The 60,948-nt window shown below is 35.2% G+C and overlaps 2 protein-coding genes and 1 non-coding gene across 6 annotated transcripts; 1 reads left to right on the top strand and 2 right to left on the bottom strand.

Moving 5' to 3' along the window:
• Positions 1-1,045: 1,045 nt before the first annotated feature.
• On the bottom strand, positions 1,046-46,531 carry DNAJB14 (DnaJ heat shock protein family (Hsp40) member B14). Of its 4 annotated transcripts, XM_019757667.2 has the most exons (9): positions 46,000-46,137; positions 38,414-38,497; positions 30,527-30,698; positions 23,330-23,475; positions 11,410-11,595; positions 9,755-9,849; positions 8,864-8,973; positions 7,803-7,975; positions 1,046-5,963 (listed from the first exon to the last, which is right to left on the bottom strand). In XM_019757667.2, the coding sequence occupies exons 3-9, from the start codon at positions 30,679-30,681 to the stop codon at positions 5,839-5,841; spliced, it is 990 nt and encodes a 329-aa protein (XP_019613226.1). In that variant the 5' UTR covers positions 30,682-30,698; positions 38,414-38,497; positions 46,000-46,137; the 3' UTR covers positions 1,046-5,838. The 4 variants fall into 4 exon arrangements, with proteins under 4 accessions (XP_019613226.1, XP_019613225.1, XP_019613228.1 ...); XM_019757666.2 differs by lacking the exon at positions 38,414-38,497 and having other exon boundaries at positions 46,000-46,498; XM_019757669.2 differs by lacking the exons at positions 30,527-30,698; positions 38,414-38,497 and having other exon boundaries at positions 46,000-46,508.
• Positions 46,532-47,651: 1,120 nt separating this feature from the next.
• On the bottom strand, positions 47,652-49,917 carry H2AZ1 (H2A.Z variant histone 1). Its single transcript, XM_019757680.2, has 5 exons — positions 49,759-49,917; positions 49,251-49,328; positions 48,858-48,971; positions 48,386-48,515; positions 47,652-48,090 (listed from the first exon to the last, which is right to left on the bottom strand). Exons 1-5 carry the CDS (start codon positions 49,759-49,761, stop codon positions 48,029-48,031), a joined length of 387 nt encoding a protein of 128 aa, XP_019613239.1. The 5' UTR covers positions 49,762-49,917; the 3' UTR covers positions 47,652-48,028.
• Positions 49,918-51,478: 1,561 nt separating this feature from the next.
• On the top strand, positions 51,479-51,586 carry LOC141570233 (U6 spliceosomal RNA). The gene has a single exon (XR_012494244.1). It is a non-coding gene; the product is annotated as a U6 spliceosomal RNA (small nuclear RNA).
• The last annotated feature ends 9,362 nt before the right edge of the window (positions 51,587-60,948 follow it).

Genomic DNA, 60,948 nt, shown 5'->3' with positions numbered 1-60,948 from the left:
AATAAATAGAAAGGTCTCATGCCGTAAGTAATAATGGAACAAAATAAAAGCCTTCTTTAGAAACCACACCATCTTACAGCTACCACCCTTTTTTCCTACTCCCTTTCTAGTCAAATTTAAAATTTTAATTGCTGCCCCCATTTAGCCCAAATGCAATCAACCAAATAATTCTCTTGATTCTGCCTCCTGGGTCTCTCTCAGAATCATTCACTTACCCATTCTCCTACTCTGGTCCAAGACGCGATCATCTCTCTTTTAACTTCCTATCCTTCCTACATTAACCTTTGCTTGTCCAGTCTTCTCCATACGGCAACTAAAATGATACTTTAAAAACTCAAATCTCATCACATAACGCCCTCCTTAAAAATCACAAAGGTTTTCTACTTATTTAGAATAAAGTCTAATTCTCATCATCATGGTTTATATATGGTCTTACAGGATTTGGCCCCTATCTTATTTTAACTCTCTAACTTATTACCCTGGCTTCCTTATGTCATAATCATACAAGTTTGTTTTCATCTCCCTAAAGTTTCTTCTATGACTTTATCAACTTAGCACACTCTGCCTGAAACATTTCACTAGCATTCATCTCACTCCTATGCTCATCTTTTGGGTTTCAGCTTCAGCTGACTTTCTTAGAGAAACCTTCCCTAGTCCTCCCAGGGTCAAATCTTCTACATATATGCTCACTATACCTTGTAATTTTCTTTACAGCATTCATCATTAATTATAATTAGTTATTTTGTTGGCATTTATCTTCTTTGCTAGATGTAAACTTCATATGGATTTTTGTCTTGTTCAGTGATTAATTCCCAGCACTCAGTTTACTGTCTGGGATATGGCAGGTACTCATACATTTATTGAATGGCTGAATGTATAAAAGGGCATATTAAGACTAGAAAACATGATAAAAACAAATCCTTTACAGTGAGAAGAGACCTTTTTATTCCTATATTGAGATAAACTGCAGAGACTGAAAGACAAAAATTCATAAATCATTCAGCAGAACATTCATTAAAAATCAAATTCATTTTCTTTAACAGAGTTCTCACACAGAAAATTTTATTTTATATAAGTCTGATATAACATTAAATATTTTACAAATCAGACATTTCATTTTTATATCTAATTATATAATCTTGAATGCACTAGAGACAAATAAAGTTAAGATTTCCTTTACCAGTTTCACTGCATTTAACTTATACAAGGCTTCCATTAAAATTCCATCACAGCTTGAAAATTACCTGCAGCTTTGAAAAACACATGATTTAAACTTTAAATGGAAAGTCTTTATTTAGCAATCCAAAACCAAAAAACAAACAAAAAAACAAAACAAAAAATAGGTAAGAAGCATTTCTTAATACAAATAAATTATAAAATGTTAATGCATGAGTTTCTTCTCATTGGCATAGTCACCCAACTCAAAAACAATTCATTTTGAAATTGATTCTTAAAATACTCCAATGTTACTGAAAAATCCATATGTTAGTGACGCTCTGAAATGGCAAAATAGAATATCAGATTGGAATGTCCCAATTCCTGTGCTAAAGTGAATGAGACTTGTTCTCATTTATGCCGAGTGTCATCTGTTACACAGTTACTAGACAGTCTGGCAACCAGTAATTCCAATTTTCAATAGTAACATACCGTACTAAACTAAGACATTTCAATAAACACTTCTTACCCCTACATATTGCCAGATTGCTAGATACAGAAAGGTACAATTATATTTGAAGTATGGGCCTTATAATAGGAATCTCTGTTTTAAAATATGAAAAATATCAACAGGAAAAATTCACACCAATGAAATTCTGTGGACAGATTTTCAAAGTTAGAAATAAGAATATCCATTGCTGGGGTAGCCGGTTAGCATAGTCGGTTAGAGCGTGGTGCTAATAACACCAAGTTTGCCAGTTCAATCCCCGCATGGGCCACTGTGAGCTGCGCCCTCCTTACAAAACAAAATAAAAAAAACCCATATACATGTATATATCTTCACTGCTAATGGAAGCCCTGCTCTGTGCAAACATAGTGTCGTGTATATTAAACAATCACACATTTGAGGTAATAGCTGGAAAAAAAATATATATGTACAGCTATACATGGACACATCCACAGAATATTCACAAATCTATTGGCCCCAAAACCAGCAGATATTAAAATTAAATAAGGGATCACGTACCAACAGGAAAAAGTGACACACGGAATTTACAAAAAAATGTGGTTACACAATCCTTAATATAAGGAGTATGTTTTGAATAATGTTTTGAGGGAAAATGTTTCCACTTTTATGAAAGTATCTATTTAATAGTAATGAAAGCAAAAAGAATGTCTGAATTCCAGGACTGTGTTGCCTGCCAGATTATTAAAAATTCCTTGAAGCTCTTCATTCTACCCACTTTTTCTTTGGAATTAAAAATTAGAATTAAAAATTTGGAAGTTATTATCAGATGACTGTTTTCTTTTGTACTGGTTTAGAGAATTTTATGGATTTTAACTAGGCAGTAGTACAATGTGGCCATTAGACACTTTTTTTTCACCTATTTAGTAAAGATTAAAATTCTGATTTATTGTTCATTTTTGGAAGTTTTTCTGTTCAGGTAAGAAAAAAGATTATGAATGTCCTTTTAGTTTACTTCACTCAGGATGTAGATAGTAATATGGGTAATACTAACCCTAAGCTTCATATGGGGAAGCTAAATAAATGCACAAATTCTCCTTCTGAACCATTTGGTCCTTTTATAAAATACTTATTTAAATGGAAAGATGGCTCATTTGGTCTTCAGGCCAATATCAAGAAATATTTCACTGCCTTAATACAGGCGGGAGATTAATTTGTTTTTTATGAATATGTAGGAATATACTATTAAATAATATTAATATGTCACATTTGTTAAGTAACAACTGCATTTAAAAAGATTACATGTCAACAAAGGGAAATCAAGATGTTAATCATTTCTCTTGGTAACTATTTTACATACTACTGTAACAAGATTTAACAGGATGAAAATGTAAATATGAAAGTGCAATTACAGTAAAGGGCTGGAATTCCACATTACTGTTCCTGTAACACCTGAGCTGACACAAAAGCAGAGTGGCTTAATGCACTGGCATATATATATGCCTTAAGGACTTTCTTTTCTCTAGCAAATCCTTGCAAATCATAAATAAGCATTAACGATTATGAAACAAATACTTACTTAAGCATTCAAATGAAATCTGTTTCCAAAATATATTGTTTTCACTTATTAGATGGATTATAATTTGAAATTTTTCATTGATGAGAATTAAATTATCAGATTTGATCACAATAAATTCTGAAACTTAGTAGCACCAGTCTATTTGGGAACTAAGGAATCAAAAAAAGGAGAAGAAATGGTACTATTTTTCCCCAAATCCTCACAAGGACAATAATGTTTATGTGTATGTATAAAAAGGGATAAAAATGTAAAGCATTCATAAATGTAATTGCTGCCAAACTTCTAAAATACCTGTAAGAGAAACAAGTAAAGCAATACTTAAAAGAGTGAGGGCAATGATTAAAATGAACAGTACAAGTTTTCAATTGAAATTGCAAAGCTTATATAGCTAAAAATAAGGAGACAAAATGTTGGGATTTAGGAGTAGCAAACATGAAAATCTTACATCTTAAGATAGCTATAGTCTTCTTACTTTGTAGAATTAACCCAAAATTCTAACACACTTGTTGGCCTTTACAGCATAATATAGGTGACACTAAGAACTTAATCTTTACGTGAATACTCTATATGTAGCTTAAATTGTTAGGCACTCAATCAGTCATTTCCCACAAGTGTTTGAAATTTTTATTTTATCAAACACATTTCCCCGAACATTTTATAAAATGAAATGGAATGCAGCAATGCAACTGAAATATAATACTGTCCAAAAGCCATGTATGACTTTATAACATAAGTTCACTTAATTTGGTAACTTCATCTATCCCCTTAAAGGCAGTGTTAAGGGAAAAAGAATCAGTCAGCAAGAGTTCAAGTCATGTAAGAATCAACCACAATCGTGTAAATTTCCCATTAAAATGGAAAAATGAATGGATGAAATTTTTCACTTAAATTTTTATAAGTTTTCTGATGAATATGGAAATTCAAAGTTAATTAGAAGGCTATGACCTTTTTAAAAAATTCATTCCACAGGCTCAAGAGAATATTTAAAATTGTATTTTCTTTTAAGCACTGCTGTTTTTTTAAAGGTAGTATTTCTAAAAGAAAGTTGGTTAAGCTGTCCAGTTTTCCTAGGACAGGACGTTGTTTAGTTCAACCTACTAATTCAATCAGGTATTTCTACTGACTCGTCTGGAAAAGGGATACAAGAGAACATTTTTCAAAGAATGCTCATTTTAAGTTTCAACAGATGTTTAACTTAACTACATTCAGAAAAAAAATCTTTAAACAAATGAACACTGCCACTCTAGCATTCTCTCACACACAAAAAAACTACCAAAGATGTGTTCATGTCCCATTAACTGAGTATGAAACAAAAATCATTGAAATATTACAACTGTTGAACATAGAAGATTAGAAATAAAAGTTTCATACCCAATATACAGGCACCAAAAACTTCAATTTCCAGCGGACTTTTCAATTTCATATTATGGATTTAACTATAAAGAGCTTATTCCTACAGGATTAATTGAATTATTCAGTGGTGAACAGATTTTAGCTCAGAATTTTGTAAGAATAACTTGCTATAAATCACTATTCTACCTGTTGCTATATTTCTGCTCACTGTTGCATGTGGCCAAACAGATCATGCTTTGATCAAATAAGTGCTGTAATCTACTTACGTGTTTAAGAGTCGGCAATCAGGTTAAAAGGCACAAAGCAAAGTAGTAATTTTTCTTATTATGTATTTGTAGAAGAACCCATTTACTTTTGGATCCTGATTAAATGATTACTAAGAAGAAACAACAAATTTCCATGGGGGAAAAACAGGTAGGTCCTCTTCTTCATAAATTTTAGCAGCCTTCAAAGACACATATATATGAACATTTGGGGGCGTTTTAATTATTGGAATTGCAAATGACGTAACTGCAATTTACTGCTGAAGACTCTTTAATATCTAACAGCCATTTCCTCATATTTTCTTTAAAATTTATCTGTATAGCATTTCATTTCTACACATGGCTTAGCCATTCATAAAACTAAATAAATAGCAAACTGATACTCTACACCAGTTCATTTATCTCGATATATAGTTTGGAATATAATGGCACTATTAAAAATATCAATCCCCTCTAAGCAGATAATGCTACAAGATTTTATACAAAGTTAAAGAGCTTTTGTTTTTTCTTTTCTTTTTGAAAAAGTTTCATTGTTTTAAACTCCACACATTCGATATCTGACAAGGAAAATGTAATTTTGTCATAGAACATTTATTCCATCAATTTAAACTGAAGTGTGTCTCATGGAGCTAAACACTAAAAGAATTTAAATAAAAAAGCAATAACCTGTATGTACACAAAGTGATCATTCCATAAATATTTACATGACAAGGGGAAAAATGGAGAATCACTAAAATTGGAAACCTCTATAGCTGTGATAATCCTTTCTCGAGACATTTTTAGTTAGTAATCATATGAGCTTTTAAACTGAAAATAATTGCAGAAGTATAACTAAAATATTAATTTTAGTTTTCAGTTTCTTACTATTTAAAGGAGTCAGTAGATCATAAACAGTCCAAGATTTCAGGGACCAAATATTCAGTTTAGTTTTTACGTCAAATCTTTTTCTTTAGCTCTCATGATGAAACTAAACTCACAGAAAAAATGAAGAGTATGCTAAAAGATACAAATAAAATTCCAGGTCATCCTCCTCTATAAATACTGGTCAGCCGCTCCAGTTCTTTACAGTTGTCCATGCTCAAGGCATCGGCCTTCCTTCGGAGTCGATCATCACGGTACACTTTGGCTGCATAGTGCATATCTCCTTCTATTAACAAACAAAAATATTTTGCTAAGTGAACAGTAATTTAGGTCACCTATTTGTTTAAACCCAAATGATGTTGTTTCATAGAAGCCTTTCAATATATTTACCTTACTGAACTTTTTGTAAGAAAGAAAGAAATCCAAATGCAACTCCTAAAAGCCATTTGGAAGCCTCGCATATAAACAAGCACAGAGCTGCTTCAGATCAGAAACAAGGATAGAGTCCTACAACTCCTTCCTTCCACTCATGTCTCCAATGGTTTGAAGACTACTGCTCTAAAGCGTCACCTTGACTCCTTATCCTAAAGATATCATATGCTCTTTACTACTGCTACTGATTGTGCTGTGACCCTTTGCTGAGGCTTCATATTATTTAATTATGCCAAGACTTAGAAGTAGAAAATTTTGAAATCTTGTTCTGAGTTTGCTTGAATTCAAAAGTTATATAATGGCCTTACTGAAGGAAAACAAATGAGAAAAAGAGCTTCCTCTACAATCATAGTAGTGACATTCAGCAAGCAAGTACTTCTGAGGCTTCTTCAGTATATGGAGAACATCACTAAAGAAAAATAAATGAACTAGAAATCAAATATTCTTCAGGGAAGTTTTCGTTATTTTTTCCTGTTACTGTCAGCCACTTCACCGTTTGTTAACACTTCTAAGGGTGGCATACTTAAAGAAGATGTAACCAAAAAGGAAAAATAATTGGTTACTTTCTGGAAAACAGTGACGAAAGTAGAGGACATCAGTCAGAACCACAAACAAAATATATTCAAAAATAAGAGTGTATTCTATTGGTAAAGATCTTTAGAAACGATCTTTATTCAGTCAATAAAAATCACTCCACCCCTTTTATTTACTAATGAAGCACTTCGATCTGATTCTTATACCAAATGAGGTAGATAAACCAAAGTTCACAGGCTTAGTGAATGGCAGAGTCTAGATTCCAATCCAAATCTCGAACTGCCAGCCTAATCGCCCTTCCATTACCTCAAATTACTATTTGTATTTTATAACACACCTATTTTACCAATCTGGATATTAGCATTAGAAGTGATTCCAAAACAGAAAAACCCTGGGAAAAGAGTATACAATGGCCAATAATCTTTTTAATGACATTTATAAAACAAGATGATCTTATTCTAATCAACCAGTGAAACATTCAATCAATGGATTGTTATACTGAGCTGAGTCCCTCGCACTTCCATCTTCATTCAAAACCACTAAGCTATAGATATGCTGAATTTGTTGAATTTCATTTTGAAAATTTCAAACCTACACAAAAATGAAAACTACTACAATAAACACCCTAGAACCCTTTACCTTGATTGATCAATTCTTCACATTTAGTAAAATTTGCTTTAGCTCTCTCTACAAGGGCTGTTATTATTGTTGTGGTGGTTATTATTTTGCAGAACCATTTGAGAGTAAGTTACAGATCTCATGACCTTTCATTCTTAATTACTTCAGCATGTTTTTCTCAAGAACAAGTGCATTTTTATGTAACCACAACACAATTTTCAAATTCAGAAATTTAACAATGACATCTAATATGTAGTCCACATTCAAATTTCACCAATTGTCCCAATGATGGTATATTCTCTTATTCAACCAAATAGTTATTCATAACAATAACACAAATGCCATTTACTACCTTGCTATGTGTCAAATATTGTTATAGTATAGGCCACCTATACATTAAAATATACTTTCTCACTTAAGTATTGAGCTCCAATTATGTGCTAGGCAATTCTAGAACATTCCTTGAGTAGGGAAATGCACAGTAATTAATTTCCAAGACTCTGAATAAGTTTTTTAAATGTTAAACATTTTATAAACTTACTCTGTTGTCTTTCTTTCCAGCAGTTATTTCTAATGTTAGTCAAATAATCTTCTTCCACACTCTTTTCTACCTTTTGCAATAATATTCCTTTATATTCATTTTTAAAGTCCTTGTTGACATAATAAACGACACCCAAGTTTTCGGTCTGCATTTTAATAGTCTGCCCTGAACCACTGTAAAAGAAATGCTTGATCATTATTTTTTTAATTAAAATAGTACATTCTGATCTGCTACTATAGACCAAACTAACAAAAACAATTAAAAATAATTAAAAAGTTATTATTGGTAATCATTTATTTACATGGTCTCAAATTGCTGACCACTATCATTCGTGTCATAAAAAAGTAATTGTATTTTAATATACTATGTTCTTATAAGTTCTTGTAAGTTCTCTCAATTTCTAGTTAACAAAAATCTTATTTGGAAGAAAGAAAAGTTATTTCTTAGTTTTAGACCAATATGTTTCTAATACTGGCAGTATGATTCTACAAAATTTCCTGGCAGTATGATTTTACAAAATTTCCTGTATGTTCATTGTATTACACTAAAGTTTTCTACAATGGATGCTGCATTAAATTTATTTTATGTCCTGCCTTCTTATATATAAAGTATATAGTGCAAAAATACTTCATATAACAGAAAGAAATATTTGTTTTTATTTAGTCAATATTTTATAAACAGAAGAGTGACATAATAACATAAATCTATATAAATCAATGACAATTCTATTTTTGTCTTTTAAAGTATTTTTTTTGTCTTTAACACATTTTTGTGTTGACACATTTTTTGTCAACACATTACCTATTACATTAAATTGCTATCAAGTTCAAATATAGGACAGAATACTTCTGTCTTTATCCACAGTGGAACTGATATAAACTAACAATATAAATTTATCACTTGAGTAACTATTTTAAAAATTAGACATTTTAAAATCTGATACATTTGTAGTAATAGAAGATTTGGCACTTAAAAGTTTAGAACAGCACAAGACCCTTTAGAGAAAGCCAGATAAGAAACAACAACATTTCTTTTTTGCAAAACTTCACTTAGCTACTTACGATCTGGGATATAAGGAATATGGAGGATTAGAGACCATCAACTGGCTTAGTAATGACACGAGAATCAATACAATAATGGGCATCAGCTGGATAAACACAGAAAAACCTCCCTATAAAAAAATCACCAAAGAATAACAAATTGTAATATAAGTGTAGTTATCAATAAATTGTCATACATTTTTAGAGGCAGAAAGGACATTTGAGATCATTCAGTTCAGTGCTTTCAAATCTGCCTGAATACACCAACTTCCTGGGGTGACTCAAAAATACAGCTTTCCCAGTGCTTCACCTAATGATCCTGACTTAGAAAACACTGATACAACCTGATCTCATTTGACAGATGAGTTCTCCTTTTCTTACACACAGAGACTATCAATAGGCATCATGTTGCAGAACTTTTACTTTGGATTTGAGGGTGGAATATGGAAGCTGATGAGTGGCAGAGTGGTGGCCCAGGCCTTTTCATTTCTAGTCTAGTACTCTTTCCACTTACCTTTCTACTGTACATAATTTAATTGCTGTGTGCATTTAGGTATAACTCCATTAGAACAAGTTGAAAGTTACATCCTATTTAAGTTTTTAATATAAATTCTAAATTCTTTAGGACCAACAGTAAGAAGTTACCTTCAAAACATACTGTATAGGCCATTGTCACTAGAATCACAGAATACCAAATTTGAAGGTGTCATATTGCCCAAACTTCCCCCACTGTGACTTCTACCCCTGCTTCCCCAGTATCCCTAAGGGATATTCTAGTCTCTACTGAACAATTCTGTTAAGAGAACTCATTATGTCCTTTTAACACAGCTTGCCCTATTTTCAGACAATCTAATTGCTTTTCCTAAGCTGACATTTGCCATTATATCATTTCTAATCATATCATGAACATACATCTCCTCTTTCTTCTTCTCTCTCATGGCCACTGTGTCGATGTTGGTGCTGATGGCTGTAACCAGCTCGTCCATTAGAAAATGAATGTACATTACCTAAAATATTAAATGCAAGGTTAGATCAGGGAGGGCAGTTACGACTAAAAATTATACTTTCTTTTATAAATAAACTAGTTTTTCATTTTCTTTAATTTTTTTAATTACTAAAATAATGCATGTTTGAGAAGTGGATGCCTATTGCCTTCTCTTGTGATGGAAGGGTAGATGGAAATAGGAATGATCCTTCCCAGACTTTGCTTCCTTTAAAGCAAAGTAGAAGTTCTTTCTTTATGAAAACTTGAATATGCGTTCCTCCCTAATGCTGTATACATAGAGGACTTTTGTTGTGGTTCATTGCTTTTACAAACCTTGGATCATTACTCTGAAACTCTGCTTTCTTCATTTATCACTGTATCACATATATTTCAAAAAAATCAAAAGACAGTGATCTAATTTATTTTTGAAAAAACAGCTGTAGAATATACTATAGTATATGTGGACCACAATTTATTCAAATATTCTCTTGCTGATGGACACTGAAGTTTTTCAAATAAGGTGACCAACCAGAAATGGTTACCACTGACAAAACTATGCTATAAAAGCAAAAGAACTGTGAGTCAACTATCAGAAAATTCACTATTACCTGAAAGGTTTCTGATTGTTCCTAGCTTATCTGTAGTCAAAATTATTATTACTCTGAATAATTTTTCTGTGAGAGGTAATTGTGTAATCTAATAAGTCAAAATACAGATTATATTTTCAATCATTAATTTGTACTTATGCAATCTCTTTCGTTCAAGGATTCTTTACAAAACGCCCTATCAATGACCACAATCTTTCTCAATAATATTCATATGGGTCCACTCAGCCAAATTATATTGCTACGTTCATAAAGATGCTCCGTTTAACTTAGCATCTTAAGGAAATGTAAATGAGGTTGGAGCTATAATTTTAAACACCTTAAAGGAGCTGCTCTTAAAAAAAAAAAAATTTCCATATGAACAACTCACAGTAAATGTAAGCAGAGTTTAATACTTATGCTGGTACTACAAAATCTATTCGCTAGTACCTCTACAGTATTTTACTTTGATAGCCTAGTTCAAGCAATTATTTTTATCTCAATGTAATTTTAAAAACTCACTTTTTATATAACCTATAAACCAGACATTTAAATATTTCAGTAGAAAGTACCTCCACATACATCATCCAAATCAGTAATCTATAATATTATTAATAGACTATCTACTAAGAACTCCAGAAAATCTATGTCAGATAGTCACCCATGGCTGTAATAGCACCTAACTGAGACATTGCCACTGGATTTCTAACATACACATCCTTTCTTCAGCTTTATACAAAATACAGAATGTCTGTACTCATCATTTCTTTTTATTTTCTTAATTAAAATATGTTCTAGGAAAAAGGCATACTTATAGTAAAAGTAGTTAAGTCTAACATTTTTCTTCTACCTTCATAAAAAACCATCACAGGATAATAATACTATAAGAAATGAAAGGAAGAAGGTAGATAAAGCTCTAAATGAAGACCTAAATAGCCTAACCAGAGGTGAGAATCTCTAGTTTCATAAAATATATTTTATAATTAGTATTAAAATACCTGAAGGAAATCCACCACCAAAGAATATATTAAACAGGTCTTCTGGGGTTATATCAGCTTCACAACCTCTGTGGAAATTAAATCTACCATTGTTTTGGTGATTACACGCTTGTTCTTCACTGCCTGTCAGGTCATACTGTTTTCGTTTTTCTGGATTGCTCAAAACAGCATAAGCGTTTCCAATCTCTGAAAAAGTAATGAGTAAATAAAAGTTGGTAAGCAAAGTTTTACTATTATAAGACTGCCCCATATAAAAACTGCTGTCATGTTAACAACAAAAGAACTACTTGAGGCTAATCAAGAAAATAGTAAAACAGTAGCAATTTCTCTTAAAGGTATTATACTTGCTTGCAATTACACATACTACCTCCCAATACAATTTTTTATACTAGGCTAGTCTCCCTACTGTCTGTCTTAAACATAAAAGAATGTCCATCTTGCTTTCTGACACTTGTGCTGCATCTGCTATTATCCTGCTTCTTCATTTTTGAGTATCGTAATCTAGTCATTCATTAGTTCCATTCAAATCAATAATAGCAGTAACTACCAACTGCCAGGCTCTGAACCTAATACCTTACTATATTATCCATTATTATTTCCACTATACAAATGAGCCCCCTGAGGCTCAAAAAGATTAGGAAACTTGCTCAAGGTCAATTTTATTTTTCAGTACAGCAAGTATACTCTATGCAACCTACATTATAAACCCTTTTTTTTTTTTTTTTGCATACTCCAAACCAGAGTTAGCTACTCTTCATTCTATTCCTGAACAATTTATTCCTCTTAAAACTCTATGAGTGTAGGGACTGTGTCTTTTCATTGCATTATCCCGATGGCTCAGCATGAAGTCTGAATATGTTTTTTAATCAATCCAGATAGTCTCAATTTTCCATTCTCATTTTGCTACTTTTGTGATATTTATTTATAAAGAATTCTATTTCCCCTCTCATACTCCCATGTCCAAAAGAGGTAATGGTATTAGGGCGATCAGCGTGTAATCATTCTGTTGTACACCTGAAATTAATATAATATTGTATGTCAATTGTAATTGAAAAAAAGTATATAAATAAAGAGGCAATGGTACATTGGTTACCAAAATGTCTTCTTGAGGTAACTTATGAAAGCTTTGTAATGCTTTCATCTAAAAGCAGGAACTATCCTATTCTCATTCTGACACTTCCAATAATTAATCCTTTCATAAATACAGCTTGCTTTTGATCATAAGTCTTATGAAATATGGGCCATTTTAAAAATACTTTTTGTATCCCATGTGTGGCTGCCATAGGTACTGTGCAAGCAAATAGATGCTCATTAGGTAGTTGTTTTTGGTTGATGACATATCACACTTAAAATTAATTATATAGAGATATTCTGAAACTTTTCTTCTGATAGGGCTTCTTAAACCTGGAATTCAGAGATATGTCGCAGATGGTTTGTGAACCCTATTGGATGAAAAAGGAGGTGGATGGTCCATTTATCTGAGGAGATGGTTCAAACTGTCTTCAGATTCTCAAATAGATCTAATTGACTCAGAAATACAGCCATCATTTATAATGTTGCCCCAGTGGGAAAGCACAATCAGAGATCCAAACAATGTACTTACAAACAACACCAAGGTATTAACCCATATCTAGAAAAGAAGCATATCTATCAATATGTGCCAAATACTAATAATACCAACTACCAATAATATTATCAGTTTTAGGATTTAACCTCTATACACTAAAGGGACTATTTCAGGAAATTTCATAATGCTGTTACTTTTAAAAGTATTACTATACAGGCAATCCAATTCTACTTTTAAGGCTTTGCTTTTTTAAAACATAATTGCCAAACATTAAGATATTTTGTATTTGTAAAATACTGTTATAATCCATAATTGTATATGTAGGACAATTTGTTCTTTCCATTGTGACTAGAGTAATTTTCTATTCATTTACTTTGTGCTACACCCACAAACAAGAATTTTTTCCTTATTATCTAGAGAATTAAATCCAAAATTTATTATGGTATTTAAAAGACTTATGAAATACATTTTCTACCTCAGTCTCACCAAAAGATACCTTCCACTTTATTCATTTTTCTTTACCTAAACTTTTCATTTTCAGGTAACTTTAGATTCACATGAAATTATAGGACATAATACAGAGATCCTCTGTACCTGATACCTGATTTCCTCCAATGGTAATATCTTAAAAATTACAGTACAGTATCACAGTTAGGACACTGACATTGATACAAGCAGGATACAGAACATCCTACCACCATCCTCATGCTGTCCTTTTATAACCACACCCATTTCCTCCTCCTCCATCCCCTCTTTAATCCCTGACAACTGCTTTAACCTATTCCTATAATTTTGGCATTTCAAAAATGTTACATAAATAACAGTATATAAATGGAACCTTTTGGGATTGGCTTTTTTCAGTCAGCATAATTCTTTGGAGATTGATCCAAGTTGTTATGTAAACCAATAGTGCATTCACTTTTATTGCTGAGTAGTATTCCATGGTATGGATATACTTCAGCTTGTTTCACCATTCACCCACTGAACAACATCAGGATTGTTTCTAGTTTGGGGCTATTAGGAATAAAATTGCTATATACATTCATATACAAGTTTATGTGTAAACACAAATTTCCATCTCTTTGTGATAAATGTCCAGGAATGCAACTGCTGGGTTGTACGGTAGCTGAATACTTTGGCTTTTGAGAAACTGCCAAACTGTTTTCCAGAGTGATTGTGTCATTTTACATCCCATCAACAATGTATGAGTGATTCGGTTTCTCTGCATCCATACCAGTAGTTGATATTGTCACTATTTTTTATTTTAGCCATTCTGATAGGTGTGTAGTGGTATTACTCTGGTTTTACTTTGCATTATCTCCGATGGCTAATGAATGGATGTTAAGAATATGCTTATTTGCCATTAGTATATCATCTTCAGTGGAATGTCTCTTCATGTGTCTTACCCATTTTCTTACTGGATTGTCTTTTTAAAAATTTTGAGTTTGGGGAGTTCTTTATATATTCTAAATGCTAGTTTTTTGTCAGCTATGTGCTTGGCCAGTATTTTCTCCCATCCTGTTGCTTATCTTTTCATTCTCTTCGTAGGGTCTTTGCAGAGCAAAGTTTAAACAAATTTTGATAAAATCCAACTTATCACTTTTTCCTTTTATAAATTGTGATTTTGGTGTTAATTCTAAGAAATCAATGCCTAGCCCAAGACCCTAAAGATTTGCTCCCATGATTCTTTGCTAACAGTTCAAAAAGTGTTGTTCTACATTTACATTCATGATTCACTTTGAGTTCATTCTTGTATAAAGCATGAAATTTAGGTCAGGGTTTTTGTTTTTGTTCCTATGAATATCCTCCAAACCCATTTGCTGAAAAGGTTATCTTTTTCCATTTAATTGCTTTTGCACCTCTGTCAAAGGTGAAGAAATTAGGAAGTACAAATTGGTAGTTACAAAATAGTCATGGGGATGCAAAATGAAACATAGGGGACTATAGTCAATGATATGGTAATAATGCCAGGTGGGTAGTAGACTTATCAGGGGATCCCTTTGTAAATTATATAAATGCCTAACCACTATGCTGTACACGTGAAATAAAGATAATATTGAATGTAAACTGTAATTGAAAAAAAACACAAAAAAACAGTTGGGTATATCTGTATGAATCTATATCTGGGTTCCCCATCCTGTTCCATAGATCTCTGTGTCTATGCCTCTAACAATATCACTCTGTTTTAATAAGTTTAATATACAAAGTAAATCCTAAAATCAGGTACACTGATTACTCCTACTCCATTCTTTTAATAAATCATTTTTATTTATTCAGGTTCTTTGTTGTTCCATATGAATTTCAGAATAAAATTGTGCTTATTTACAAAAAAGTTGTGCTAGGATATTAACAGGCATTGTGTTAAATATGTGTATCAGTTTGGAGAGACTTGACATCTTTACTATGCTGACTCTTCCAATCCATGAACATGATAAATCATTCCATTTATTTAGATCTTCTTTGATTCCTTTCATTAGTATAGTATAGCTTTCTGCATACAAATCCTACACAAGTTTTGTTAAATTTACAACTAAGTATTTCATGTGTGTGACTGTAAATAGTAATATATTTTTAATTTCAGTGTCTACATATTCACTGCTAATATATATACTATGTTTAAATATACTACATCTACTACTTTAAATCAATAGAAATTGATTTTTGTATGTTTATCTTACGTCCTGAAACTCTAAAGAATTCACTTATTAGTTCTAGAATTTTTTGGGGGGATACATTCCTTGGAATTTTATAAATAATCACGTCACTTACAAATATGGACAGTTTGATGTCTTCCTTTTCGTATAGTGCCTTTTATTTTATTTTCACCTTAATGCACTGACTAGAATTTCCAACACTATGTTAAGAGTGGTGAAAGGGGACACTCTGGCTTTGTTCCCAATCTTAGGAGGAAAGCATTCAGTCTTTCACCACTAACTATAATGTTACCCTAGGTTATCTGTATTTGCTCTTTTATCAATTTGAGGCAGTTCCCTTTAATTCTTATTTTCCTGTCAGTTTTTATCATAAATGAGTGGCGAAATGTTTCAAATGCTTTTACTGCACTGATTGATAAAATCATGAGATTTTTCTTCTTTAGCCTTTAATATAATAGATCACAATGACTGATATTCAAATAGTGAACCAGCTTTTTGCATCATTGGAATAAATTCCACTTGGTTAGGGTGTATGTATAATTTGTTTTATAGATTGCTGAATTCTGATATTTTGTTAAGGATATCTGGGCTTATTCCATGAAGAATACTAGTCTGTAGTTTTTTTTCCTTTTTTTTTTTTTTTTTTTTTTTTTTGTAGTGTCTGATTTTAACAGGGTAATACTTACTTTGTAAAATAAATTGGGAAATATTTCCTCCCCTTGTATTTTCAGGAAGAGACTATGTACAACTGGTTTTAATTTTTCTTAGAAGTTTGAAAGAATTCTGCAGTAAAGGTAACTGAGCATGGAGATTTCCTTTAGGGAGTTTCTTAATTACAAATTTATCGCATTTCCCCAAAAATAAGACCTAGCCGGACACTCAGCTCTAATGCGTCCTTTGGAGCAAAAGTTAATATAAGATCCAGTCTTATTTTATTATAAGACCCAGTCTTTAATGTAATGTAATGTAATGTAATATAACATAATATAAATATAATAGCGGGTCTTATATTAAATTTTGCTCCAAAAGACGCACTAGAGCTGATTGTCCGGCTAGATCTTATTTTCGGGGAAACATGGTAATTTACTTATGTTACAGGGTTGTTCACATTATCAACCTCAGATTGAGTGAATTCTTACCATTTATATTTCTCAAAGAATTGGTCCATTTCATCTCATTTGTAAATTTCATAGTATTATCCATTTAATGTTTGCAGGGTCTGTATCCTTGTTTCTGATACCATTTCTAACAAAGGTCATTTCTTTTTTTTTCCTTTGTCAGTCTGTCAAGTTCATTGATCTTTTCAAAGAACCAGTTCTTTTGTTTCATTAATTTTCACTATTGTTTTTGTTTTCAATTTTATTGATTTCTGCTCTCACCTTTATTTCCTTCCTTCTTCTTGCTTTGGGTTTATTTTGCTCATCTTCTTCTTGGTTCATGAGGTGGAAGCCTAGATGACTGATTTGAGGCTATTCCTCTATTTTAATATACACATTTAATGTTACAAGTTTCTTCTCAGCATTGCTTTAGCTGGTTCTTTCAAATTGTAATATGCTATACTTTAATTTAATGTATTTAAAAAAATTCTCTTGAGACTCCTTGACTCATAGATTATTTAGAAATGCGTTGTCCAGTTTCAAGTGAGTGAACATTTTGCAGTATCTTTCTGTTACTGATTTCTACTTTGATTTCACTGTGGTCAGAAAACACACTCTGTATGAACCCTATCTTTTAACTTAGTGGGGGTGTATTTTATGACCCAGGATATGTTCTATCTTGGAGTATATTCCGTGAGCACTTGAATGTATAGTCTACAGTTACTGAGTGGAACATTTTATAAATGATGATTATATTTTGTTGGATAATGGTGGTGTTTAATTCTTCTATATTCTTTCTGATTTTCTGTCTAGTTGTTCTATCAATTGTTGAGAGACAGATGTTGAAGTTTCCAGCTATAATTGTGAATTTGTCTATTTCTCCTTCCGATTTTATCAGTTTTTGAATTACATATTTTGCATTCCTGTTTTTTAGTGCATACAAATTTATATTGTTATGTCTTCTTGAAGGATTGACCCTTTATCATAATAAAACGTCTCTCTCTGGTAAATTTTTTAGTCTAAAGTCTATTTAATCTAATATTAACATAGCCACACCTGCTTTCTTTTGATCATTTGCATGATATATCTTTTCCTACCTCTTTACTTTCAGCCTGTATATATTGTTATAAATGAACTGAGTTTCTGTAGATAACACAAAGTTGAGTCATTTTTTAAATTTACTCTTCCAATCTGTCTTCTAATTGCTACACTTAGATCATTTACATTTAATGTAATTACTGATAAGTTAAGGCTTATGTCTACCACTTTGTATTTTGTTTTCTGCTTCCTGACTTACTGTGAATTATTTGAACTTTTTATTAGAATTCCGTTTTGACTTATCTAGTGTTTTCTGTGTATCTCTTTGTACACCTTTTTGGTGGTTGCTCCAGATTTATATGTACACAACTTACAACAGCTCACTGGTGTCATTATTTTATTAGTTCAAGTATACTGTAAAAGCCTTACTTCTCTTTGCTTTTCTTTATTCTACCCCATTTATGATATAATTCCCTTATATATTTTCTCTGCATACATTTAAAACCATTTCAGACAATGTTAAATGTTTTTCTTCAAATGTAAAACATAATTTAGAAATTCAAGAGGAGAAGCAAAATGTATTTACCCATATTTTTCTTACTGTGTTCTTTCTTCCTTTTTGATGTTTTAAGATTCCTTTTTTACTGTTTCCTTTTGTTTAGAGAACTTCCCTTAGCTATTCTTTTAGGGTATGTGTGCTAATGACAAATTCTCTTATTTTTCAAAACATCTGAAAGTGTCTTGATTTCTCCTTCATTCCTGAAGGATATTTTTACTGGGTATACAATTCTGAATTGACAGTTCTTTCAATATTTGAAAAATTTGCCATTTCCTCCTGGCCTACACAATTTCTAATGTGAATGTCACTGTCATTTGAATTGCTTTGCACCTATAGGTAAGGTGTCATTTCTCTTTTGTGGCTTTTAAGACTTTTTATCTTTAGTTTTCAAAAGTTTGACTATGATGCATTTTGGTGTGGATTTCTTTGGGTTTATCTGTTTGGAATTCATTCAACTTCTTGAATTATATAAGCTTGTATCTTTTGCCAAGTGTGCGTATGTGAAGTTTTCAACCTTTATTTTATCTTATTTTTTTAGTACTTTTTCAGCTATGCCCTCTTTCTGCTTTCCTTCCAGGACCCCAATGATATGAATACCAAATCTTTTGGTATAGGCCCATTGGTTCCAGAGGCTACGTTCTCTTCCTCTTTCTCAGTCTATTTTCTCTGTTGTTCGGATTGGATAATGTCTATTTTTCTATTTTCCAGTTCACTGATTCTTTCCTCTGTCATTCAGCTTATTCTATTTACTGCTAGTTTTTATTTCAGTTTTTGTATTTTTAAGCTGTAAAATTCTCCATTTAATTCTTCATACCTTTTATTTGCTCAGGCTTTCTTTGCTAAGACTCTTATTTTTCTAAATTTGTTTCAAGCATAGCTGCAATTCATATTTTTATGAAGAATGCTTTACAATCTTTGTTAGCAAATATTTCCTGTCATCTCCACGTGGGTATCTACTGATGTACTTTAAATTCAATTTGAGGTTTTCTGGTTCACGGTATGACAAGTGATTGCTGACTGAACTGTCATCACGTGGGGTATTATCTTATGAGACTTTGACCTTTATCTAAAACTTGTTTTAACTGTCTTCCTCTGACACTATTCTAGTATGAGAAGAGGGGATACCACCTGTTATTCCACCAGGCAACAGAAGTCGAGTTTTCTCCCTTGACGTCTGATGACATCTGAAAAGAGGGGCTCCTCATTACTAATGGGCAGGGATGGGATGGAATTTCCAGTTCTCCATCAAGCCTCCATTCTTATCTCTTTGGCTAGAAAGATAGGAGTGCCTCATTATTGCTCTCCATAAGGATATGGCTTTGTTTGCCTCTGTTTGGTGGTGAAAGTCCTGACTCTCTACTAGGCTACTTATGACACTAACCCAATGGAGAGGGAAAGGGACACCTTGTTATTGACAGGTAGGAGTGGAAATATCAGCTCCTACTCCATCTTCTAGGTTATCAACCTGGGGAAGAGGGTTTAGAGAATCTCATTACAGCCCAGAGAAGGTAGCAGGCTAGGTTCTCTACTCAGCCTTTGTGGGTGTGGGTGTGGGTGTGGGTAGGGCCATAGTTTTTTTGCTGATATTTGGCTGCAGCAGAAAAGTTTTCCTGTCTTGCTAGTTTACCCCTTTCCTGTTCGCTTGGCTAGAGATCAGGCTTTTCCTGGGGACTGTTTGTCTGTGCTCGTTGGTGTTTGAGTTGTTTGCTTCTCTAGCACCCAGTCTGAGATATAAAAGGCAAAATGAAAACCCAAGCAACTCACTGCCATGTTGCTCTTTGGGTCCCAATGTTGCTGGCCAGTCTACCTTCTCTCAACCTTCAAGTGTTTTCTAATGTTTGTTTTGTTTTACATACAGTATTAAGTTGTACTTAGTATGAGGACAGGGAAAAAAAGTACATCTCCTTCATCTTCTCAAAAATGGAAGTGCTCACTGATTTTTAAATCGCTTGCCTTATTCTCATACCCAAGTTTCTGCCATCTACTCTCTTCTCTAACCACAGAAATCACACTCATCTTGAGAAAAGTCTTAATTCTCACCTATAACATAAAGGCTTCTCCAATTACTCTGATTATAATGCTACTTTATTTTCCTCACTTTATTTTGGGTGTATTTATTCCATGTTTTGGCATTTAATTATATTCAGTCTTCTGAGAAATCCTGGGTAAATCAGTTAATCTCTCCGAGCCTCAATTTTATTTGTGAAAGGAGGATGACACTGGTCCCAACAATTTCACAAGATTTTTAATAACCATTAAATGAAAAATGGGAATGAAAAACTATAAAATGCTTGTTAAATGTTAGGTATTATTATTATTCCAAATGTTCTCTATGAGACTTGTCTCCCCTTTATAAATGGCAAATTCTTTGAGCAAAAGGATATTTCATATTCTCTTATTGTATTTCTCTATAAGAACTAGAACAAAGGGTAGAACTGACTTCTTCGTTCTTAGAGATACACTCTAGATATTAAGAATATTGAACTACCAGACCTAGCATAGGCAATAACATTTGATTCATTATTATTTACCAAGCAAACACATACACAGCTAATCCCTGTTCCTTGCTATTACATTCATGTATATGTCAACAAACACAGGTATTATTCAAATAGTATCTGAAATACTTGCGAGTCTTTGAAGATAACAGACTGTTTTGAAAACAATCATGTCAGAAGGAAAGGGATCCATTTCAATCAAATATTTTTTTAAAAGTATGTTTAAAAATACTCTCTAGATGTAAATAAAATATTCCCTGCTTTGAGAAACTTACAAACCTAACTGTAAAGAACAAACAGCTGCATGAACTTAAGAGTTCATTTAGTCTACCGTCCTTGATAGAAAGCTTTTATTTTCAAAGCTTTACAAAACACAGAAATGAAACTATCTCTTCTATCTTATTTAATTCCCTAAACCAATTACCTCTCTTTTTCTAAGAGGAAATAAAAAGCAAGTAGTTTCCATGTTCTGTAAAAAGTGTTTTGGTAATTACAGAGCAATCAATCTATACTTACCTTTTACACAAAAGAAAAAGCTATAGTCTTTGCTTAGAATAAACAGTTTAGTATCCCAAAATCAAAAGTTTAAAGCTGATTGGTTAAAATTAAAGTAAGATGACTCAGAAGGTAATGAAAACATCCTGTGTGCTAAATTAATGAAACCTGACATTTCTGTATGATGACACTACACGTAATATTTTCTAAATAACTACCTTTGCTCACCAAGCATCTGTGAATTACAACCTGGGTTTTCTATGTAGTTTACACTCAATGAAAAAGAGGCTCATCAACCAGCTCCCCATTCTGATCCTCTTTGGGATTAACAAATCGGCATTCTGATTGACAGATAACCCCTACATATTGAATAATGTGAGCCTCTCCTCTAGAAATGAATCACCTCCCGGCATGTTGATCAATATTAAGTTTCTAGTTTTACAAAGCAGAGCATTAAAACCTGAAATGTACTAAACCAAAGTGGAATCACCTTTGTAAAACCCCTTCTGAGTGTCTAGCTGGGGTGACATTTATGCTGCTTATCTCTTCAAAATGCAACACAGGCTGTAAAAATACTGGAAGATCCACTTACTGTTATTCCAAAACCAAAAATGCTAACGTGACTTCAGTGCAGAAGTGGGAGAAAGAAGCAGTTTAACATTCTTAACATCAATGATCAATTAATACTGACATCACCTAGCAGGTCATAAATATGCAAATAACTCACTGCCAAAATGTTTTTTAAACATTATAAAAACAATACAAATTTTAAATTAAATGCTTTTAATTCATAATATGAAAATTTGTATTAATTTTGGGGGGAATATATGCTAAAGTTAGTGTGCTTTTTTCCATCTGAAATCGAGGTTTTATTTTATTATTTTTTTAATTAAAATTTATTGGGGTGACAATGGTTTAATAAAATTACATAGGTTTCAAGTATACAATTCTGTAATACATCATGTATATGTCAAGAAACTTTTCCTGTACTATCAACAGGCCACTTTTAATTTAAGGATATAGAAGGCTCTGTCACTGTGGCATTTTGCTTTCACCAGGACCACACTGGAGGCTGCTTTTATTGGAATATATTAACAATCCCCAAACGCATTTTGCTTGGCAACTTCCCTCAAGAAATAAAACTGTTTGGAAACTGCTTCGTATGAAAGACCAATTGAGTAATCTATCTTTTAGGAACGTTTGAAAAATAAGTATCTCCTTGTTATTACAAGGCCCCAGCATTTCACTGTAAACATACTTGGCTCTATGAGTATCAAATTTACAACAACAAAAAAATCACAAATTGAATCATTTTCCTATGAATTAGAAGTTAACTATTATGAATAAACTGTATGTAACAAAATATATTATAAAATCAGTTCTTTGACACTTATTAACTAAATGCAAAAAACCGGAAATATTTTTGAGAAAGAAATAAAGACAAATGAATAACAGGCAAGAGAAATGAAACTAATTATTAAAAGGAAAAAAAAAGTCACATTAGTTAGAACTACATATAAAAAACACAAAAATTGGCCAGAATTAATAGAAATAGAAGAACACTGAACAGATAGCAATTCCAAGTAATCTCCCAATTCTAGTATCTAATAAGTATCTCAATACCTTAAAAACCCTTAAAACTCTTAAATATCTTTAAAAACTGTATTTTGCTTTTAGTTCCCTTAGAATCACATGGTAATAATACACTAGAAGCTCGAGCATAATCATCACACTACTTGTGTATGGTAAACTAGAAAGCATGCATGGGTATCTATCTATAAGTTACTTAGGACTTTCCCAAAATTGGCATGTTGCTTTTATGAAGCCAAACTACATTTGTTTGGCTCTTGGTACAACAAGTTAATAGTGAAGTTTTAAAAGATTTTGAGGACTCTTGCTTATGCTGGCTTCTAAATGCACCACCAGTCTAAAGGCAGAATTTAATATTCTGAAACACTGTCAGTGGGTTCTAAAAAGAGCTTAGTAAAATTGCTTTAAAAGGTTTACTTTACTTTTAAAAGCATCTGTTGCTCCAGGTGCATGGTTTTTGTCTGGATGAAACTTCAAAGCAAGCTTTCTATAAGCTTTTTTCAAATCTTCATCACCAGCATCTTTGGTAACTCCCAGTACTTCATAGTAATTTTTACATTTGTTTATGCTGTGAACAAGAGAGTGTGTTATAATGTAAATTTCAAGGAAGAAGTTCATGTAACAGCTCACTTTTTTTATTTATTAGAATAATGTACAGAAATGTTTGTGGATTGTTTTCTCAATTTCAAATGATAGCTTATCCCGTTAAGGGTTACTGCTTCATTCTGGTTTTTGACCACAGACCATTCCTCCAACATCTTCCCAATCTAAGGAGAGTCGGCCATGCGAATGTCCTTGGTACAATTTATCACAACTACAGAGAAGTAAAGCAAAGTCCGTAACAACTGTGGATGAAGGACAGAGCACGCACTGTAACTAAAATGAGAGGATAAGGACAATTTTATAGTACTTTTATGAGCATAAAGAAATTCCAATATTCCTCACAAGTATGTAACAGCTAAAGATTAGTATGCATTGCACTCCAAGAGTTTTGTTGTTGCACAATGCAGACCTAACCAAATACCAAAGTAATAGCTTAGGACATGTAAAACAATTACAGTACACTATGGTTTAAATGGTAAGGCAAGTTAATTCAACTTGGCTATGCTAAATAAAGAGAATTCATCTGTGTCACTCTCTGAGAAAGATAAAATCTCATAATAAAATGTATCATGGGACTCAAAAATGTTTGTTACTCCTTATTTTCATCGTGATAAGCACACCATTAAAGATTACAGTAAGTCCTCACTTAACGTCATAGATAGGTTCTATAAATTTAAGCAAAATTATAATCAAACCAATTTTACCGCAGGCGAATTGATATAAACAAGAGTTAAGTTCCTACAGCATCTCATCAACATTATAACAAAACAATTTTGAAACATCATTATTCGAGGACATACTGTACTTACATAGTTTATAACCCTAAAGATGTAACGGACTTAAGCCTGGAATCTTTAAAATATATTAGGAAAAGAAATACTCTAAATAGAGCAGAGAACATTAACATTGTCAGATGCTAACATTCTCCCACAACCTAACAGTTTTTCTCCACTAAAATCCATGTACATTTTACACATTATTTTGTGGCATACTTTATGACTTTGATATATTCCCTGTGCGAGAGGCTTGACAACAGAGGTAGTAACAGGTAAACGGAACCGAGGCACAATTGCTCACTGGCAGCTAACTGCCAGTATTAGCTGGCACTGACTCAAAGTTTTCAAAGAAAACAGACAGGATTGATTTTTTTTTTTAACTACTGAATCTATATTCATCACAGCACTTGGTACATGGAAGGTTCTCATTAAATATTTCTAGAATAAATGAGCGTCAGCCCTCCTTGTATAACGCAAGCATTCATCATTTGGTATACAAAATAGGAAAAAAAAGATAAGACATTGTATACGATTATAGAAATATTTTCATAATCACATTAACAAAAGTCTGTTACGCAGTCTTTTTTAAGTAATAATAATTAAAATTGGATTTTTCTACTTTAGATACTTAATAAATATTAACACAAGTCCATTTTATTTCATAAACATGACATTTCCTTTACTTAGTCAGTAATATTTATTGAGCACCAACTATGTCCCAGATAGTGTTCGGGTAGTTGAGATACGTATATTGGTGAACACAGAACAATCCCTGCCTTTACAGAGACCCACTCCCCTAAATATGTTTAGAAACTATGCAATTAAGAAAAAAAAAAGGGAAGGGGGACACTTATAGAATAACTACTGTGTGTCAGGCACAGGTCCACAATCCTATATCCATGTTCCAATACCCGTTCAGCTCCGAAAAACTTTAAGTAATTCTGTTACTAATTTGTCTGCAAAACCTTGACTTAAGGTCTTTCAGAGGCAAAATTTGACCTGAATGAATGTGAAACTGCTATATAGCTTAATTTATCCCATTTAAGTGTGAATATTTGTACGTTTTGTTGTAGAAATATTACCCATTAGTTTCTGGGCTGTTTACCAGACACTGCTAAGTTGTTATGTAATGTATAATATATGCTCCTTATTATCTTTCTAAAATATGAAGAATTCTGAATTCCAAACTACATCTGGTTCACACAGTTTTCACACAGAGAATTATAGAATCTTACGTTGATTATTTTACAGGTTATCTCACTTCCTCCTCATTAAGTAGATATTATTCCTACTTAACCAATGACAAAATTAAGGCTTTGAATGGTTAAGTAAATTGTTAAAAGTCATATAACCAAGTAATAGATGGGAACCAGGATTTATTTCTTCAATAAAAATTTACTGAACACCTACTTTCTGTTAGACACTGTTTCAGATGTTATACTGGTGAATAAAACAGTCAAACAAAAAAATCCTTGCTCACATTAAATTTACAATTGGGACAGGGACAAACAATGAACAAATATACAAGTAAAATATAAAGTACATCACATGGTGACAAATATGTACAGAAAAGTAAAGTGCCAAAGGGGAACAGAGAGGAATGGGAAGCCTGCTAAGGTGATTGGGAAAGGACTCACAGGATTCAAACTTCAGTTCGTCTAACTTGAAAATCCTGTTCAGAACCAGAATAAAGAAGAAAAGGATCCTCTTCAGACTCCAGAGTACCCATCTTCTTCCTTTCTTTTTGCTTTTCCAGTCAGTGTTTAAACAGACTCTCTTCCTTCCTAGATATTTTCAAATGTTGGTGTTGGTGCCTTCTAGCTTATAGTAAGTTTCCACAACTTCTTCATATCTCAGCTTAGCTCTTTGTCTCAAGAACTCAAACTCCTCAAGACTAGGTTTGGTGACCTTCTTATGTCCTCTTAAAGCTCTCTGCACTTAGCCTTATTGCAGCAATTACCACAATGTACTGCGGCTACCTGTTTATTTGTCTGACTACTCTTTCTAGACGATATGTCCCCTGAAGGTAGGGATTGTGTCTTGTTCACCATATGTGTTCAATGGATGAATGACTGGTTCAATTTGAGGGCAGAAATGGTGAGGATCTAAGTCATTTTTGGACCAAAGGTGGTAAGGGCTATAATGAAAATGTGGTTGGCACCAAAAATCAATTTGGAATAGAGAAGAATACACTACGACAAAAGGAATAGAGCTACGAATATGACAGACATTATGTGAATGAAGAAAACAAAATGTAGTAATAAAACACTGAACAATTCTAAAGTCATTAATATTTGGTTTGAATGCATAAGATGTTTAATTGTACACCAGATTAACCGTCTAGGTTTGTTTTGCTGCTATTTCCTGAGCACAAAAAGCTAGGTAATAGAAAAAAGCAGCCCAGAAAATGGCTGCTGGAGATTGCAGGGATATTAGATTGGAATTCACAATCCTCTGGGTGAGTCATAAAGCTAAGAATTGCCACAATGACAGAAAACGTAGGAAAAACAATGTTTCACTAATTCTTAGCTTATCTAGCTCTGCCATATCTTCCGAGCAGGAAAGTTTTCATCATATACTAGAGAAATTATTTGAAAAACCAGCAGAGAGGTATAAAGTGGACATCACCAAAGGACAAGCTGAAGACTACGTATTTCAACTAATGCTCAGAATATACTCATTTACCTAATTTTTCACACTTGAATGAGAAATTACCATTCATATATTTATTTTAATTGACATTTTTGTTCCTCATGCTCATTTTCACCAGCTAAACTGCATTTGTCACTCTCTTTACACTTTGCTCCTTACTGAAAGATTCAAACCTTCTCCATCCTCACCAAAGAATTAAAAAAAGACAGAAAAAAATTAATTAAAAAGAGGTAACCCGTTATCAACCCAGAAGGAAATATTGTGTAACAAGACCAGAGAGCTGTCTGGGGGCTCAACAATGGGGAAGTATGTCTGATTCAGCCTTTGTGTCTTCCTCTACGTGCATGAAAGCGTAGTGGGCAGGAAGAAGGGTCTTCTTTCAATTTTTTTTTTCCATATTTTATAGCTGATTTTTTAAACAGATTCCAAGTTTAACTGGTATTTAGGGAAATACCTGTTTATTCTTGAGGCAAAGGATTACTTATTTTATAAATTTAGCAAAATGATTTATTTTCATTTAAAGAACTACAACTTAGATAAAATTCTAATAAAATCCCCATAATTCAAATGACTTAATAGTTGTACAGAAGTGTTCCAAATTGAAAAATAAAACAATGGCCCAATTAATAATTTCACATTGATCTTGTAAATTTTTTAAATGGCTTTTTTCAATGCAATATTAAAAACTTTTTCAAATCAGATCCATGACACCTTTTTCTCCATAATTTTTCAATATACTTCAACTCAAAGACAACAATCAGTGCTTAATTTCACAGAACGTTATTTATACAAAGCTACATACTTTTTCTTCCGTCTTACTGTAAGCTAGCTCTTACTTATGCAATGGATGCAGTATTATTGCATGGCTTCTCCCATTGAGCCAAATTGTCACTGAGCAACTTGTTTGCACAATCGTGCTAACCAACAAGATAACATGGCTTTCTTCAGAAAAATCCCCTGTGTATAGGTATAACAAAAAAAAACCTAACAGCATGTAAGTGTTTGCTGGTGATCTGTTATGTCACTAAAGCAACACTTATGAAGGCCAATATAAGGAAAAAGTGTTACATGACTAAGCTAAGCAACTCTCACACAAGGTACTGATTGAAGTATTTTGAGTAAATTAGGGACTCTAATAGAGAATATTCCAATCATATTTAGTCCCCAAAGGGAAAAAAAAAACATTTAATAAAAAAGGTGTAATAAAATTATTAAGCAGAGAAATAGTCTCTAATGCAGGTATACTACTAAGCTAATACTTCCTCCCGGTAAGAATTCATGGTCTCATATCTGGCTGGGTCCTTAATGCTACCCAGTAATCCTTCCATTCCTTTTACCTTTCCCTCTGCAAATATTTCATACTTTTACCACTCTCCTCAAGCTTTCCATCTCATTTCTTTTCTTATAACTCTCAGAGGATAACCTCATCCCCAATTTCACAGAGTATAGAAGCCAAGAGACAAAAAAAAAAAATCTCCCTTAACATTTTGTTTCCATCTGGCCAACTCTGGACATATAGAAAGTGTATCTGCACCATCATATTTCATTCTTCCATTCTTAAGATGTCCTCCGGCCTAAATACTAAAACAGAGATAGAAAAACAAAGCGTTGATTTCCCGTCCTTATTTCTGCCACACCTTGTGCTACTCTTTTCCTTTTAAGGCTAGAGTAGAGAAAATTAAGAAAAAGAGATTTTAAAAAACAAATAACACCAGATTGAGTATATTCCGATTCTTCAAAATTTTCAATTACATTTTTAATGATATTTTCAAATATATAGGTGATTCTATAGTCTTTCTAAAAAATAATCACAAACTGATTCCAAATAAAAATCACACACACACACACACACACACACACACACACACAATTAACTTTAATTAGGTCTTTCATTGAGAACGTGTTCTCCCAATAAAAAGTAATTTCTATAAGAACGTATAATTTGTTTTCAGATACATGTGGTTTCCTGGAACATGTTTCAGCGCGCAGTTTAATTAAAGCTTTTTAAAAAAGAAATTCAAAACAAGTCTCTCATTTATTAACTTATCTCACTTATTCAGCCACCTCTGACACAATCCTACACTTATAAGGTGGCTAGCAACATTATATTCTCAGAGTGCTTCACTACCATTCATTCAAATACCCTCTACCATGGCTTTACCATGATTAAGGAATCTTTTACAACCAAGCTTTAGCATCTAAATGTCTAGGGAAAAAAGCAAAATATAACTACCTTGATATTTGATTTAAAATGACTTTAATTTCAAATTATATGTAGTGAGTAAAAAAGAATGAACTAAAAAAGTAAGAATGGAGGAAAAAAGGGTGAGAAAATAAAGACTAAAATAAACAGATCAGAAAGCAAAAGAGAAAGACAATCTAACTAGTTTGACCAACTCTTCACCTGAGCTAGTTCACTGTATTAAAATGCACTCTTTGTGTGAAATTATCCACTGAATCACTGTTCAGAGTCCTTCATCCTTACACTTTAGTTTCCCTAGAGAGCAACATTAGTACATCAATACAGCTTCCTTAAGCTGTAGTGGTAAACAAAACAGTACTTTCTCTAGTGTTTCATACTCAGAGGTTCATTTCACTTCCTGAAACTTTTTTCTTAATTATAAAATTAGTAAAGTCAAATCCCTAAAACCCAGTTCGTAATTTTTCAACTGTACCTAATTCTTCTACTTTAAGTAGAAGTGTATCAGGAATAAAACTAAAGCACTAAGAATAGTTAGAGTGAAAACAAATTAAAAGGAAAAGATGTTATGGTATTTGAATATATACCAGGGATGCCAAAAAAATGTATACAAGTGGACACTTCGGTCAACGTTGCTCAAGCAGAAGTGTCTGGACGCTGACGAAAACTACTTTGAGCACCCCTTGTAATTCCAGAAGTCAAACGTGACTTGTATTCATCTTTTGTTATTGGTATATATTGAGTATTGCGATTTTAATACAGTTTTCCTTTCTTAATATATATATATTTTTTGGCACCCTCTGTATATAAACATAGCCTTAGGAAACAATACAAATAGAAAAAAAAGCTATCCTTCATTAATATAAGTAGGAAATTGAAAATGCTTTGCTATTGCCCTCAATTTTTCTCTCATATGAAATTCTCGTGCTTTCAAGACAAAACAATTATCCTTTTTCAATACTGTTATCTAAATACTGTACTGCGTCAAAAGACTGAAATAATTTTCCTCAAAAATAATGATCTAGAAGTAACTTTGTGGCTTATAGTTACTTTAAAAGATGGAACCTTCCACAGGGTTGGTACTTTACAGACTAATTTAAAAAGAATATAAAGCATAAGAAACTTCCCACAAGAATCCAACTCCTTGACATCTGTTTTTCTATTGACTTATAATTCAAACACTTCTTTAGGAGTTATCAACATCTTTTTTTCTTTTTTTAAGGAGTGTGAAGCTCACAGTGGCCCATGCAGGGATCGAACCAGCAACCTTGGTATTATTAGCACAATGCTCTAAACAATTGAGCTAACCAGCCACCCAGGTGTTATCAACATTTTAATGTTACATTAGTATCAACTGTAGTTGAGATATAAATCATATTTATTCCTACCTGAGAACTCCATCAACTTGGTCTTTGGTGTAGCCTTTTCCACTTTCACCACTACCAGATGTGCTGTCTTTTGTGCAAGTAGGCTTGCTTTGATCACTACTACCTGATGGTTTTCGGCAATGAGGGCTATTTCCAGCTGTGCTTCCATTTTTCATAATTATTTCCAATAGTGCTGTAGAAAGATACAGAAAGCATACTATGCCTGTTTATATCAAGGTACAAACACATGATCTTGAAAACAAAGTTATAAAGCTTACAAATTAAGAATCATGTACTCCCAAAAGATTTATCATAGGGGCTTTTTAAATAGCAAGTATTCCCTTACATACTTAACTGTTTATAGACCACTAATCACCATTTGGAAGAAGAATATTAAGAAATTTACAGCTAATAACTCAAAATTACTATCATTCAATTACTTATGACATACTTTCATTTGTCATATCCTGGTAAAATTGCAGAATACCGAAGAAAAAGAGATAGTCTTTAAAGGAGCCAATCAGATTATCTACAAAGAAACAGAAATTGACTTCCTATCTATTTCTTAACAGCAACAATGACAGCTAAAAGACACTGGAGTAATATCTTCAAAATGCTCAGGGTAAATAACTGTCAACTTGAGTTCTGCAGTAATTTTTTAGAAAATACACCAAGATTGGAAACATTTTCAAACAAACAAGAACTTAGAAAATTTACTCCTAAGATTTCTAGAGGATACTGTAATATATACATTTGTTTTGGGAAGAAGGAAAACATTTCCAGACAGGCTGTAAAAAGAAATGGTGATAAATGTATGAGTAAATCTAAACACTGGGTATCTATTCAAAGAAATCCAAAACACTAATTGCAGCGCTATTCACAATATGGACGATATTGAAATAACAGAAATGCCCATCAATAGACAATTGGACAAAGAAACTGTGGTACATTATACAATGGAGTATTACTCAGCCATAAAAAATAATGAAATCTTACCATTTGCAACAACATGGATGGATGTAGAGAATATTATGCTAAGTGAAATAAGTCAGACTGAGAAAGACAAATACCATATGATATCACTTATATGTGAAATCTAAAGAACAAATAAATGAGCAAATAAAACAGAAATGGACTCAGAAATATAGAGAAAAAAAACTGATGGTTGCCAGATGGGAGGAAGATGGGGATGGGGAGAAGGTAAAGGGATTAGAAGGTACAAATTGGTAGTCACAATATAGTCATGGGGATATGAAATACAGAATGGGAAATATAATCAACAATGTTGTAAAGATCCTTTAGGGTACCAGACGGGTACTGGACTTATCAGGGGGATCACTTAATGGACTGTGTAGATACCTGACCACTGCACTATACACCTCAAGCTGAAGTAGAATAATACTGAATGTTAACTATAATTAAATGTATAGAAATAGATATAGTCACGGGATGTAAAGTATAGCATAGGGAATATAGTCAATGGTATTGTAACGGCTACATACAATGTCAGAGAGGTAGTATATTGGGGGGGGTTATCACTTTGTGAGGGGTGTAAATGTCTATTACGTTGCTTTGTACACCTGAAACTAATAAAGAGACATATATCCAAAATATATAAAGAATTATTACAATTCAATAATAAAACCAAAAATTCAATTTAAAAATGTGCAAAAGATCTGAACAGACATTCTCCAAAACAGATATACAAATGGTCAATAAACACACGAAAAGTTGCTCAAGATCAATAGCCATTAGGTAAATGAAAATACACAATGAGATACCATTTCACACTCATTAAAATGACTATAATAAAAAATATGGACAGTAACAAGTGTTGACATGGATGGGGAGAGATTGGAACCCTCGTACACTGTTGGTGGAAATGTAAAATGTTGTGGCCACTTTGAAAAAAATCATCTGGTAGTTATTTAAAAGACTAAACATATAGATACCATTTGACCCAAAAATCCTATCCCTGGGTATATACCCAAGAGAAATGAAAACATACATCTACAAAAAACTGGTTCCCAAATGTTCATAACAGCATTGTTAACAGAAAAAAAAGTAGAAACAATCCAAATTTCTACCAACTGATGAATGGATAAATAAAATGTGATACGTCTATACAATAGAACATTATTCAACAACAACAAAAATGAAGTACTGATATATGCTACAATATGGATGAACCTTGAAAACATGCTAAGTAAGACCATATTGTATGATTCCCCTTATATGAAATATATAGAGTAGGCAAATCCACAGAGACGAAAAGTAGATTAGACATTGCAAGGGCTAGTGGAAAAGGAAGAGTGGAATTGGTAAGAAATGAGGAGTGACTGCTCATGAGCATGGGGTTTTATTTTGAAGAGAAGAAAATGTTCTAAAAGTTATTGTAATGTTTGTACAACTCTGTGAATATACTAAAACCCACTGAATAGTATGCTTTAAGTCAAGTAATTGTACAGTATGTGAATTACATCTCAATAAAGCTGATATATCTGAGATATATATATATAGATATACAACTATCTATCTATCTATCTATCTATCTATCTATCTATCTATCTATCTATCTATGACATATATACATATATAGCTGATACCATGTTTCTCTGAAAATAAGACCTAACTGGAAAATAAGCCCTAGCAGACTTTTCGGGATGACATCCCCTGAACATAAGCCCTAACGCGTCTTTTGGAGCAAAAATTAATATATTTTCGGGGAAACACAGTATGTATAATATATATATATACATATATATATGTGTGTATATATATATGTATATATATGTATATATACATATATTTAAATCTTAGCAGTGTCATTGGCAAATTGAAACATATTTCTTTATATGCGTTTGTGTATATATATATATATATATATATATATATATATATATATGAACTTTTTTCTACCATATTTTTTCCCTAGCTAATGCATTCAAGAGGTCATCAAAGACATAAGAAATTCAGTTTTAATAACCATCTAGTTGTAGCTGCTACAGAAAGGCTCTTAATTAGACAGAAATCTATTAGTTATTAACAAGATAAGTATAACACATAGTACTTGATTAGCTTAACTGTTGATTGTTTAGTTTTTATTTAATGCAATCACAATGTTAACCTTGATATCAGAAGCCAACATGATCTATGGGATAGTGGTTCACAACTTTTAAATATGAAAAATTTTATGGAAACTCTCAAAGAAGGCTGTGACAGCAGCTTAAAATTTAAATCTCTGCAAATTCTCTCATAAAATCAGATCAATTAGCAAACTCAAAACCTCATGCACAAAAAGAAGAAGGTGGGGATTACCAACCATTAGCTACCAGATCTATGTGGGTATTACCATATGTGTGGGAAGAAGTAGAGGATAGTAATAAGGTATTTGCCAATCCACGGAACAAAAGAACTCTAAAATTATCAATAGGGATTCTGTATGTAACACAGCAGGCGAAACTGAGAAAAGTGTATGAAAATGAATGGATTTTGCTCACTACAATAGCACGTGAATGAAAGGGTCCATAATAACCTCTTAAAGGCATAGAACGCTCCACTCCCTAAACTTTCAAAACTAATAAGTCAAAGTTCTCTTCCAGAACAAAATCACACTGAGGAGAAACTACTGGGAACAGGAACAAAACTGAAGAGGGCAGGGGCAATAGAAAAAAGAGAGAAACTCCAGATAAAGTGGGGAGAGAGAAAGGAGTGAGGAGATCTTATATGGTGACATATTTGCAACCATTACACAAAAACCGAAGAAAGATCTTTGTGTATTTAGAAAGGCTAACTAACTTCATATAAAAATGTGTAAAAGAAAATAATAGAAAGGAAATCTGATAGAAAGTTATTATGAGAAAAAAGGAATAGGACTAAAATAACTCTCTGAAGACAATGAAAGCACATCACAAAGACTTGCTGACAAAACAGGTAAACACTATAACCTAGTACTTCAAACCAAGCTGAAAAGACTTTAAGAACGGCCGGATGGCTCAGTTGGTTAGAGCGCGAGCTCTGAACAAGAAGGTTGCCAGTTCGATTCCCACATGGGCCAGTGAGCTGCGCCCTCCACTAGATTGAATACAATGAGCTGCCACTGAGCTGCTGGTGGGGTGATGAGATGGCTCAGTTGGGTTAGAGTGCAAGCTCTTAACAATAAGGTCGCAGGTTCAATTCTCACCTGGGACGGTGGGCTGTGCTCCCTGCAACTAAAGATTGAAAACAGCGACTGGACTTGGAGCTGAGCTGCACCCTCCACAACTAGACTGAAGGACAACGACTTGGAGCTCATGGGCCCTGGAGAAACACACTGTTCCCCAATATTCCCCAATAAATCTTAAAGAAAAAAAAGAAGTTATACATAATACGAAATAACACAGAAATCAGAATTAGGACAATCCCCCAAAGTATCTATCTATCTATCAGAAAGAAAGAAAAAATTCTAAAAAGACTCAACTAGAAGAAAGAAGGAGTTAATAAACACAACAGATAATGTATAAATGAAAGACACTACAAAAAGGCGGAAAACTTTTTTTAAATGAAAAAAAGGCAAAAAGTTAGAAAGAAAATGGCAAATATTGAAGGTAGTTAAAGAAGATCCAACATAAATATAATAGAAGTCCTGATGAAGAAAAATAAAACAGCTATATAATTGGAGAAAACTTTTTTGATATAAAAACAGAAACATCTGAAGCCATATAATGAAAGAACAAGTCACATACCTAAGAATATTGACCTAGAGTAATGAACACCAAGATATATTCTAGTAAACTTAACTGGGCTTCTAGGAAAAAGGATCAGATATTTATAAAGAAAACTAGACTGTCATCAGACTTTGCTCATCAGCAGTACTTGCACAAAACAATAGCATAACATATTTAGATATCCAAAGAAAGAAAACTGGAGCTAAGGATTTTATATCCACCAAATTAACTTCAAACATTAAGACCACAGATAGACAGTTTTCAACATTCCAGAACTTAGGGAGCACAACTCCCACAAGCCCTTCCTGGAAATCTACTAGAGAACAAGCTTCAGGAATCCAAAATAATTAGAGATACATAAGACTGATGTGGAGAATGAAGTGTATGGTGATCTATATACGGATAAGATTAAATGATGATTAAATTAGACAGCATATAGTATGTAATGATAATATGTTCTGACACTGTAGATAGGTTCAAATATTTTAAAAATTGTAGGCTGCTTCCTTTGTTTTTCTTCTTACTTGAAAAAAACTATTGGTCTTCTCTTCCATTCCCTTCTCTTCCTTGTGGCAGCTGAGGCCTCAACAGAGGAAGCTTACTGAGACCAAGGAACCAGTCACAGCCAAAAACAGCCTGAGCTTAATAGGACGTGCACCAATGGGGATAAGGAGGCAACTCCAGGCACACAGAGGAAAATGAACAAATAAATTGAAGATAACAGGAGCCACGCTTCTCACTATCTCACCTAAGGATATTGTGAGAGAATGGAATTACAAATCTGGAAATGGAGAAGGCTAGATGAATTCTGTGGTGAACTAAAAAAGAGGCATGTGAATCTTGCACAGATATCAAAAATAATATAGATTAATACAGATTAAATCACTATAGATGTACGTATTCCCACAAACACACATTAACAGAGATACATATACATACATATACATACATGCATTTATATACGCTGTATCTATTGAGGAGACCTAGAGGCAATGACACTCCTGTTGTAATAAGCTTATCTAGTCTGTATATCTGTTTCCAAGTACCACTGTCCACTAAAAAGAATAGGATACCTTGGAGAAATAGCAGAAAGTAAAAAGTGGGCCTGAAAATTTTTTGTGCCATGAAGTAAGGACACTCAGAGGATGAGGACATCAGAAAGACACAGGGCTCCTACTGACTAAATCTGAGGCAATCTGAGCATCAAAATAAATACTAAAATTAAATAAGAATGCATGAATTCATACTCATACACTGAATAAGTTGAATACCAACTAATAAATTATTAAAAGAATGACAGAATTAGAAAACCACCATTTGGCAACCATCAGAAACTAATCCAGGAAGGAATCATCAATGAATGCTAAAAGGAATTGCTGAAAGTATTTTATGGAACAGGACATTTACACAATCTCAAAGTATTTTCCCACAAAATATTTATTAATTATAAAGGGGAAAAAAGTTAAGTTTTAAGTGGCAATCACCAACTTAACTTAGTGACCCAAGTTAACCTCAACAGTGAAGACCAAATTAACATAATGCGTCTCCTGATATGTTACACTAAGAAAATATAACTTCTATAGTATTTCTGCCAAAAAAATTGTATACGGAAATGTTAAGCCCAAATTAAGGGAAATTCTATAAAATAATTGGTCTGTACTCATCAAAAATGCCAAAGTAAAGAAGAAAAGATGGTATCTGGAGAATAAAGCATGCCCATACATGCACCATGTATCTTTTTGCATACTGGAAAAAATGGCAGAATTTAGGTGAGGTACATGCATTGATTTCATGAATTTGATGGTAATATTGTGGTTATGTAAGAGAGTGCCCTTGTCTTAGAAAATATACACTGAATTATTTAAGGGTAATGGGACGTCATGTCTACAATATATTGCTAATCAGTTCAGAAAAAAATATAATAAGAATAAATTGTATATGTGTGGGGGGTGGGGTGGGGGGTACCAGGGAGAGAGAGGGCAGGATAAAGCAAATATGGTAAAATTTTATCTAATAGGAAGCCTGAGTAAAACGTATAAGGAAAGTCTGCACTATTCTTGTGACTTTTCTGTAAGTTTGAAAATGATTTCAAAATTTAAAAGAAAATTAAAATTGAGAGTATATGCAAAGAAAATTTAACTGTTTTCAATAATTATATTAGTGGGTAGTGTTGGTAATATTATTCTGAAACTATTATGTACATGATGTGGCATAAAGCAAATAAATAACCATGTCATAGTACGTCATTTACCATGGCTTTGAGAAACAGAATTACTACTATTTAAGGAAGGAGATAGAAATATAAGCTAGAAATATACAAGCTAGAAATACAAGCTAGAAAAGTTTACGTAAACACCCCACAGTGCTTAACTTGAATCGGAAATAACAGTTATATAAACTCATAAACTGTTTTAGCATTAAAAAATGTATTTCCTAGTCTGTACACTGAAAAGGCCCAGAAGCAATGAACAATCTAAAATCTACAGCATCCTTAATGCCAGATGGTGATGCTGAAACACCCTTTTCCATTAAGAGAAAGTAGGGCTATTGGAAATACGTTTGATTTCAGGACTAGTACAGGAAATGTGTAAGAGTCTGAAACATTCTGTTACACCAAAGAGCAAGGCAACCACTAAAGACTACTGGGAGTGTGTCTAGAGGACTCAGGAGCTAACCTAACGGGGCTCCCACTGCTTTTGAAGAAAAAAGGGAACCAATTCCTTTTCTTGAAAACTGATAAAAGTAATTAAGCTTTCCTATATGAATTATAACACTGTGTAACTCTAAGACAGGAGAGGGGGAAGTGTCTCTTTATAGGAGTATTTCAGCTAATAAGTGAAGAAATTCTTTTTTAAAAATTACGGTGCCAGATATGAATGAAAATGGTTATGTGTTTAGTATTTACAGATGGCCACAAAGTTCATATGCATGCTAGTTAGAAGTTATCTGTACATCTCCTTTCACACTTAGTACAAACATGTTCTCCCAGTGTTTTTCTGGACATCTTCCATGGTAAAAGCTACATGCTCAATACTGCTAAAGCAGGATCATATTATTGTTTCCGATTCAACGTTACTATATTGAAAATTTTTCTACAATTTCATACATAAGAGTTCTGCTTACCAATGGCTGTATGTGTACATGCACTCACACCAAACACTCTTTGGTTTCAAAGAGTGAACATTTGCACAAGTTCCATTACCTCTGAGTCTCAATATCCAGTTTTGTCATCTTAAAAATGGAAATCAGCAAGGTTTTCTATATTAATAATCACTGGAACCAATGCCTGAGAAAGTAATATAATTCAGTTCAAATACTGTCAGAATTTAGAACACAATGGATTTTTCTGACTTATTAAATATTTTAGCTATTATATGAGATTTCATTTACAATAATGTGCAATATTACAAACATTAGTTGAGCAGATACAGTACTTATAAACTAGATTACTTTTACTTTCAGCTTTAAAACTATCCAACCTCATTTTATAAATTCACTTTCCAGACATACTGCTTTGCTTGGGGTTTTAAAGTAGTCTTCATTTACCATGTTTTCCCGAAAATAAGACTGGGTCTTATATTAATTTTTGCTCCAAAAGACACATTAGGGCTTACGTTCAGGGAATGTCATCCTGAAAAATCATGCTAAGGCTTACTTTCAGGTTAGGTCCTATTTTCGGGGAAACACGATAAATATATTCCATATTGAGAACCAGTGAAAAAGTAAATATACTATTAAAAATGTTTATGTGGATAATCCAAAAATGAAGAACCAAGGTCTGTTTTCATTTAATAAGTTTCTGCCACACACCTGGATATATATGTATGTATGTATGTATGTATGTATATATATATATATATATGCCCATCATTAGCAGAATCTAAAATAAGAACACATTTTTTGAAAAACAAATGGATTTTTCCCCTCCTCCTCACAACTGGAAAGAGCTTTTATTTATGTGATTAAAAAGTAATGTTGCTCAGCTCATTAAAAAAAGACATATAAATTCCACACAAGAAAAAAAAAATCAATCACTTTGGTATATTTAACTCTAGTTACTAAAGTTAGCTGGCTGGCTAGCTTTTAAGATGTATTTTTTTTAAAAAACTAGAATAATCTACATATGTTTGTAGCCTAGCTTGAGTTAATTCATAATACAGTACGTATATATTTTTACAGGAATAAATATAGGTCCACATAATTTTTTTTTTTTTTTTTTTTTGAAGACCTTATTCAGGACTATTGCAATAGAGGCGAGCCATCAGGCTCAACTCAGAATGCAACAAAGACAGCTGGAGATTTATAGCCAATGAGCATAGTGAGGGGTAAGTGGTTGGAAAATTACTGAGGAGCATCATCTTTTTAAAGAGGTACACAATATATGAATGTAATGCAATTTATTTAATCAATTCCCACTGATGGGAATTTATATTCTTTTCAATTTTTTGTTATAGTGACAATCCATATACATATATATATATATATATATACTTTTGCACACTTGTCAGATTATGGAAGAGCTTCATTTTTTAAATATATTACCGTGAAAAGCCTACAGCTATAAATTTTTCATTTAATTATCTGTTTAACAAATCATCTTTATTAAAGGGAATGCAATTATATAAACAAGTATAACACTGTTAGGCACCACAGGAATAAAAAGATGGTTAAAATTAAAATAGTTCTTGACAGCAAAGGAGTTTTTAATCTAGAAGAGGGTCTCTCTCTCTCTCTCTCTCTCTCTCTCTCTCTCTCTCTCTCTCTCCCCAAGGAATGAATGCAGCAGGGCAGAGAGCTACATGTTACCAAGCATGGGATGAGTAGTTAATCCAAATAGAGATTAATCCTAATTTAAAGCAATTATTTTGTGCTCAAATAAGTAACTCAAAAATGACAGAAAAAAGACAAATATTATACCATTAACTCCAAGGCATTATCCAAATACTTGTTCCATAGTAACAATATATGGCATTCTTACAGCACTTCGTAAAATATCCTTATAATAATCTGGCGAATATTAGAGATGGGGAAACTGAGGCTAAGGAAAGGAAAAGGGAATGTCAGGAATCAAGCCATTAATGTCCAGCAGATATTTCACATTTCACTCCTCCAACATGTAAGCTCCAAGAGGACAAAGACTTTGTCTTATTGTTCACTGACTCCCTAGTTCCTAAGAACTGAGCGTGGAACAAAACACTGTGCATTCAGTATGTATTTGTTAAGTAACTATAGCCCCATTTTACAAATGAGAAAATGAGGCTCAGAAAGGTCGTTATGTATGCAGAGTCGCACAACTACTAAATTAAGGTTCAAAACCAATTTCAATACTTTTTCTTCAGCTATAATGTCTGAAATCATTTGGCTATTAGCTGAAATTTCAAAATCATTGTAACACTTACTTAACTTGATGCTATCAAAATAATTGTTCTAAATGTAAGGTTTGTATTTGTCACTAAATTTTAATTAAGTCAGAAACAAAAAAAAACTGAACTGTCTTAAAAGGAATAGGTTGGATAATACTCTAGATGTGTAATCACAATTTCAAAACCTTTATTTTATCATTTTAAGTGAGACAAAAGGTGACAGTACTTTGAATGTTTTTTATCAGATTTAAATTTTAAAATAATGTAGCAAAACAAAGGAAGAAAAATCTACACACATATCTTTCACATGAGAGAAAAAATAAAAACAGGACTATAATTGCTATTGTGCAGATAGATGTTGCAAAATATACTATAAACTATCCATTCGTTAAAGATACAGGATGGCCTTTTTTGAAGAGGTAGGCTGTCATTTGGTTCAAATTACTATGAAATTCTTGAAAACAATAAAAATGCTTTTCTCTGGGAAAAAAAAAATCTATAGTTCAAACTGCCCCCCAATTAGCACTAAACACCAAAGTATTAAAATAGCAATGTAAAGTATTAAGATAGCGAGACTATATCCCGTGAAAGTCCCAGACATATCAATAACTCAACAAATATACAGTTTAAGAAACAAAAATGTAATTTGTTTTCTGTCTCCTGACATTATTTTTCCAGAATATTTGTATTTCCTACGTAGTAGCTACTCATATATGTCAATGCTTTCACACATACACTAAACTTATAGTATGAAAATATTTGAAAGCTACAAAACTCAATTCACTAAGAAGTTAACTGCAACAAATAAACTGCAAAATAAAATTCTCAAATAAAAGCATAGAAAGCAACAATGTCCTAGGATCCATTTGAAGATCAAGTTTTTCTTCAAGGAAAACTCTTGTCAATTTAAAAAAATGTTTTATCAATCAACCTGGCAAGAATGAAATGTAAAGAGGCCAAAAATTGTGGAATATAGCTAGAATTTAGTTTCGTTATCTTCCCATTCGCTGTATAAGAATAATGGAGATCAAAATGTTTTCTTTTACCTATCTTAGTATGAAAACACATCCACAAGAACATTCAGTCAAAACTCTTTTGAGCTACAAGGGTTTGATGGTAGTCTAGAATAGGTGAAATTCAGGGACAAAAATATGCAATTTCATTTTAACCAAGAGCTTCAATTTCCTTCTCCACTAAACATTTTATCAGGAACTTACAAAAATGTTCTAGCTCTTTCCTTCCTCTGACTTCTTAAATTATTCCAATAAATAAATTCTGAAAACATTCTATGTAAAATACACTTTGTTAAGTAGTTGCACATAAGTTTATTTCAGCTAACGCTCACATCAACCCTGTGATGAAATCTTCACTTTACACATAACTAAACAAGGCTTAGAGAAGCTAAGTAACTTGTCCCCGGTTATAAAGCTGTCAGAGGCAAAGTCTGCATCTGAACTAAGGTTTTCAGACTACACCACAACTGTCCCCTATCACTTTATTTGGTAATCACATACTGCCACATTACAATACATTGTACTACTAATTTTCACTTTATATTTCTTAAGTTTTCCTATATCCACGTCTTTAAGACCAACAATTGTGTTGTGCTTTAATATCTTACGGTATCCTTTAGTAGATTGATTCAAGTTGCTTGTATAGTAGAATAACAGACTACAAGTTTAAAAATTCTGAGAGCTTTGTAAAGTGCAAACGATACCAAAATAATTGAGTGCTTACTATGAATGCTTTCCATGTATTAACTCATTTAATCCTCATAACAACCCTATGAAATCAGTATATTATTGTCCCATTTTACATATGAAAAAGCTAAAGGCTAGAAAGGTTCTCTAACTTGCCCAAAATTAAGGTTACAAGTTAGTAGGCTTCAAAAGTCAAAGTATTCTGTCTCAAGTAATTACTTGCTTAATGTTCAAACTGTCCATCTAGGACTAGATAATGACTAAATGACATCATGTACTCATACAGTAGGGCGATTAAAAAAATTTTAACTCTGGGCAATGGTTTCTTAGCAATGACACTAAAAGCACAGACAATAAAAGAAAAAATAGACACACGGGATTACATTAAACTTAAAAACTTCTGTGTATCAAAGGACACAATCAACAGAGTGAAAAACACCTACAGAATGGGATAAAATGATGTGCAAATCATACATCTGATAAGGAGTTAATATCCAGAATATATAAAGAATTCCTACAACTCAACAACCAATAAAACAAATAACCCAATTAAAAAATGGGCAAAGGATCTGAAGAGACATTACCCCAAAGATGATATACAAATGGCCTACAAGCATATAAAAAGATGTTCAACATCACTAATTGTCAGAGAAATACAAATCAAAGCCACAATGAGATAGCACTTCACACTTGTTAAGATGGTTACTATCAAAAACAAACAAACAAGCATAGAGAAAATAACAAGTGTTGGTGAGAATGTGGAACTCCTGTGCACTGTTGGTGGAAATGTAAAATGGTGCAATCACCATGGAAAAGCGTATAGCATTTCCTCAGAAAAATAAAAATAGAATTATTACCTATATGATCCAGCAAATGGGTTTTTTAGTCTATACCCAAAAGATCTGAAGCAGGATCACAAAGAGATATTTGCACAGCCATGTTCATAGCAGGATTATTCACAATAGCCCAAATGTAAAAACAACCTAAATGCCTACTGACAGATGGAATGAAAATGTGGGATATATGAGGTGTGATCAAACAATATAGTGAATATTTAAATTTAAAAAAATTACAGTAAAAAACACATTGCCACTAATCCTCCTCAAAATACATCCCCTCACTTCGAACACACTTATCCCATTGTTCTTGCCACTTTCTAAAGTAGTTCGGAAGTCCTCTTTCATGAGAGTCTTCAGTTGCGCTGTCATGGCTGCTTCCATGTCTTGAATTGATTCAAAACGTTTACCTTTCAGGGTCATTTTGACTTTGGGGAAGAGCCAAAAGTCGCACGGTGCCAGATCTGGTGAATAAGGTGGATGAGGATACACCGTAATGTTTTGACAGAAATTGACGTACCAGAAGGAATGTGTGACACGGAGCCTTTCTGTTCTGATGACAAATTACGGTGAATGTTGCTGCCAAATGCCATCCAATGGAAAGGAAGGGATCTTCAATACAGGAAGCAGCGCATCCAGTCACAGTGTGTGACAAGTTTCAACTCGTTCAGTGCAGGTGTGAGCTACTGTTGAGAAAAGGTGTGTTTTAAAGTGTGCAGTAAATCATCCTCCATCAGGACATTCCGTGTCACACATCACTTCTGGTATACAGCCAATTTCTGTCAAATAAAAACATTACCATGTGTCCTCATCCACCTTATTCAGAGATCTTATTCAGATCTCTGGCACCGTGTGATTTCTGGCTTTTCCCTAAAGTCAAAATGATTCAGGACATCGAGGCAGACAGGACAGTGCAACTAGACACTCACGAAAGAGGACTTTCAGAATTACTTCAGAAAGTGGCAAAAAAGATGGGATAAGCGTGTTGGAAGCAAGAGGGCGTATTTTGATAGGGGTTAATGGCAATGTGCTTTTTACTATAATAAGTTTTTTTATTTAAATATTCACCGTATTGTTTGATCACACCTTGTATATGCAACTTAAAAAAAAATCCTACCACATACAACATGGATGAACTTCCAATATATCATGCTAAGTGAAATAAGCTTCAAAAAAGACAAATACTACAACAGGTCCTCAAATAACATTGTTTCATTCAACTTCATTGTTATGTTGATAAGACGCAGTAGGAACTTATCTCTTGTTTACATTAATTAGCCTATGGTAAATCTGGTTTCATTACACGTCATTTAGCTTAAAGTGGCAGAGCCTATAGACCACGTTCACTTAGGAACTGCTGCATACGATTCCACTTATATAAGGTATCTAAAGTGGTCAATTTTAAAAGAAAGTATAATGGTGGATGCCAGGGGCTGGTAGGTGGGGAAAATGTTAAGTTGTTTAATTGGTATAGCCTTTCAGTTCTGTAAGATGAAAAATTCTGCAGATCCGTTGCACAATGTGAAAATAGTTATCATTACTGAACCATACACTTAACAACGGTTCAACTGCTAAACTTTATGTTTTTTGCCACAGTTAAAAAAAATTATTAATTTCCCTTTCTTTCACTTCCCTTTTCTGTCCTCTCTGGTATACTATTCAATAGCAATATAATGAAAGGATAGAGAAAAGCAAAGAATAACAGGGATTCACCAATGTAGAAATAAAGTAAGAAAATAATAAAACAGGTAACCATGCATTCTTACTAACTTTTCAATAATTTTCTTCTTAACCTGGAAATACCTTGAACCTCCAGGGAAACAGTATCCTCTTGGAAAGGCAACAGAGAGTAGTGGTTAAAGGCTTTTTGGAGCTGGAAAGCTCAAGTACTATTCTGACTTGGCTATTAATTTCTGTGTGACCTTGGGTACGATATTTTCATCCATCCATCCATCCATCCATCCATCCATCCATCCATCCATCCATCCAAAAGGCAGTCTGTTTCCCTATGGGTAAACCAGATCAAATGAATCCTGTACTTCCACATAAGATTGTTCTGAGGAGTAAATGAAATACATATAAAACACCAGGCAGAAGGCCTGGCACTTTATAAGCGCTCAATAAATGTTAGCGACTATTACTAAGGCCTAGAAAGCAGGACACGAACAGGGTGAATTCAACTAAAAGAAGTCCAATACTCTATTCCTTAGAGACCTGCCTAATTTGTCAATAATTATGGTGTTATCAAATCAGATATTACTTAACAAATCATTACGGACTCTTATCATTTTTGCCAAATTTGTACTACTCTCTTCTAAGTAACTCTCTCCCAGGGAAAAGCAATGTCATCTCAGGTATTCGAAAATGTTTGCTTTGGGAACAATGTTCTACCCCAGAGATGGTGGAACCGGAGACCTTTAGTGACTAGAGTTCCCTGTTCCTCTCACTTTATTAGGGGCCTAGGCCTTATTTGGGAGCGAGGATGAGGAGGGAGAGGGCCGCAGGATCTAACACCCAGATATAAAGCCTTACTTTGATAAGATTAAGACAGGACCAGACAAATCTTCCAGGGACATTCTCTTGGAGAATGGCAGCCGGACATTTCAGAAATCGGATCAGGGAACCGGCAACTGTCGCCTGCCAGCTGAGAGCCGGCATCTCGCAGGCAGGCTGGTGCAGGGAGTCCCCGGCAGCCCGTCCCCAGCCCGGCCCGGGACGGTTGGGGCCGGGTCGAGAATGTGTCGGGATGCTCCTCCCCGGGGTCCTGCGGAGGGGTCGGGCTGACCTGAGGCCACGCCGGCTCCCAGTGGAGCGATGGTGGGGGTAGGGACGGGTTACACGGTGGTCTAGAAACCAGGCAGGTAGGGAAGGGACAACCAAGGGCCTCACCGCGGGCTGAAGGCAGTGGGTAGAGCTTCTCCGCCTTCTGCAGGAAGCGCTGGGCCTTTTCGCGGTTGCCGGCGTTCAGGGCCTCCCGGGCGATCTCGACACATTTCTCCGCCTCATCCCTGTTCCCCTCCATGGTTTATGCCTTCTTCCGTTTCCTCTGGGAGTGCAGCTAGAGGGGCGGAAGCCGCCGCCGCCGAGGAGGCGAGGCCAGCCCGATGGGGGCGTGCGGAGGCAAGCGGGGAGGAGCGCAGGGACCGCGGCGGCTGTAGCGGCGGCAGCGTCCTGGCGGGCTCACAGCTCCGCCTCTTCGCGGCGGCCTCCCCGCCCCCCGCGGGCCGCTACGGCGCGAGTCGCATCTCTCGGTCCCGGATCGAGCTCCCGGGCCTGGGCGTCCGTACGCGACGCCGAGGCTCATAGCCGCGCAACCCGAGGGAGCAGGTGGGCGACACTAGCCCAGCGACCAGCTGGGGTGTTCCACCGAGGAGGGGACCGGCCACCCGCATTGGCCCCGCGATACCCCCCGACCTCCCCTCGCGGCTCGCAGCCCGCCTTCCAGGCCGCGGGGCGACGGATGGGGGTTGGGGATGCTAGTTTCCACGAAAATTCCCAGGGATCGAAGGCCCCGCCTCCAGGCGCCCATAGCCTTAGGAGGAATCGGTCAGGTGAGGACCGCGCCATCAGTCCCTTCCGGTACAGGTGTTAAACACATTAGAGCGTCGTTGGACCCCAACTCGAGCTTGTTATTGCTTTTATTTCAGCTACACACCGTTTTTCTAACCCAGATTCCATTAAATTGTCTCTCAGGATATCCAAGAGGTACAGTTTGCCGTTATTCTAAAGTCTTAACCCTAGTCCTTTTATGACATCAAGGCAGGAACCAGCTCTCTGGGAATGCATTACCGTCACAGAAGTAAACTACTCGGTTTTCTCCCTTCTCCGGTTGTCATGACATTGTCCCTGTGAAATCGTACCGTTATGCAGGTCTCCTTGGTGGGGGTAGGGGTATGGTGGGGAAGGGCCACTTAATGCTTGGTAATGTGCTCATCCAAATTTAAAGACAAATCATTTGCCAGAAACCAAGTGTCACAATCCACTCAATCACAGAAGAACTATTTTTACAATGGTCAGTCAAGCTATTGTTAACCATGCTAGCCAATACCAAAACTCAGGACTTCCAAAGAAAACTTGTCTTCTGTAAAATGGAAATAGTATTCCCCAAAGATGTTACTGAGCACTAAACAATTTAGGTAAGACTTCAAAACTGTGTAGCACACAGAAAAACTTATCTCCAATCTAAACTGAAAGTTCCCACTGTGGAAGTAGCTAGAGTACTTCGCTACCTGTGCCCCTTCCCCCCTACCACAGCAATAGTGCACTAGTGTAGTGCTGTTACATACAGTAAGCTGTCAAAAGACAAATTAAGATGGTCAAACAGCCTTAAAAACGTGTCCCATTCCAGCTCCTGCCGAAGTTTTAAGTATTTTTAATAGCTCATTACGTATTTTAAAAATTTACACTTTGGTCTTCTAACTTTGTTGATCTACAGAATTAACAGTTTAATTCCAGTGAAGAAATATGTTTAAATTATTGCTTGATGAGATCCTATTCAAAATAAGAGTTCTTATTACAGTTAGGCCAATTTAAAACACAACTAGTTTGGGATATGACCTTTATTGAGCTTATCCACCGGAGTGGAAATAATGTCTGTACAAAACCAAATGTTTGTTACTATAACTTCTGCATCACAATTAAAATCCAAACAGTTTTTTAAAAACAGTCAACTCAATCAAAACCCACTACTTCAGAATCAATAGCTTCTTTGAAGCCACAGTAACACTTAAATATGGTTAAGACTCGAATGCAGAAATTTGGTTGGTTGGAAAGCTAATTAAACTTCCAACTTGCTCAAATAGAATTACAAAAAGGCAAAATTGTGTTTTTCACAGAGATACAGTCCACTGGAATCACCAACACTGGACAGCTGTTAGAGTATTTAGAGTCCTGAGATGATAAGAAATCCAGGCATCCTTTAGACAGTCTTCTGTTGTCCTTTCTTCCCAATCAGAGATTTGTGGATGTGTGGAATGACACCTAGGAAAGGAACAGGGATTAATTCTACTTTTTAACACACATTTTTATGACAACACTGTACTTGGACCAGGGCAGTTTACTGTTCAACTTCGAAGATGTCTTTAAATGCGAAGCTCAAGTATGCAGAGTAAAACTTCATTAAGTTATATACATAAATCCTATTTTATGATGTAACCATATTCCGTATCAGTGAAAATATACAAGTGTCCTCTTCTAGGCTAAAAATTACTAACAGGAATTAAAGCAAAGAATTTTCTCTAAAGGAGTTTAAAGTAAAATTTTACTCTTTACATACCACCACCAGCAATTGTAGCCTTGATGAGAGAGTCCAATTCTTCATCTCCACGAATAGCAAGTTGCAAATGACGAGGGGTAATACGCTTTACCTTTAAGTCTTTTGATGCATTTCCTGCCAATTCAAGTACCTACAAGGCAGAGTCTAATCAATCTCCTTTCAAGTCTTAAGGCCAAGATCCAAAGCAGAATCAACCGTCATGAACTAAATCTACCAACTGCCGTTTCCCCCACCACCTGAATGGCAAGATACTCCAAGGCTACAATGGGGGCAACGCAATTTATTTCCAAGAGCTGTTCAAGCTCGGTGGATCCCGTAATGATCACCAGCTCCCTCTAGCGTTCTCAGAGGCTTCTCGCCGCGTTTACGGCCTGGGAGTTTTCTTGCATCACTTTCCTCCTTCCCTCTCGCCGCCGCCACCCCGCCACCCCCGCCCAAACCTTTTCCAGATTATAGGCGTACACCCATTTACCTCTGCGGTGAGGTACTCCAGGATGGCTGCGCTGTACACAGCAGCAGTCGCGCCCACACGTCCATGGCTAGTCGTCCTAGATTTCAGGTGTCGATGAATACGGCCCACCGGAAACTTAATTTTAAGCACACAAACATAAATGCACAAAGATATGAGTCAAAAATGATAAAATAATACGCGCGCCAAAGCAAGAGGCATGGATGCTGGTGCAGCAACTCGCCCCAGTATCGACACACGTGATCGCCCCCCTTCCCCGATATTTATCGTGTCGGCAAACCAAGTCGCGACACCGCATCATCCGTGCAAAGACCAAACGCCCATCTAGAGCGATGATAAACCAGGAGGAGAAAAGAAAAACGACACGATTCCCCGACTGCACGGGCAACCACTGACCTGCAAGCCGGCTCTCTGCGAGCGGGAAACCGCCTTTGTCTTGGCCTTTCCGGAGTCCTTCCCAGCCTTACCGCCAGCCTGCAGCGCGCACACGCCCGCGAGCGAAGGAGGAACGGAGAATATAGGATTACCAGGGCGGAGCGCCCCTCCCCCATCGCGGCGCGGCTCGGGCGCGAGCGCGCCCCAGAGCCCTGCCGGGGTCTCCGGCCCGCCGCGCGTCGCAAGGGCGACCCCGCCCGCCCGTCCCCCGCTGCGCGCCCGCCGCGGCCGCGCGCCTCCGTCCGCCCGCTGGCCCCCAGCGGCGCTGTGTGCGCCACCCAACCGTCGCCGCCCGCCGCGAGATCGGAAGCGGCTCCGCTCGCCGCCGACAAATCACCTCCCCCCGCGCTTCCAAATCCTGTCTCCGCGCGTTCCCAACCGTCGCCTCTTCACCCCCACCTCCGTTTGTAACGTTTTCCTCCCGCCGACAAAAACCCACGGAGTCTTCGAGCGCCTCTGTGAAGTTTACCATTTCAAATTCTGCTGAAGCTCAAACAAGCAAGGCAGAGAAAGGACTAGTCAAACACCAAGCGAGATCCCACCGCCTACTCCTTCGTCGCACCGCGATTCAAACTGCGCTGTCTCCCGCCTTCCCCGCTCCCTTTATACTGCAGAATGTTCCCTCATCCGGGAACTCGGATTGCTCATCCCACCAATGGCTGCCACCCGCCTTCGGGACGCGTCCTTGAGGCCTCAGCCAATGAGAAAGCATAGAAGAGGGCGGAGGGGCGGGCGCTTAGCAGCTCGAGCCGCTATTGGGACATGGGGAGGGCGATGGGGAGTGAGGTGGGGGAGGGCGGAGGGATGGGAACCGGGGAGAAGAAGGGCACCGCGGCGGGGGGGAAGAAACAGAGAGAACTACACTGAGGGAGCGAGGACACCCGCTGCCTGTGGTCACGTGTCTGGGAGGAGGAGCTGAGAAGCTCAGGGGAGGAGCACGCAGTAGCGCCCCCCAGCCTCCTAGCGGGATTCCGTTGACCACGTGAAGTCACTTACGGGTCTACAACGTCCTCCTTCCCTTCCCTTCCGCCCCTAGTGTTTCGCGTCGGAGATCCGCTTGCCCGCATCCTTCTTCCGGGGCACCCTACTCTCCACCCCTCTCTGCATCCCCGGCGGCTCCTTTGGTCTGACAGGTGGCGCGGACGCGTCCTGTGACAGGAGCCGCGACTCATCCTCAAACCACAGCCTCCACAGAGATTCCACGTTACTTCTGCCTAGGCCAGTCTCCAGCCACCGACTGATTACGACCCGTTGCCCTCACTTCATTGTCAGCGGTATCTCATCTCTTCTTTCCTCACCACTTTTGAAACTCCCCACGGGAACAAACGGTGGAGCACCTCGCTGGACACAAAAGACCTTTTGGTCTATGCACGGAGGGCTTGGGGTGAGGCGGTATTCTTTAATCAAATCACATCAATGGGTTATACCTATAGCCTGGTGTCTAAAGTTGATTTAGTGAAACCTCAAAGCTATTATGTGTCAAATTTTTCTATACTAAACATTTTGCTACATGACAAATGTTCGATAAATGTCATTGGCTAATTCCTAACATGATTCACAGGCAGTTACAGATGGTCCATGTAATCAGTTGCAAATGGTGGGCTTAGAAAATAATACTGTACCCACAGTACTAGGTATCATAATCCCAACTACGTAGTCTTCCAACTAATAGATTAATAACATCTGTGTACATCTCCAGTTGCTTGGAAACACTAGTGATTTAAAACATTTGAAGTGTTTAGTAGTGTATTACAGTTAGCATAATTCACTATTTCTGATGTGAAGAAATTTTCAGATATGTACTCTTAAGTACGTTATATTGGGTTTCAGTGTGAAAAATTTTATTAAATTAGAGCACCTCTATTTCTGGGAGATAAATTCTAGAAAAGAGGTTGCCAACAATTTTGACACGAGGCTTATTATTTCTTTCCCTTGGAACTGAGTAACCCTTATGATGCCATGAATAGCAAGAGTTAATCAGTTCCCCCACTGAATTGATATAATCACAATAAAAAGCTATGAAACCTTATGTAATAGTTAACCTGGGCTCCACTAAAGCTTCCTGATATATAACTCACAAGCCAGCATTAATACTTTTTCCAATTTAGGGTATGTACTCATTGTTGTAAGGCACAACTAAAGGAATTCATTGTTGCCTCCCTGAGAAGTGGTTAAGAGAATAAACCCAGGTGCTCGCTTCAGCAGTATATATACTAAAATTGGACCGATACAGAGAAAATTAGCATGGCCCCTATTCAAAGATGACATGCAAAATTTGTCAATCATTCCAATTTTTTCATTTTGATGGTTGCCAGATGGGAGGGAGTTTAGAGGGTGGGTGAAAAAAGGGGAAGGGATTAAGAAGTACAAATTGGTTGTTACCCAGTAGTCAAGGGGATGTAGGGTATAACATAAAAAATATAGTCAATAATATTGTAATAACTATGTATGGTGTCAGATAGGTACTAGATTTGTTGAGGTGATAGATGGGAAGGGTTGAGAGAAGAGTGAAAAAAGTGGAGAGATTAAGAAATACAAATTGGTAGTTACAAAATAGTCATGGGGATGTAAAGCACAGGGACTGTAATCAATATGGAAATAACTATTTATAGTGCCAGATGGGTACTAGTCAGGGGGATCACTTCCTAAATTATATAAATGTCTAATCACTATGTTGTACACCTGAAACTAATGTAAAACAATATTGAATATCAACTAACTGAAAAGTTTTAAAAAGGGGGGAAAAGATAAAGAAGATTAAGAGGTTCAAAGTTCCAGGTATAAAACAAATAAGTCTTGGAGATATATAGCATAGCAAATATAGTTGTTAATATTGTGTTAGCATTGTCAAATGGTTGCTGGACTTACCATGTTGGCCACTTCTTTAGCATAGGGAATATAATCAATGTGGTAATAACTGTATAGTGCCAGATGGGTACTGTTGAATAACTATGATGTACACTTGAAACTAAAATAATATTTCACGTTAGCTATTTTTAATAAAAAAATCTTTTAAAAAGGGGGAATAAGCTCAGGAGCAGATAGGTGTGAATTCTGCTCTGCTTCCTTCTCACTGTGTCATCTTAGTTACAAACCTTTTGGAGTTTTGAGTTCCTCTTCAATGAGAAGGGTATAGTAACACCTATTTCATGTGGTGGTTCCAAGACTGAAAGAAAGGTATGCAGTTTACACTTTCACATGTGTTTGTCACACAATAAGCAGTGAATAATAATTGCTGTTATCTTCTGCATTGGATGCTGGGGAAGGGTTGAAATAAAATGTCTTTGATTCCTAAATCTTTTTTCCTATTTCCTACACTGTCTTCCTTTGACATGAAAGCAGCAAGCTGAAACGTGCCCAAGTAAACATAACCAAGTCATCTGACATCCAATCTAAAATCCAAAATTGGTTTAATACATTCAGTAGTTTTCCTTTTCCCTTAGAGAACAAGAAAATATAAGTTTCTACACTTTTCACAGAAGTTTTGTGAAAATGTCTTACTCTCTTGGCTGCTCTGGAAAGGCATGGGGCAAATATGTTAACATTATTTGCTTATTTCTCCTCTACTTGTATTTATGCTAATACATGTGCATAATATACATAACCAGAGCTATGTAATTCTTATTGTTCAGTGCCATTCCCAGTTAGCTACTTAATATAGTCATGTCCCACTTAATGATGAAGACACGTTCTGAGAAATGTGTCATTGGGAATTTCATTGTCATGATAACATCATAGGGTGCACTTCCGAAAACCTAGACGGTATAGCCTACTACACAACTGGGCTAGATGGTACAGCCTATTGCTCCTAGGCCACAAGCCTGTACAGCATGTTACTGTATAAAACAACACAAGATCAAACACAAAAGCAATGCAATCAAGAGATGCAGTAAACATGAGATGTATGAGGCTGCCGGTCTAACAGCATACAGTATTACAGCAAACGTTTAAATAAAATAGTAAGAGCACACTCTAAAACAACAATAAAAAGTAGTCTGTTAAATACATAAACCAATAACATAGTCATTTACTATCATTATCGAGTATTCACTGTATGTAATTGATGTGCTATACTTTTATATGACCAAAAGCACGTTAGGTTTGTTGATACCACTATCACAAACACATGAGTAATGTGCTGCACTGCAACAATAAGATGGCTAGGACGACGCCACAAGGTGATAGAAATTATTCAGCTCTGTTATACTCTTAGGGGGCCACCATAGTAACTACAGTTCTTCATTGACCAAAACAGCGATCATTATGTGGTGCATGCTTATAAGTTCTCTCTTGTCATAAAAACGAAACTAATAAGAAGTAGATGGCCCCACTATTGTTGACTTTCTCCTTACTAGCTGTTTCCTAATTCAACCAGACTTCCTATGACCAGATACTATCTCCTCTCAAACACTAGCATATGTGTTAACTACTGTTCCTGACTTTTTATGTTGAGAATGTGAAAGTCTCACACTTGGGAATCTCAAATTTCTTGAATACATCTTGCTTTAAACAGCAATTTTAAACAAATGCAAACAGACTTCCCAGTTATTTCAAAGGATATTAGCCTAGATAGATAATGGTGGAATTCTTCTCTTCAGGAAATCTACGTTAGAATTTTGGTTCTCTCTACCTAGGGTATCCCAGAAAGTGCCTGCAAGTACTCAGTTGTCAATAGCAGAGTTCGAGTGCAGTATAATAAAAATATTTACCTACAGTAAAAGAACAGGGAATGAGTCTGGGTGGCCACTCACTAGCTATACGGCCTGAGTAAGTTAAACTCTAAGCCATAGATTCTTCATTTGTTAAATAGGGGTTCATAGCACCAAATAAACCTCATAAAATTATGAAAGAATTTCATGAAGTGTGAAGAATATATGGAATGATGTATTAATGTTTGTGGCACAAAAGCTATTGTTCTCCCTGCATTCTTCACATAAATATGGTTATGTTAAGAGAAGCCCACGTGTTTGACTCAGTTTTCATGAAACCAAGGCCATGGATTTAAATTCCAAACTGTTGAGTTGCAAGCTTCCCATGACCATAGATTACACACTCAATTCACACATAATAGGACATAGGTTACAAAGGGGATCAGCTGAATTTACCCAGATCCACTGCTATTTCAGAAAAACAATTCAATGATTATGGGACCCAAGATCTCTTTTAATACAGCACTAACCTACTCTTCCGATACTCAACAGATGTCAGAATTTTTGGAAATTTGCTGATTTAATATATAACTATCATGGGCCTTTCCTCATATTATCCTTTCATTATCTAATATTGATCTTTAGGATTTTCTGGGCAGAGGAATGGAGTCTATGTGTTGATACTATTTTCCCAAGTAAGATTTCAATTACCCGTATTGGTATTCTATAACTTATGTCTCCAGCAAAATTGTAAATCTACTTGCACAGTCATGTCATTTAATACAATTTTATCATTGTATTGTCTTCTTTTGTCTGTCTGTGTGTAACTGAGATGTGATGCAATCCACACATCATAACACATGATACATAATCCCTCCCTCATAAAGGAATAGATGTGATATGTTCTAGGTTCGTGCTGTCAGTCTATTAGGTAAACTAGAAGAATACAGTCATTAAGTTGTACTACTTGCCAGGCAACATGCCAAGCAATAGTGTCAGAAGATGGGATGTATAGGCCTTAGGTCCTTCCCCCAACCTAGCTGAGAGGATTAGACAAGAAGGAAAATTTAAACAATGCTCTAATCATTAAGACCACATTGATAAGGCTGTTACAAAATGAGTAACTGGCTGCCAAATTGACTGTTGTTTCTGTAGTTTAAAGGACAAAGAAAAGTGTGAGCTGGAGTGTTTTGAAGAAATTATGTTTAAATGGACAAGGGGAAAGTTTGACTAGAATGGCAGGTTTGCATAAGGAAGTAGCAGCTAGAAGGTGGGTGTGGCAGAGACTCCTGGTTATAACCCAATATCTATTTTCCCATCTCTCTGAGTAATAGAACTTCCAGTTTTTAGTGGGATACTTGGTCATCAGAATATAAGTCTATTTGTCCATGGAAATAAGTTTTAACTCAAGGGTGTAAGCAGCAGTGGTAAGTACAATATCCAGGAAGTTTCCTTAGAGAAAAGGCAAGCCCTTCTTGTTGATTGGAGTGAAGATAGAGTTGGAAGCCATTTTGGGTCATGAAATGACCTTGGGAAGGTAGGCCACACGTGAAAGAATAACACGATAGGAGGATCAAGAGTCTTTGGGACTATGGAATATCAAAACTGCCTTGGATCGCTGAACTTTTACATCTATATTTTGTCTGAGACACTTTTATTTTGGGTTGTCTGTCACTTGCAGCTGAACCCAATCTTAACCATCACAGTAAGTCAACACCCCAAATACTTGCAGAAAGATAGCAGACTTCACCCTGAGGCACTAAGAAACAAATTAATATTTCTGAGAAGGGAAGAACAAAGTGCTCCTCAATTTAGCATCGGGTACAAGGCAAATCGTACCAGGGAAGATTTTGTTGGAAGTCTGGTACAAATGATATATGTCATTTGGCTATAAAGCCCGACACCAGTGTAAGGCTGAAACCAAGAGAAGGATGTAAAACATCTTGAAAGAAGAATCACTAAAATGTATTATAGTAACTGACTGGGTATGACATTTAGGAAGGCAGACGGGTGACATGGGCAAATGAGAGATTACATCAAAGGAAATACCCAGGTTTTTTAGATTCATGGTCTGGGATATAAAGTGGTATCCACAGAAATAGGAAAGCCAAGAGGGTAGGTGTGGATGGACAGGAATGTTATGAAATATTTCAGTTGACGTTAGGAGGATCCAAGTGGAATTTTCTAGAGTATTCCAAGAAGTATTCCTAAGAAAAAAAAGTTAGATGATGTCAGAATTATTAAAAGATAAACTGAAGCATATTAAAAATTTCAAGAGTTTCTTTGAGCAAAACCTGATTCCAATTGGTCAGCACCAAACTGCAAGTGACAGGAGCCAGGGTGAAAGACTTAAACAAGGTACACAGATGGTATGGAAGCAAAGCAAGGACATTATTTGATTGGCTATAGCTTAAAGCCTAGTTGGCTGTCATTGGCTGTCCTTTGGTTTTTATTTTGTAACCTTAGATTTTGGTTTGCTTACACCTCAGCTTTAGAGCCACCTCAGTCTAATGGCATCCAAGGAAAAGGGTGAATACAATTGAAAGCTGAAGAGCAGGCAAAGAAAAAGAGCCAGAGAGGTAAAGTGTGGTATCTCACTAGGTATAATGATTCCATACCAAACTAGAAAACTTCCTATAGTTCTAATATCTAACCAGGTGATATTGAGACCATTTCCACACATGTATTGCTAGCTCTCGGTAAGGAACATTAATCTATTTTTGATCTTTACTACTCTCTTCTGTTTATCAAAGATAATGCTACAATAGATTCTGTGACTAAATCTGGTTTTATCAATACTCTTGGTTGCTATGTACATCTCTTATTATGCCCAGTGTTACAAGAGAATGATAACTGAGAAAAGCCAGTTGGCTAAATTCTGTAAGTTTGAAAATCCACACAACTTTCTTAGTGTTAGAGGGGTTCCAAATGCCACTTTCATCCTGAGGAAAGGGAGGAAGCACAAAAAAGACAACAGTGTAAAACCCCACAATGTATACTTCACACCCCTCCACAGACTCAGCCCCAGGGCAAAATCCACATAAAACCATTGTCACAAACTTATACAGATAAATGTGACTCCTCGCTTCTCTCAATTGGAAAGAAATGGCTCGGAGAAGAATCTAAAGGATTTTCCACCCCTTTAGATTTTCCCAATTTCATTTTGGGTGTAGTATGTGTATATGTAGGGTGGGGTGGGGCGGGGTGGGTAGTTTGGAATTGTTAGCACTGAATAACCTAGTGAAAGCTAACTAATCCAGGTAACAATACATCTGAGAATCAGATACCTAATGCATTGTTAGGTATTATAACTCCTCTAAGGAGTTTTTCCACAGTTTGTTCCAGAATTACTCTTATTGAGGTTTAGTATCGTCAGGGCCCAGGCAGAGAATGAAAGAGCAGTGCTTTTGCTCATAGGAGTAAAAATATGGTTATCAGATAATGATTGAGTCATGAGGTTTAGCATGTTTGAAACATAATATTAAGCAAGATAAATTGCTCGAAAATACTTCCTAATGATTCTTTACATTTTTATGGTATTCTATGAGTTTTCAATGGAATTTGACCTAGGGGCCCATTTCAACCTAAAAATGTCTGAGGTAGACATCAGTATGGCTTATCCTCATTTTAAAAGATGAAGAACAGACTTAGGGGACATTCAGGGATACAAGGAGCACATGTAAGTTCTCCATGCTCTTTCTATAGCTTCATACTTCTGAATGAAAACTTCTCAGAAGAGGATTTAGTTAGTGCCTATGACCAAACATACCTGTGATTTTCTGTATCTTAAACAAAATATATAAACTCTCTAATTGAACAACTTTTAAGACATCAATGTCATTCTTTCTGGATGGATACTGTTTTCATTCTCTTCTAGTGATCTGATGTTTCCTGAAATAGTCATTAATTTCTTTAATACAATGTTCTACTGCTCAGAATCTCAGCAGGTAACAGTCTGAGAGGATCTCTTCCTTCATTAGTAGATATAGGCCAGGGCAGACGGTTAGTTCAGTTGGTTAGAGCACAGTGCTCTTAACAACAAGGTTGCCATTTTGATCCCCACATGGGCCACTGGGAGCTGCACCCTCAGCAACTAGATTGAAACAACTACTTGACTTGGAGCTGATGGGTCCTGGAAAAACACACTTAAAATAAATAAACATTTAAAAAAAACAGATTTAGTCCAAAAACTTTAGGCAAAAGCTGTCCAGGTCTTTTATCATATTTCACCACAGCATATGGAAATTTACATGCTGGCTCTTTGTTTAGATTTTTATTTCCTGTTTTAAAAAATTAAAACAGTGTATTCATCTTACTTCTCAAAATTGGCACAAGTCACTTCTCCAAACTGAGCTGGCAATTCAGGCATTTTACAAAATCTACAAGGAGAGGAAAAAGCCTGGCAAATCTGTGTTATTGTATACTATTATAATGTATAATAGAAATATTTGTTTCATATCACCGATTTTGTGATGTAGTAAAACTACTAATTTGCAGAAAAAGCTTGTTCAAATTAATGAGTATCATGAATTACAGAGCATTTTAAGATAAATACAATATCTTGAAGATAAATACATGATATATAAATATATAACAATTTTGTAATACTTTTACATATAAATACACACACGTGAAACTCCAAGTGGCTGCTAAACAGTATTGCCAAGAACAAATACTACATTTAAATATTTTAAAAAAGAATTTATAATAGTATTAATTGTAATGCTATTATAACTGATACAGGTCTACTTGTGTCAAAGCTCAAGAACTTTTAAAGTATGTATTTGAAACTTTCTATATTTTGTGTTCTCTTAATTGGTTTGTAAACATTTTTTATGGGTAATTAAAACTATAGTTCAATTTCCAATGACATGAAAATTCCAAATGAACAAGATGTGAAATAACCTCTGCTCTTGGTTGCCTCTGGCATCTGAATGGCCTCAAAGACTGGGAGGCATCCCTTGAAAGTGCATTCACAAAGCATCACGTTTTTATTCAGGCAGCACGTTTTGGAGGTGGCCACATCTTCCAGGCCACCCCTGGGTGCTGAAATTTGCCTTGAATGATAGCTCAGGTGAAAATACAAACATTGTCTAAACTACACCTGTCATCAGCTCCCTCACTCCATTTGCGTTACACATTTCCAAAGGCTATTTTGAAAGAAGGGCACAGGGCCTTTTCATGGACATGATCTTTATATGGGTTATAGCTTCGTGTATAAACACAGGACTGAATATGCTGCAGAATGCAAAGTCGGCAATCAGAGCCCTGAAAGGCTGAGACTGGCTCACCGTTCACCAAAACCACTGCTTCCTGAGCTTCCACCAGAACGCCTGCTCCCTCCCAAGGAGGGGTGGCCACATGACGGGTTCTCATCAAGCTGTGTGGAAGTGGCCTGTGTCATTTCTACATCCGGGCTTTTAAAAAGTGGGTGTGCCTTCTCCACCCTCTTTTTCTGTAGTTGACTGTTGTACACAGAGCAGGAGATTTGAAAGGAAGAGAGGAGGCTAGATCCTCAAGACCAATCACACAGAAGGCCACCTGACAGCCAGGAACACCGATGAATACTCTCATTGTGTTAAGTCACCACAATTTTGTTGTTTGTTTGTTACAGCAGTTAGCCATACACCAGGTTTACAGCCACAGCAGTTAGCCTTCCCTAACTAATACACTAGGTTTACAGCCACAAAAGAATCAATGCAAAGGTGATTTCGAGAGACCTATATCTGTGTAATCTTTGATTATTAGGATACTACTCTCATTTGCTACTACTACACAATAGAAGGAGAATTTTTGGCAAATGTTCCCTACTAAAGCATACGTGTTTTCGTTATTCTGTACTTTTAAAAAGATTGTGCTTTGGAAAAATACAAAATAACTTATGCATAAGTTATTTATTGTGGCAGTATTTATAATAGTAAATAATTGGACATAACCCAGATGGTCATTAATAGAGAACTTATTAGTAAACTATGGTATATCAACATAGTGAAGATGGAGCTGTAAAAAGGAACGAGGAAAAATCTCTGCACACTGATATATAATGATCTTTAGAATAAATTAAGTGAAAGAAAGTACAGAATGAAAGAGCAGTGCTCTTTGAGTATCTAGTATCTTTTATGCAAGAAGTTGCATATTTGCTCACATTTGCAAAAAGAAACAATAGTGGATGATAATAAAAAATAATAAAAAAATAATAAAAATTATTATACCAAGAGGGAGAAAGGACAGAGATGGAAACAAAACTTCTTGTTTTACAGTTTGTACTTTGGTATGTTGTGAATGTTTTTATATAACTAAAAAATGAAAATGTCATAAGCAATCTGTAAATATTTAAAGCAAATTGAATTAAATAAATCTAACTGGATATTAAGTTGATGCCACATTCTTGCAGAGAAAGGAATTATTCTAACTTGGAAATAGTATTATTCTCAATTTTCAGTGGGAAATACTATAGTCAAAAAGATATACTGAGAAGTCTTACACTTCATTTAATAGTCAATGTTGGAAATAATATCAGTATTGTTACTTTAAAAATTGTTATATAATATGCATATTATAGGATAAAGCAAGTTATTAAGTATGTTGACTTCCTTAAGTTTCAATAATTTAGCATAAGAAAAAAGAGAAATGAATATGAAATTTAAAAAGTTAAGACCCTATAATCTTATATTTGAACATCGGTGAGAATATATGATTTTCCCTCTCCTCTTTAAAAAAACGTATGTCTTAGCTCCGTCCAAGGAAAAGGCTTGGAAACAATGACATACCAATAGCAATAAATAGCCCTAGTAAAAAGATCCTGGTCTGTAAATACTGTTTCCCACTAAAAGGAATCTTTGGAGAAATGGCTGACTTTAGGACTGGGTCAGAAAATGTACGTAATGAGTTTGTGCTGTTATGTTGTCCCAGAAAGTAAGGATACTACCAAAGGCTGGAGTTCTGCTAAAAGAACACAGGAAGAAGTTTGAAGAATCTCTAACTGGCTCAAAAGGGATAATTTGAACATC

The sequence above is a fragment of the Rhinolophus sinicus genome, linkage group LG02 (genome assembly GCF_036562045.2).
Source record: "Rhinolophus sinicus isolate RSC01 linkage group LG02, ASM3656204v1, whole genome shotgun sequence".
NCBI classification, from domain to species: Eukaryota; Metazoa; Chordata; class Mammalia; order Chiroptera; family Rhinolophidae; genus Rhinolophus; species Rhinolophus sinicus.
Note: the sequence above shows the minus strand (reverse complement) of the source record. Positions and strands in the feature narration are given on the sequence as shown.

Bases quoted from the DNA above. Each gene is read 5' to 3' on its own strand.
- DNAJB14 (XM_019757666.2), bottom strand. From the start codon at position 46,132: ATGGAGGGGAACAGGGATGAGGCGGAGAAATGTGTCGAGATCGCCCGG. The intron at 23,476-30,526 runs GTAGGAATAAAT...TCTTGTTCACAG, and splicing joins CAAGTTGATGGAGTTCTCAG to CATAAACAAATGTAAAAATT. The intron at 7,976-8,863 runs GTAAGTAGCTAA...TTTCTTTTACAG, and splicing joins TATTCCTTATATCCCAGATC to TGGTTCAGGGCAGACTATTA.
- H2AZ1 (XM_019757680.2), bottom strand. The intron at 48,972-49,250 runs GTCAGTGGTTGC...CTTAAAATTAAG, and splicing joins CGCAGAGAGCCGGCTTGCAG to TTTCCGGTGGGCCGTATTCA. The intron at 48,516-48,857 runs GTAAATGGGTGT...TCTGCCTTGTAG, and splicing joins TGGAGTACCTCACCGCAGAG to GTACTTGAATTGGCAGGAAA.